Below are 67785 nucleotides of genomic sequence, written 5' to 3' on the forward strand. Positions count from 1 at the left end.
ATTCTGTCTCTATTGTGATATTTCCATGAAGCCAGGTAGGGATAAAATGAGTTGAGAGTACCTAGGAAATATCAGGTCCAAGCAAGTAGTAGGGAAGAAAAAATGTTGGGATTTCTGGAGACTGGTTTTGACCTGACATACATGATCCAAAGGACTATTTTCAACAGCAAAATGCAATCCCATTTAGAAAGAGTAAGTTATTTGACATAACTATAAAATTTAAAGGAAAGGTACAGAAGCTTTAACTAAGTTGCCTGATACTGGAACTCTATCATTAATAAAGTGGAATGGACTATTTTAAACCTATGTTATGGCTGGCTGAGAAGTCAAAAGGTTAAACTGAGATTGTTTAATAGAAATCTTATTAAAGCATACTTAATCTTAATATTTCTGTGAAGCGTATTTCCTTCACTCAGCTGAAAAGCTTTGAAGTTACTTGAATTCCTTGTGGGAAGAATCCAGAGAAAGAAATATTTTGGAGAATATTAAAAATACAGAATATATTTCCCCAAAGGATCTTAAAGACAGAAAAGCAAGCTGAGGTTTTCTTAATAGCCCCAAGCAGAAACTAGGCAGAGGACAGCTTTTAGAAATGCAGATGTGATAAGCAGATGAGATTAGGAAGATATACACCCTTAAAATCTACATACCCCACCCAAACTCTAAAAGACATGACCTTTGGGGACATAATAGGATTAATTGACCAGTACCAAAAGGGCACACTCAGACTCAGTCAAAGTACATGACACAGGAACAGGAAACAACCTCAAAAGCCCAAGAAGGTATAAAAACCCATGACTCCCAGCAACATGTGGTCAGCTTTCCCAGAGCCACGCTTCTGTCTGGCTTTGCTCTTCAATAAACTACAACCTTCTTTTTAAAGCAGTCTCCATTTTGTTTATTCAGAGCTTGGACTGGACCCTGATGAAGATTTTTCCTTCAACATCCTATAGGGCAGGGCCTTTCAACCTTTTCACCCATTGTACCACTTTTAGGATAAGGCAACGTCTGAGTACCACCAGTCGCCCAGGAAGGTGTCAAAAACTTGACCAAAAAAAAAGGAAAAAAATGATAAAGTACACGTAGTCCTCGACTTACAACAATTTGCTTAGTGACTGTTCAACGTTACGACAGCACTGAAAAAAGTGACTTATGACCATTTTTCACACTTATGACCGTTGCAGCATCGTTGCAGGGTCATGTGATTTACATTCGGATGCTTGGCAATCGATTCATATTTATGATGGTCACATTGTTCCAGGGTCATGTGATCGACTTTTGCAACCTTCTGACAAGCAAAGTTAGTGGGAAAACCATCACTTAACAACCATGTTACTAATTTAATCTCTCTCCCTTTCTCTCCCTCTATTTCTCTCTCTCCCTCTTTGTTTCTCTCTCCTTCTCTCTCTCCCTCTATTTCTCTCTCTCTTTCTCTCTCTTTCTCTCACTCCCTCTCCCTCCCTCTCTCCCTTTCTCTCCCTCTCTCTTTCTCTCTCCTTCTCTCTCCCTCCCTTTTTCTTTCTCTCTCCTTCTCTCTCCCTTTTTCTCTCTCCCTCTCTATTTCTCTCTCTTTCTATTTCTTTTTTCTCTCCCTCCCTTTTTCTTTCTCTCTCCTTCTCTCTCTCTCTCCCTCCCTCCCATTGTCCCTCCCTCCCTCCCTCCCTCCCTCCCTCCCTCCCTCCCTTCCTTCCTTCCTTCCTTCCTTCCTTCCTTCCTTCCTTCCTTCCTTCCTTCCTTCTCCTGGTGCCAGCCAAGGGCAAGCAGGGCAAGGCCACTGTCAAGCCCCAGGTCAACAATGAGCCAGGGGGGGGAATCCGTGCAGCAACCCGGCTACCAGCTGCTTTTTGCTCTACTGATTAGCTGGGTGGCTGAGACTCTGGATCCGATGCCGCCGACCAGCGGAGAGCGCCGCTGATCGGCTGAGAGGCTGGGACTCTGGATCCGATGCCACTGGCCAGCTAGAAGTCTTGGCAGGTGGCCCTGACACCACCAAACAGCCGAGAGTGTTGGCAACCTTCTCTCGTGGCCACCAGTCAGCTGGGAGCGCCGGTGCTTTTGAGCAGGAGCGGCTGTCAAGCCCCAGGCTCGACAATCAACCGGGGGTGTGTGTGAGGAATCTGCACAGCAACCCAGCTACCTCTCTCCCCCAGTCTTTAAAATATTTAAAATAAAAGACAGGGTGTGTTGTTTCGGATGTGAGCTTCTCAAAATCTCTTGCATCCTGCCAAAAGCATGCATAGCCCTCATTCAGCTATTCTTGATCATGTTTGGGCCCCTAACCTCATAAAAGCTTTTAATGTTTTCACAGATTGGAGTGGCTGGCAGGCCAGCTAGCCGGGTTGCTGCACAGATTCTGCCCCCTCAGTTGATTGTCGAGCCCAGGGCTTGACAGCCGCTCCTGCTGGAAAGCCAGGGTTTGGCGGCTGGTGAGGCACTTGCCCAGGGCTCTCCCAGGGACCGGCCTCCCTCTCTCCGTGCTAGAGCTGCACCCACGGAGGCGGCCAAGGGGAAGCAGTGCAAGGCCGTTACTGCTCAAAAGCCAGTCGAGGAGTTCGCGTGGGGCTCTCCCAGGGCTGGTAGGCCAATCGCCTTACTGGTACCTGGGACTCCGACACGCCTTTCCAGCCATGTGTGCCCCAAAGAAGCACTGATCAGAAGTCAATCCAGTTGCTGCACGAGTCCCTGGGGAGGGCGGGTCCTTGCTCTGTGCCTGCCCTCTTCACTTGCCCTCAGTAGGGTTCTTGCAGGCCGCTGCCAAGCAGCATGCTTTCTGCAAGCAAGTGAGCTGGGAAAGTGTGGAGTGTGGGAGGGGGGAGGAGGTGGGGGAGGTGGGGTGAGGAAGGTGACGCTGCGTACCACCAGCCAGGTGCTCGTGTACCACCAGTGGTACGTGTACCACTGGTTGAAATGCCCTGCTATAGGGGAGTTCAATGAAACGGTAGCCCTCATGAAAGAATCTTGTCAGTGTTCTGTACCAGCCTGCTACCGGCCCTGCAGAAAAGGCAACCCCTTTACAAACGGCAAGAGGCTGGAATTACATCTGCCAAATTTATTACTACAAAAACAAACAAGACACGAACCAAGATACAGGAGCTTTGAAACACTATCCGAGCGGTTGCTTTCAGCAAACCAGCCCTCCCCCCACATTCCCCTTATAAAGAGTTCAGGGCGTGGCTTCTCTCTGCCTCCTTCCGAGAAGCCCCATTGCCTTCCTCTGTTTACTCCTACTTGACTGCCTCCTGCGTCGGGCGTCCTTGAACAGGGCCAGCTGTGGGTCATCTTCATCCACACTGTCAGGCTCACACAGCTGGGTCTCCATGGTGACCAAGTGGGAGGGGCCTGCCTGAGGGCTATCATCAGCAAGATCTTCAACCCCCTCAGCAAGGTCTTCAACACCCCCCTCCTCCTCTGAGTCATCCGACCCAACTGCCGAACCCACAGGCTGACCCTGAATCACAACAGTCAGTTGCGCAAGCCAGATTTTCTTTGAAAATTGACATGATATTTGTGGTGCTAGTTCATCCACTTTCCAAGTTCCTCCCCATCTGGGAAAGAGAGCAATTCTTTAGCTGTTGTTTCTGCTTTGTTTCCCTTCTTTTGTTCTTCTGAGTTGGGACCTGTAATATCCAAAAGATGACTGCAGATGATGGGGAAAGACAAAACAGAAACAACATGGTATTCTGTAGCGAACTTAAACTTTGTAATTCTTCTTTGCTAATTATTTTAGGCAGGGGTTTACACTCTTTTGGTTAGAAAGCTGTTTTTAGCCTTCATGTAGCTTATCAGGGAGTCTCTCTCTCTCCCAAACCTGGTATGGCCAAGACAATGAAAGGAGGAGTAGATAAAAAAGCATATTTGATTCACTTCAATTTAATCAAACATAAATATAACTAATTAACCAGAATAAATATTTTACCAGCTTATTGCATTAAATATTACAATAAGGCAATCAGATTGGGAAAAGCTTCAAAACTTGTGGGAGGCTTATGAGAGATTTTCATCCATCCCTAATTTAGGATCTGGCAATCAACAATCCTGATTTAGGATCCTTGCCAATCAATAAGTAGCTTTTTTCACTTCTTTCTCCTTCTCTATCCCCTCGCAGAAAAGTTGCAGGCTTAATAGATGTGATTTGGCAATGGCAAGATAAATGTAGCAAATGGTCTGCCCAGATAGCTGGAAGTTACATAAAAATAACAAGAAACGGTTCTTCCCTGATGTATTTGCTTTCTATGGATGGGCAAATACTGTATATAAACAGCTATCCAGTCAAATATATGCAAAAGGGATGGGTCACAGGTTTAGGTATGCCACTAAATTTTCTCTAACTTAAATATATGGGTTTGCTTTTATAACTATTGATATGACTTATGAGCCTATCACAAGACCACTTTTGCATGAAATAGTAAAACAGACAAAGGGGAAAAAAGAAAACATGAATAGAAACTGAAATCCAGACAGTTCATTTCAAGCCAGAAATCTGAACTAGTGCATCCACTGTGACACAACCAGATTAAAAATCATGTTATCTTTTTTCCACCCAGATATATGAAAAAGGAGAAAAAATACTTAATTTTTATAGGCTGCAATGATGTTTCAGAAGGAAATGATGAGAACAAGCTGGAAGAAAGGAAAGTAGACAATACATATGTTTAAATATATAGTAGACTTTGAGATAGTTCAATAATAATGCACACTTGAATTCATTGGGGCTGCTTTGTAGAAGAGAACCTACTCTTTTAGTCAGAAGCACCTTGAAAGATGGCCACAGTATTAGATGTTAAGAGTTACACATACTGTACCACCTAAAAAACCACAAAGATTATACAAATGCTTACAGCATTCCTTAATCTTTATTATTTTCCTTGATTTTCATCTGTTCATTTTGTGTAGCAACCATTTTCCATATTTAAATCATATTTAAACCATTTTCCATATTTAAATCAGTGGGTTAGGACGCTGAGCTTGTCGATCAGAAGGTCGGCAGTTTGGCGGGTCGAATCCCAAGTGCCGCGTAACAGAGTGAGCGCCTGTTACTCGTCCCAGCTTCTGCCAACCTAGCAGTTCGAAAGCACGTAAAAATGCAAGTAGAAAAATAGGGACCACTGCGGTGGGAAGGTAACAGCGTTCCGTGCGCCTTTGGCGTCTAGTCATGCCGGCCACATGACCACGGAGACGTCTTCAGACAAGCGCTGGCTCTTCGGCTTTGAAACGGAGATGAGCACCGGCCCCTAGAGTTGGAAACGACTAGCACGCATGTGCGGGGGAACCTTTACCTTTACCTATAGTGTAACTGTGTCCACTATGAAAAATAATTTCTACATTCTTCATCCTAGATGGCGCAGTGACTATAATTCTTAATAAGTCAGTACGACAAAGTACAGATATTCATCTATCTATGTGTATCTACAGTACTCTAGCAATGTCACAAGCTAAGAAAGAACTTTGAGAAAGTATTTTTTCTGAAATATTTGTTTTGATAGAATCACCAAGTTATTTCAAACCAAAGACAAAGAATACATCCATCACAGAGGTGTTTTTTTTTTTTTTTTGAAGCAGTTATCCATCACAGGATAAAGAAACACTCACAATCATATTTCCAATATAATACAATAACATTGCATTTCTAGTGAAACTTCAGTGAAGGACATTTTCTGTTATTAGATGCTAAGTTTACACAAAATTTGTGTGACTAGAATCCAAACACATTACTTCCTTCAGCAATAATGAGGCTTATTTGCATTTTTTTAAAAGATCAGTATAAATTGCTTCAGGTTCATGAATACTATTTTTCCCAAAAAAACATAATTTACAATTTTTGAAAAGCATTTTTATTAAGGGAAAGCAATTGTCATAAATCTATCAAAAAGAGGTCATTTCATATAAAAATATGTTGAAATCAAAGCCTACCATACTGCCTGCAGAGCCAATCTGTTTCTTGGAATAACAACACATTGTAATAGCCAGAGGTGTCCTTTTATATGAAGAACCTATACATTATGATGTATATTATGTGATTGGTTTGAAGAAATATGAAGGAAAAAAAGAAAAAAATCAAATAGGGAAATGCAAGTGAACAAGAAAAATGTGTTTGTTTTCCATATATATATATATATATATATATATATATATATATATATATATATATATATATATATATATATATATATATATATATATATATATATATATATATATATATGTTTGGGGTCTAGCAAATATTTCCCCTTGCTTCTCAAGCTAACAAAGCGAGAGAGAGCCTGTGGCCTAGAGGTAAAAATAACTGCCTAATGTGCAATCAGCCCAGGTTCGAATCTGGTTCGAATATATATATTTGTTGTTGTTGTTAGTTGCGAAGTCGTGTCCGACCCATCGCGACCCTATGGACAATGTTCCTCCAGGCCTTCCTGTCCTCTACCACCTTCTGGAGTCCATTTAAGCTCACGCCTACTGCTTCAGTGACTCCATCCAGCCACCTCATTCTCTGTCGTCCCCTTCTTCTATTGCCCTCAATCTTTCCCAGCATTAGGCTCTTCTCCAGTGAGTGCTTCCTTCTCATTAGGTGGCCAAAGTATTTGAGTTTTAGCTTCAGGATCTGGCCTTCTAAAGAGCAGTCAGGGTTTATCTCCTCTAGGACTGACCGGTTTGATCGCCTTGCAGTCCAAGGGACTCGCAGGAGTCTTCTCCAGCACCATAGTTCAAAGGCTTCAATTCTTTTGCGCTCAGCCTTTCTTATGGTCCAGCTTTCACTGCCATACATTGCAACTGGGAAGACCATAGCCTTGACTATACGCACTTTTGTTGACAGGGTGATGTCTCTGCATTTTAGTGTGCTGTCTAGATTTGCCATGGCTTTCCTCCCCAGGAGCAAGCGTCTTTTAATTTCTTGGCTACAGTCCCCATCTGCAGTGATCTTGGAGCCCAGGAAAATAAAATCTGTCACTACCTCCATTTCTTCCCCATCTATTTGCCAGGAATTGAGAGGGCCAGATGCCATGATCTTGGTTTTCTTAATGTTTAGTTTCAACCCAAGTTTTGCACTCTCCTTCTTCACTCGCAACAAGAGGCTCTTTAGTTCCTCTTCACTTTCTGCCATTAGAGTGGTATCATCTGCATATCTTAGGTTGTTGATGTTTCTTCCGGCAATCTTAATTCCAACTTTTGATTCATCTAGCCCTGCCTTTCTCATGATGTGCTCTGCATATAAGTTAAATAGGCAAGGCGACAGTATACAGCCTTGCCGGACTCCTTTCCCAATTTTGAACCAATCAGTGATTCCGTGTCCAGTTCTCACTGTTGCTTCTTGGCCTGAATATAGGTTTCTCAAGAGACAAATAAGATGGTCTGGTATGCCCATCTCTTTAAGGACTTGCCACAGTTTGTTGTGATCCACACAATCAAAGGCTTTAGCATAGTCAGTGAAGCAGAAGTAGATGTTTTTCTGGAACTCTCTAGCTTTCTCCATGATCCAGCGTATGTTAGCAATTTATTTATTTATTTATTTATTTATTTATTTAGTTACATTTATATACCGCCCTTTCCCTGAGGACTCAGGGCGGTTTACAGGGAATTAAAAAATCCAACATACAAAAGTTAAAACCGAATTAAAAATATTAAATTGACCCTGTACACAATTAAAACCCCAATTAAAAATTTCTCCTCAGCCTGGGCCCGAGAGCTCAAAGAGCCAGGTCTTCAGGCCCCGGCAGAATGATCGAAGGTCGGGGGCAGTTCTCAGCTCCACCGGCAGCTGGTTCCAGAGGGCAGGCGCTCCCACTGAGAAGGCCCTATCCCTGGGTGTCACCCGCCGGCGGAACCCTGAGCAGACCCTCCCTGTGGGAGCGCACTGGGCGAAGGGCATTTGATGCCGGCAGCAGGTGTTCCCTCAAATAACCCGGACCCAGGCCATGTAGGGCTTTATAGGTAATAACCAGCACCTTGAATTTGATCTCTAGTTCCTCTGCCTCTTCGAAATCCTGCCTGTACTTCTGGTAGTTCTCGATCCACATACTGCTGGAGTCTAGCTTGTAGGATTTTAAGCATAACTTTACTAGCGTGAGAAATGAGTGCAATGGTGCGATAGTTTGAACATTCTTTGGCACTGCCTTTCTTTGGAATTGGAATGTAAACTGATCTTTTCCAATCCTGTGGACACTGTTGAGTTTTCCAAATTTGCTGGCAAATTGAGTGTAGCACTTTTACTGCATCGTCCTTTAAGATTTTGAATAGCTCAGCTGGAATACTGTCACCTCCACTAGCTTTGTTGTTGCTCAGCTTTTCTAAGGCCCACTTCACTTCACATTCTAGGATGTTTGGCTCGAGGTCATTGTGATTATCAGGGACATTAAGCTCATTCTTGTATAGTTCTTCTGTGTAATTTTTCCACCTCTTCTTAATCTCTTCTGCCTCTGTTAGGTCCCTGCCATTTTGGTCCTTTATCATGCCCATTTTTGCATGAAACGTTCCCTTCATCTCTCCAATTTTCTTGAAAAGATCTCTGGTCCTCCCTATTCTATTGTTTTCTTCTATTTCTTTGCATTGTTCATTTAAGAAGGCATTCTTATCTCTTCTAGCTATTCTTTGGAATTCTGCATTTAATTGGGCATATCTTTCTTTTTCTCCCTTGCCTTTCGCTTCCCTCCTTTCCTCAGCTATTTGCAAAGCTTCCTCAGACAGCCATTTTGCTTTCTTGCATTTCTTTTTCTTTGGGATGGTTTTGGTTGCTACCTGTTGTACAATGTTGCGAACCTCTGTCCATAGTTCTTCAGGCACTCTGTCTATCAGATCTAATTCCTTAAATCTATTTGTCACCTCTACTGTATATTCAACAGGGATATGATTTAATTCATACCTGACTGGCCTAGCACTTTTCCCTACTTTCTTTAATTTAAGCCTAAATTTTGCAACAAGAAGCTCATGGTCTGAACCACAGTCAGCTCCTGGTCTTGTTTTTACTGACTGTATAGAGCTTCTCCATCTTTGGCTGCAGAGCATATAGTCAATCTGATTTCTGTGTTGACCGTCTGGTGATGTCCATGTGTAAAGCCGTCTCTTGGGTTGTTGGAAAAGAGTGTTTGCTATGACCATCGTATTCTCTTGACAAAATTCTATCAGCCTGTGCCCTGCTTCATTTTGTACTCCAAGGCCAAACTTGCCTGTTATTTCAGTTATCTTTTGGCTTCCTACTTTAGCATTCCAATCCCCCATGATGATAAGGACATCATTTTTGGGTGTTAGTTCTATAAGGTGTTGTAGGGCTTCATAGAACCGGTCAATTTCATCCTCTTCAGCACTGGTGGTTGGGGCATAGACTTGGACTACTGTGATATTGAATGGTTTGCCTTGGATTTGAACTGAGATCATTCTGTCATTTTGAGGGTTGTATCCCAGTATTGCTTTTCCTACGTTTTTATTGACTATGAAGGCTACTCCATTTCTTCTGAGGGATTCTTGCCCGCAGTAGTATACCTGATGGTCATCTGAATTAAATTCACCCATTCCTGTCCATTTTAGTTCGCTGATACCTAAGATGTCGATGTTTAGTCTTGTCATCTCTTGTTTGACCATGTCCAGCTTTCCTTGATTCATGGATCTTACATTCCAGGTTCCTATGGAGAAAGAATCTTTACAGCATCGGACTTTCCTTTCACCACCAGATATATCCACAGCTGAGCGTCCTTTCGGCTTTGGCCCAGTCGCTTTATTCTTTCTGGCGCTACTAGTACTAGCCCTCTGCTCTTCCCCAGTAGCATATTGGACGCCTTCCAACCTGAGGGGCTCATCTTCCAGCGTCATATCGTTTTGCCTTTTGGTACTGTCTTACAATTTAAGCACAAACCAATGTGCTTAGCAATAGCCTTCATTCTATGTATATGCCTGCTTATTAGGGCTCCCCCCCCCAAGCGGCATTATTACAAAGTCAGCTTATTGCCCCCAACAGTCTGGGTCCTCATTTTACCTACCTCAGAAGGATGGAAGGCTGAGTATATATATGTGTGTGTGTGTGTGTGTGTGTGTGTATGTGTATGTGTGTATGTGTATATGTATATGTATATATATATATATATATATATATATATATATATATATATGTATGTATGTATATATATATATATATATATATATATATATATATATATATATATATATATATATATATATATATATATATATATATATAGAGAGAGAGAGAGAGAGTTTATATATATAAACTCTGACATCATCAGAGCAAGAGTAGGACATCCAGGATTCTGCCTATATAGCCGGTTGCTTTTGCACCCTGCTCATTGAGTGGGTCACCAGTCTATTGACTTCAATCAGCTGTAGCATTTCTAAATGTCCCGCATTTCTTCGCATACTTGCAGAACCAAGAGTTGTTTCCTTATTCACGGTCGCTCTCCTGGTGAGCTTATGCATGTAAGGGGGCCGGCTATCCAGCTGCTGTTGTTTTGTGCCTCCCTCCATCTTTGGTCAAATCTGAGCTTCCATCTCAAGATCTAAAGCCAGGCATGTTGTGGATTCATCCTTCCTGGGGATCGTTGTTGTAGCCACACCCTCAAAATCGGGGTCTAATACCGGGCATGTCACAAGGTCTGACACAGGGCACCTTGAAGATTCGTCCTTCCCAGTAATCGCTGTTGTTCTGCCTGTAGCAACGTTGTTCAGGTCCTGCAAAGAGCAGTCTCATTGTGCTTGTCGTAAGTCATAGCATTGTTCTTCCCATCCCGAGCACCTGCTAAGCAGGTAAAAGGTCTATATGACGGTTGATGGAATTTTCGTCAGATAGCCAACTTGAGCAACCAGCCACCCTTGGTGGTGTCCCGGGCTATGGTCTCGGCATTGACAAACTCAAACATATGGTTGTGACTAGCCATATGTGTCCACACCTGTGAGCATTGTTCTTGTCTCCTGATCACCAACTCGTGCTCATGGAGCCTGGTTTTGAGCCTCTTGGTTGTTTCCCCACAACAACGATCCCCAGGAAGGATGAATCCACAACATGCCCAGCTTTACATCTTGAGACGGAGGCTCAGGTTTGACCAAGGATGAGGGGGGGAGAGGCATTAAACAACAGCGGCTGGATAACTGGCCCCCTGACGTGCGTACGCTCGCCAGGAGAGCGACTGTGAATAAGGAAACTACTCATGGTTCTGCAAGTATGAGAAGAAATGCGGGACATTAAGAAATGCTATGGCCGATTGAAGTCAATAGACCGGTGACCCGCTCAATGAGCAGGGTGGAAAAGCAACCGGTTATATAGGCAAACTCCCGGATCTCCTACTCTTGCTCTGACGACGTCAGCAGTTTGGCTGATGAAAGCTAAGTGTTTTGTATACTTTTTTATCCTGGTGCTCAATTCTTTTTCTTTCTAACATGCACACACCCAGGATTCGCATTTTTAGTCTTATTAAGGATATAAAGCCCTCCTCCCATACTTAAAAGGGACCACAGACAGAATCAGCAAGATCCTCCAAAAACACAACATCAAAACAGCATTCTACACAGACAGAAAAATATCCACCATCCTAAGAAACCCCAAAGACATAATTGGTTTAGAAAACCAAGGAGTATACGAAATCCCATGCACCACCTGCCCCACCACATACATCGGACAGACCAACAGAAGAATAAGTGCACGCATTGAAGAGCACAGAAACTCACTCAGAAAGGGAGAACAAACTTCATCCCTGTTCCAACACTTTGAAGCCACGGGACATGAAATTGATTTTTAAAAAACCAAAACTATCGCCAGAATTGAACATTTTAACAACAGAATAATCAGAGAAGCCATTGAAATAGAAAAACGCCCCCACAGCATGAACAAATGAGATGATACCTCTCGCCTACCAGCCATTTGGAAACCCGCCTTGATTGACAGACGAGTCCCAACCACCAAGAATGATACCAGACCCAAACTCATGATAACATCACATGACATCACCACCACACAACCATTCAAAAAGCAAATCCGAACCCACAATAACGACGCACAACCACAAAACAGAAACCTAACTACAGCTGCAACATCAGCCACTTTAAACCCCTCCAAACCACACAATAAGCAAACTGACACCCACTATAAAAACATGGCACCACCACAAACACGAAGCCGAACAAAAGCAGCACAACTCACCAGCTCAGGTCTAAGGCTGGCAGCTAAGACCAGCCCATCCACTCAAAACACACCCTCAACCAATCAGAACACACACCCCATTCAAAACACACTCCCACCCAATCAGAACACACCTAATCCCCCACCCAATCAGAGCACACCTCCAGCCACAGAACACACCCCCTCTGGCAGTTTAAAAAAGAGGAACAAACAGCCACTACCACATGCTTCTCCCAGAAGAAGGAAGCTAAAGCCACCAGCCTGAGGATGACGGATGGGATTCCGTCGAAACATTGCTTTTACACCTTCAATTCTACGTGGGGAAAAAACCTGAATGACCAAAGATCCACACACACATATTATGGTTTTCGCGGGTGTTTGTATGTGGATCTTTGGTCATTCGGGTTTTTCCCCGAATGAGTTTGGGTCTGGTATCATTCTGGTTTTAAAATTATTTATCTAATGTATTCTTATTTTATTGCCCTGTACACCGCCCTGAGTCCTCCAGGAGAAGGGCGGTATATAAATCAAATAAATAAATAAAATAAATAAATAAATAAATCTAAATAGTTAACATTTGACACATATCTCCCCTTGCAGAAGCTAACAAAAGCGAGAGAGATCCTGTGGCTCAAGAGGTAAAACATCTGCCTAATGTGCAATTAGCCCAGGTTCGAATCTCAGAAGGGTATGGCTGACTGATGAAAACTAATAAGTTAGAAATGCATTTCAGTCTCCCTTAATTCTTTGTTAGTAATTTACACAAATATATGAGCTGTCCGGTGTGACTACTGCCTGTTCGATGGCCTTCAAGATAGGCTGAAAACAGGAAATAAAGATTTGCCCCATGTTTGGGGCCTAGCAAGGTAATCTAAATAGTTAAAATTTCACACACACACACACACACACACACACACACACACACACACACACACATATATATATATATATATATATATATATATATATATATATATATATATATATATATATATATATATATATATATATGCAAATTATTCAAGTTGCTAATAAAGAATTTTGGGAGGCTGAGATGGCCATTTCGAACTCTTTATGTTCTCATCAGTCAGTCATACCCTTTATCTGAGATTCGAACCTGGGCTGATTGTATCTTAGGCAGTTGTTGTTGTTTTTTAACTTGCTGAGCCACAGGTTCTTTCTCTCTTTTTTATTAGCTCGAAGGCAAGGCAAATATATGTTAAGTATTTGTCAAGGCTTTTTGAAAGCACCTTGCTAATTAACTCTTTCATTCCTGTTTTGGCCTATCTTCAAGGCTTATCCACAGGATATAGTCAACTATGACAGCTCATTATTTGTGCAAATTATTCAAGTTGCTAATAAAGAATTTTGGGAGGCTGAGATGGCCATTTCGAACTCTTTATGTTCTCATCAGTCAGTCATACCCTTTATCTGAGATTCGAACCTGGGCTGATTGTATCTTAGGCAGTTGTTGTTTTTTAACTTGCTGAGCCACAGGTTCTTTCTCTCTTTTTTATTAGCTCGAAGGCAAGGCAAATATATGTTAAGTATTTGTCAAGGCTTTTTGAAAGCACCTTGCTAATGAAAGAGTTAATTAGCAAGGTGCTTTCAAAAAGCCTTGACAAATACTTAACATATATTTGCCTTGCCTTCGAGCTAATATATATATATAGGCAGAAACATGGAAGTCTTAAAATACAGTATGTCAGCTTCTATCTTCTTATAAAAGAACAATCTGAAGAAGGAGAAACAAATATTTTGCATTTAAATTCTGTTTAGTAGTTACTATCAACAGCATGTTTCAAATTCATAACTGAATCTGGAGATCAAGGAAAGTTATTTGAAGTACAGTATACAAGCAGTTTATATAAAGAAGAATAAATAAATACTATGTCAAAACCAGAAGGCTGAATCTGTTAAGTAATTCCGTAATTATTTTTGTTTAATCACACATTTCCATCTTGAGGACAATTTGATGTTCCAGATAAATGACCTAAAACCTCACTAGCAAGCCACATTTACAAATCTCTTGGGAGGGCTTTTGTTCTTAATTTTGCACAACCCAGTCTTTTAATGAAAGCTTTGCTGGCTATATTTTAGTCCTGTGGGAATGTGAGTATTAGCATTAGAACATCTGACATGCCAGAGAAACAAAACAGAGTTCAATGGAAAATACTTCAGTTTTAATAAAAAGTGCTTTATTCGCATGACGGAAAAGCACTACACATTTCCTTATTAGAGATATGCTATAATCCTCAAAGTAAGATATAATAATAATAATAATAATAATAATAATAATAATAATAATAATAATAATAATAATAATAATAATAATAATAATAATAATAATAATAATAATAATAATAATAATGATGTTGGAAGGGACCTTTGAGGTCATCTAGTCCAACCCCCTGCTCAGGCAGGAAACCTTATACCATTTCAGGCAAATGGCTGTCCAGTCTCTTCTTAAAAACCTCCAGTGTTGGAGCATTCACCACCTCTGGAGGCAGGTTGTTCCACTGGTTAATTGTTCTAACTGTCAGGAAGTTTCTCCTTAGTTCTAGGTTGCTTCTCTCCTTGACTAGTTTCCATCCGTTGCTTCTTGTCCTGCTTTCAGGTGCTTTGGAGAATAGCTTGACTCCCTCTTCTTTCTGGTAGCCCCTGAGATATTGGAACACTGCTATCATGACACCCCTCACCCTTCTCTTCATTAAACTACACATACCCAATTCCAGCAACCGTTCCCTATATGTTTTAGCCTCCAGCCCCCTAATCATCTTTGTTGCTCTTCTCTGTACCCTTTCTAGAGTCTCGACATCTTTTTTACATCGTGGTGACCAAAACTGGATGCAGTATTCCAGGTGTGGCCTTACCAAAGCATTGTAAAGTGGTATTAGTACTTCACTTGATCTTGATTCTATCCCTCTGTTAATGCAGCCTAGCACTGTGTTGGCTTTTTTGGCAGCTGCAGCTGCAGCTGCATAGCCATTAAATTAGTGAAAATTATACAAATCAATGAAATTCAGGGCCAAAGCTTACAGGTAGTCCTCAGCTTATGATCACAGCTGAGTCCAAAATTTCTGGTGCTAAGTGAAACATTTGTTAAGTGAGGTTTGCCCCATTTTATGACTTTTGTTGCCACAGTTGTTAAGTGAATCCCTGCAATTGGTAAGTAACACAGTTGTTAAGTGAAACTGGTTTCCCCATTGACTTTGCTTGCCAAAAGTTTGCAAAAGGTGATCACATGACCCATGGATACGGCAACCATCATAAATATGAGTCAGTTGCCAAGCATCTGAATTTTGATCATGTGACCACGGGGAGGTGGCAATGGTCATAAGTGTGAAAAACAGTCATAAGTCACTTTTTCCAGAGACATTGAAAGGTCACTAAAGGGATTGCTGTAAGTCAAGAACTATCTATATTTATTTGTTTAAATCATTTATATGGATGCCAATCTCACAACAATGACTCTTGAATTTGCACCTCTGGTTGTGAGGGCCAACAACGTTCAGATTATCAATGTGGCATTCAGGGCAAGAAAGCGAGAGATGGCCCTGGCTAGGAGCCCCAGGTATCACCCAAAGATGTATGAAAAAGAATTCCTAACCGTTCCATTGAGCCAACAAAATACCTTAGTGGCTGCATACAGGGAAAAGGCAAGCAGTCGCTTTCATTCAGCTATAGCCTAACTGCTGCTAACCACCATGTGGTTCCTAATAAGGTTTTAAAACATGATATTTTTCATGGAAACAGCAACAAACAGCAAAATGAAGCTGTCCTATAAGACAGGGCTTTTCAACCGGTGGTACGCGTACCACTTGTGGTACTTTGCCACATGGCAGGTGGTACGCGATTGCTAGCCAAGTGTAGCAAGGGAGGGGAATGAGCCGAAGCGATCCAAGCCTGAGGGAGAGGGAGAGAGAGAGGCAGCTGCAGCTGCAGGACTGTCTGGGCTCAGAAGAAGCCCCAGAAGCCAGTAGGGGTCCAGCTGATTGGCGCTTCCAGAAGCAGCTGGAGCTGGAGGTGAACTGAAGAAAAAAGGGAGGGGGACAGAGGAGAGGCTATAAAAGGATGTGGTTTGGGTGGGGGAAGGGGAAAAAAGACAACAGGAAAGATTTAATCCTTTTAAACAAATGTAATTAGTTTTACCCCCTTTAACTGAGTCTGTCTGTGGCTTTTAGGAAGTTTTCTTTGAAGGTAAACAGGCTTAATGTAAAGCTAAAGCTTTTCGCAATTGCTGGAGCCTTTCTGTTTAGAATTGCAACATTGTGACATGCCTGAGGCAGCTTGAAGAGAAAAAAAATGGAGTTTGTGTTTCTTTATTTTCTTGCTTTCACTTGATTCCTGTGTCTTTAAGGGTACAGGGAAGGGATTGGGGTGTGTGCATTCTTAGTACACTGTGGAAGAGTTCAGAAGGACCAACGAGCTAGCTCAGGAGTCTACAAACTTAGCAACTTTAAGACCTGTGGACTTCAACTCCCAGAATTCCTCAACCAGCCACGAGGGCTGAGGAATTCTGGGAGTTGAAGTCCACAAGTCTTAAAAGTGCCAAGTTTGAAGACCCCTGAACTAGCTGGTAGTGGTGCATGGATAAATTCATCATACATTTGTCAGTGCAAAGGGAAAGTGATTGTGCAAAGGGAAAGTGATTCAGCAAAGGAACAGCCACCGAAGAAATTAAAACTGGTACTTTTTTACTTTTATTCTACAGTTTGTAATAGTTTATTAGATTGTAGAATAAAATACAAAAATACAAAAGCAAATAGTAAGACACAGTGGGGAGGAAAAAAGGGGGGAAAAGTGAGAGGGAGAAGGGAAAAAGAACATATTTCCTCTGTTGCAGTAGAAGGAAGCATTAACATTGAACCTCAACTTTTTACTTTTCCATAATATTATAAACTAGCCATGTCTATAACAACAAATGAATCTAATCAGTAAAACCTCTATCGTAGAAGTTCTGTATGAAAAGATTCAGTTTCATTTATTTTCCTTGAATAAGTATTACAATGAAAATCACACTCCCAAATTATATATTAGAAGACAAGAACAACATTCACAGGTGTGGGCACACATGGCTACACACAACCATGCCTTTAATCTAGCAGGGACCGAGGCAATTGCCAGCAACAACACTAAAGGCGGCCGCTTGTTTAAGGAAGCTTGGTTTTCAAACCACTCCTCTATCAACCGGCATATAGACCTCCCCCCTGCATACCAGGCACTAAGGAATTGGGAAGAAGAACGATGTGTGTGACATGAAGACAAACAGCGCAAGCATTCACAAATTACCTCATTGTATCAAATCCAAGATTGCACCAACACACAACCACTCTGCAATGTCGAACACAGGGAAGAAGAGCAACAACCATTTAAGACCCTTGGCATGAGAACACAGACAATGACCAGAGTTATGACTACAACACATGGAACTATCGACAATTCACTTTTAACAACAGATACCCAGAGACAAATACATCCCCCAAAAATGGATGTGCGACAACTCAAAGAAATACGGCAGACCTCAACAAACAGATCTGAGCGTGCTCCATGAGCAGAGTGCAGACACCAACAGTATAAACGGAATCTCCCCACCCCAGCATCTCCATCCTGACAACGTTGGCAGTTGGCCAACAAAAGCTTGATTTTTAGCAATAAAAACTGTTTAGTTTTTAATTCCATCCCAGTGTTCGTTTGTTTGTTAATTTTAACATGCCTGGGATTCGCATTTTTAATATTATCAAGGAATACTACCCGAGAGCTGTATTGCTCACAGCCAGGAGATAGAGAAACTCGCACGAAAGGTTACTTGCATTTATCGTAAACTAGCCTTTCTACACGACTGCCTACATAATGATCTACCCCCGAGGTCGCTCTGGAAGAAACCGCTTGTGGATTCCATGGAGTGCCGACTTGCCATTTGTCGATTCCAACGCCATACTACACGTGCATTGATTAATGACCATCATAGAAAGATCCACACTATGATGATAGCAGCCCGTGAATGCCAGGAACGTTGCCAACAAATCCTTGCATGCCAGCATTACCAGCTTCTCGCTTACCATATTAGCGAAGCTACAGAAAAGCGCAAACAACTCAGGACTGAGGTCCTGCATCGCAAAATGCAACGTCTGCGTGCAATAAGCAACACTAGTTCTAACAATGATTTGGTACACAATTTATCATCCAAGACGCTTTCTTACAAACAACTCGAACTGTTACAACGTGATGCAGGTTACAACCTAATGGATGTGCGCCCTGTGGACTTTGTGGCAGCCTTTGAATCAGCCATCCAACAAGTGAACATTAATGAAGTGACCAGGGACTCTATCAGACACCGCGTCACAAGCCTACTTATGACTCATAGGCGCTGCCAAACATTATCAGTTACTGAAAGAGAAGCCCTAAAGCAATTACAGGATGACACATCCATCGTCATCCTCCCAGCTGACAAAGGCAGAGCAACTGTTGTAATGGACCGACCTGACTATATCCACAAAGCCCTCACACTGCTTAATGACACCAGCGCTTACGGGACTGTCAAAAAAGACCCTATGACATCCCTCAAGAACCAAATTTCCAAGGTACTGAATAGATTAAAATGGCAAGGGAAAATAGGGGAGGAGGCTTTAAGAACTATGTGCCCCAAAGATGCGCCCACTGCCAGATTTTATGGACTCCCCAAGATCCATAAGGAAGGAGCTCCCCTAAGACCCATTGTGTCGTTTAGGAGAACTCCAACCTTGGGGCTGGCCAAATGGCTATATGGCAGATTAAGATATCTAGTAATGAACAATGACACCACTGTGAACTCCTCTAGTGAATTTTTAGAGAAAATTAGATCCGTCAGCATAGAGGAGGGGGAGATCATGGTTTCCTATGATGTCAACTCCCTATTCACCTCAATTCCACAAAACTTAGCACTTGCTGTAATTGGGGACTACTTGCAACAGCAGGGAGTGGGGCAGCATCAAGATTCACTTAGCAATGAAGATCTGCTTCAGCTTACGTTCCTATGCCTGAAAATGTTTTTTTTACGTTTCAAGGCACCATTTATGAACAGGTGAAGGGCACCCCTATGGGGTCCCCCATCTCTGGTGTCATTGCAGAGGCAGTCCTGCAACAGTTAGAGACCTGGGTGATGTCCACGTGTCTCGCCCAAGTTTTGGGTGAGATACATGGACGACACCTTTGTGATCGTGAAAAGGCAGGATAAGGACAGGCTGATGAGGAAGCTCAATTCCATCTATCCTGATATCTGCTTCACTGCGGAAGAAGAGACCAATGGGGCTTTGGCCTTCTTAGATGTGTTGGTTAGATGTCAACCTGACGGCTTGTTACACACATCGGTCTACCGTAAATCCACCCATATGGACAGGATACTTCATTACGAAAGTAATCACCCCACAACCCATAAGGCCAGCTGTATTAGTACCCTCTTTAGACGTATAGACACGCATTGCAGCATGAATAAGGCAAAAAGGGAAGAAAGACGCCACCTTTATCGTGTCTGCAGAAACAACAGGTACCCATCTTACTTCATCAGACAATACAGCAGGCCAAGTGAACCTACCCGCCATGAATGTGACAACACCTTAACATCACGGATAACACTGCCTTATATCCACGGTGTATCCGAGGCCACAGTGTGCATGCTAACCCCTCACAAAGTCGGTGTTGCAAACAGACCTGATCGGACATTACGAGCTTGTGTCATGCACTCTAAAGATCCACACCCCAATGAAGAAAAATCCTTGGTCGTATACAAGATATCATGCCAGAATTGCAATTGCAATTACATTGGGGAGACAGCAAAACGACTGAGGACTAGGGTGCATGAACACAAGCTTGCTATTAGAAGACAAGAACAACATTCACAGGTGTGGGCACACATGGCTACACACAACCATGCCTTTAATCTAGCAGGGACCGAGGCAATTGCCAGCGACAACATTAAAGGCGGCCGCTTGTTTAAGGAAGCTTGGTTTTCAAACCACTCCTCTATCAACCGGCATATAGACCTCCCCCCTGCATACCAGGCAATAAGAAATTGGGAAGAAGAATGATGTGTGTGACATGAAGACAAACAGCGCAAGCATTCACAAATTACCTCATTGTATCAAATCCAAGATTGCACCAACACACAACCACTCTGCAATGTCGAACACAGGGAAGAAGAGCAACAACCATTTAAGACCCCTGGCATGAGAACACGTACAATGACCAGTTATGGCTACAACACATGGAACTATCAACAATTCACTTTTAACAACAGATACCCAGAGACAAATACATCCCCCAAAAACGGATGCACGACAACTCAAAGAAATACGGCAGACCTCAACAAACAGATCTGAGCACGCTCCATGAACAGAGTGCAGACACCAACAGTATAAACAGAATCTCCCCACCCCAGCATTTCCATCCTGACAACGTTGGCAGTTGGCCAACGAAAGCTTGATTTTTTAGCAATAAAAACTGTTTAGTTTTTAATTCCATCCCAGTGTTCGTTTGTTTGTTAATTTTAACATGCCTGGGATACACATTTTTAATCTTATCAAGGAATATGTATATGTATATGTATATGTATATGTATATGTATATGTATATGTATATGTATATGTATATGTATATGTATATGTATATGTATATGTATATGTATATGTATATGTGTGTATATATGTGTGTATATATACAAAAATTAAGAACCAAATTAAAAAATATTAAATTAACCCTGTAGTCAGTTAAAAAGAACCCCAAATTAAAAATTCCTCCTCAGTCTGGGCCCGAGAGCTCGAAGAGCCAGGTCTTCAGGCCCCGGCGGAATGATCGAAGGTCGGGGGCAGTTCTCAGCTCCACCGGCAGCTGGTTCCAGAGGGCAGGCGCTCCCACCGAGAAGGCCCTATCCCTGGGTGTCACCCGCCGGCAATCTCTTACCGGCGGGACCCTGAGCAGACCCTCCCTGTGGGAGCGCACTGGGCGAAGGGTATTTGATGCCGGCAGCAGGTGTTCCCTCAGATATCCCGGACCCAGGCCATGTAGGGCTTTATAGGTGATAACCAGCACCTTGAATTTCACCCGGAGGGCAACCGGAAGCCAATGCAGCTCACGGAGTAGAGGTGTTACATGGGAGTATCGGGAAACCCCCATTACAACTCGCGCGGCCGCATTCTGCACCAGTTGAAGCCTCCGAGTGGTCTTCAAGGGCAGCCCCATGTAGAGAGCGTTACAGTAGTCCAAACGGGAGGTCACAAGCGTATGAGTAACTGTGCGTAGGGCGTCTCGGTCCAGATAGGGACGCAACTGGCGCACCAGGCGAACCTGGGCAAAAGCCCCCCTGGTCACGGCTCCTATATGGTCTTCGAAATTGAGCCGTGAATCCAGGAGGACGCCCAAGTTGCGAGCCCTATCGACGGGGGGTAACACCTCACCCCCCATCATTAAGGATGGAATAACTTGGTTAACCCGAGATGCCGATATGCACAGCCACTCAGTCTTGGCGGGATTGAGACGAAGCCTGTTTCTCCCCATCCAGACCTGAACCGCCTCCAGGCACCGGGACATCACGGAGAGGGCATCACTGGGTTGGTTCGGGGTGGAAAGAAAAAGTTGGGTATCATCAGCGTACTGATGATACCCCACCCCAAAACCACAAATGATCTCGCCCAGCGGCTTCATATAGATGTTGAACAGGAGAGGCGAGAGAACCGACCCCTGAGGGACTCCACAAATGAGAGACCTCGGGGCGGATCTCTGCCCTCCTGTCAACACCGACTGCGAGCGGCCCTGGAGGTAGGAGGAGAACCACCGTAAAACGGTGCCTCCCACTCCCAGCCCCCTGAGACGCCGCAGTAAGATACCATGGTTGATGGTATCGAACGCCGCTGAGAGATCTAATAGGACCAGGACAGAGGAGCAACCCCTGTCCCTAGCCCTCCAGAGATCATTCACCAGCGCGACCAATGCCGTCTCCGTGCTGTGTCCGGGCCTGAAGCCCGATTGGTACGGGTCCAGATAATCAGTTTCCTCCAGGAACAGAGGGAGCTGATGCACCACCACACTCTCAACAACCTTCGCCAGAAAGCGAAGGTTGGAGACTGGACGGTAGTTGTTTAAAACAGCCGGGTCCAAAGCAGGCTTCTTGAGAAGGGGTCTCACCACCGCCTCCTTCAAGGCGGCAGGAAAGACACCCTCCTTCAAGGAAGCAGTTATTACTGCATGGAACCAGCCTCGTGTTCCTTCCCGAGCCGCATAAGCTAGCCAGGAGGGGCACGGATCCAACAAACAGGTGGTGGTGTTCAGTCTCCCCATGATCCTGTCCACATCATCAGGGGAAACAGGGTCGAACTCATTCCAGATAACGTGCTCAAGACCGCCTGATTCCTCCACATTAGACTCTGCCCAGTCAGAGTCCAAGCCGGTCCGGATCCGAGCGATTTTGTCCGCCAGATGATGACTAAACTCCTCGGCTCGTCCCTGCAAGGGATCCTCTCTCACCTCCTGATTAAGGAGAGAGCGAGTCACCCTAAACAGGGCGGCCGGGCGATTATCTGCGGACGCGATAAGGGCGGCAAAGTAGTTAGACTTCGCCGTCCTTATCGCCGCAAGATAAGACCTTATAAAGGTTCTTAACTGCAATCGGTCGGATTCGGATCGGCTGGATCTCCAACCGCTCTCTAGACCTCGTCTCCGCCGCTTCATCTCCCGGAGCTCCACAGAGAACCATGGGGCCCAACGGGATCTGCGTCGGGTCAGAGGTCGCATGGGTACAACGCAGTCGAGTGCCCTGGTGGCTGCCGTTTCCCAGGCCTCCACCAGGGCATCGACTGGGCTGTGGGTAAAGGTGATAGGTATAGGCCGAAGCGCCCTCTGGAACCGATCTGGGTCCATTAGGCGCCTGGGGCGGAACCACCTGGTCGGCTCCGCCGCCCAGCGGCGGGGGATGGCATGACGGAAAACTAGCCTCAGGAGGTAATGGTCTGATATATACCGGTATATCTTTGTGTGTGTGTTTGTATGTACAAAATATACAAGGAAACATACATTGTGCTTAAGCATGTATGCTTTAAAATAAAAGAGTTTGTAGAATTACGTGAATATAGGAAAAGAAAACTGTATAGATTGAGACTGACCTCTTTCAGAGCATCCATACAGATCAGGTCAGACTTTAGCATTAATCAGATCCCTGGCACTCTTAAAAATTGAACAAGCTTATGGTGCAATATGCACAATCTGCCACAGGAGTGCAACAACTAACCGTGCTTTGAATTGCTGTTATAGGAATCCAGTTACATAAAACAATGAAGAAAATTAGAGGTGGTTTTTCCCCCCCACAGAAACAAGATCAAAAGCTTGCCTGAACTTACTTTTCTTTTATATGTTCCATTTACATAATATTTAAGGAGTATCAACTCACAGAGCAATTAAAAAGTAGAGAGAAGCAATAAAATAAAATACTTAAATACAACTATGCTTCTCATATTCCCTTTCAGAGTAAGCAGTATTATGCAAAGCCCAGGAAAAGTATCATTAATACGAGGGCAATTCGGAAATTAACCTCAGTTTGGTTATCAATGACAGACACTCACAGATATAGAATTTTTGTTATACACATTAGAAAACTACAACATTACTTTTTGACATAATCACCATTCAAACTGAGGCATTTGTCATAATGACTTACAAGGTTTGAATTTCCTTCTGCAAAAAAATCTCCCACCTGGGAATGAAGCCACTCTGTAACAGCATCATGATGTGCACTGTCATCGTTGAGGCAGTGTGATGCAAGCCATTCAAAAGTTTTTGGGTGCATCTAGCGGTGTGCGGGAAGCACTATCATGAACTAACACCACACCAGAAGTCAGCATGCCCCAACGTTTGTTATGGATGGCTCATTTGAGTTTTCATAATGTTTCACAGTAGACTTCTGAATTGATGGTCGAATCACGCTCCATGAACTTCACTAGCAGTACTCCTTTGGCATCCCAGAATACTGTTGCCATAACCTTTATGGCAGACAACGTTTGCCAAGCTTTTTTGGGTTTCTTTGGTGAGTGCATATGACACCACACCATTGATTGCTGTTTGCTTTCAGGGTTCACATATATCGCCGGTCAGAATTCTGTTAAGAAATTGTTCTCCTTCCTCAGCATAATGTGTGAGAAAATCCAAAGAAGAACCCATTTGGTGTGTTTTGTGCTCCTCAGAAAGGAGTTTTGGTACCCAATGAGCACAGAACTTGCAGTATCCCAAATTTTCTCTCATGCCTCATACAAAACAGTTCCGAGAAGTTTAGGGAAAGTGTAAAGAGAGTGCAGATATTGTGAACTGACAGTTCATGGACCTTTTTGTCAATTTCCTGCATGAGTTCATCGCTGACTACAGATGGATGGCCACTTCCTGCCTCATCAGTTCGTCCATCTTTAAACAGGTGACACCATTGACATATGACACCTTCAGTCATCGCCTTTGGTCCATCAACATTACACAGTTCACGATGAATTGCAGCTGCCAAAAGTTTTTTTTTCGCACACAGGAATCGTATTACTGCGCACACTTCACATTTGGCAGGATTTTCTATGGCAGGGTTCATTTTCAATTGATCTCTAGCAGACGAGTCAACTGCAACACAACCTTCTCCTTCCACTCCTCACTGCCTACTGAACTACTGCACATGGCGCCATAGGACAGGTCTCGCTATTCCCACCTATTTCTCGCACATGCTCACACAGGTTTACTTCTGAATTGCCCTCGTAGTATAGGAAATCAAGAGAACATACCTGAGATAAAAGAGAAAGAAATATAGCTAAAACTAGATGATCCCAACACCATTCATTCTATCTCTTACAGTGAAGGGCATTCCCCCATTCGCTCAAGCCTACTATGATGCAAGAATTTACTGAATGTCCAATCCTCCTCTCTCTCCCATTGCACATTCATCCAGACCACCAATACACAAAAGCTACAAAACCTCACTGAACAAAGTACAAGGAACTGATTTTTTTCCTTTTTGCTTAAAAAATGTGTGATAACTAATAGATGGGATGATTACTCAGGTCACCATCAACTTTCTTTTGGCTCAACTGTTTCTGGAATTCTGGCAGAAAGAAGGAAATGGGCAAAAGGGGACCCTTCCCTGGTAAAGTCCAAAAGTCCAGCCACATTTTTTTTCTTGTGGAAGGTCTTGGCCTTGAGACAGAAAGGAGAGAAATTGCATGGAAATGGCAATAAGTGCAGAGGCACAGTGCAGATAGGGGACTGCATAAGCCCCAGAGAAAGCTAATCTTGGAAAAGCAATAGATAAAGCTAATGCTCAAAAGAGACTATTGGCAGGTCTCCAAGGATTGTGGGGTGGAGAACTGCTTGAAGCTGCAGAGACAAGCTGATTTCTTGGGGAGCAAAGGTGAAGAATAGAGTTTTAGATTACGACCTCTGAAGCTCCCAACTTGCATAAGCTCCATTTAAACATGTTATACTTATTTTCTGTGGGCGGGTCTGTCTGATAGCCTTGATAATTGCCTTTCCTGTTATATAGGAAGTTTATTGTATTTGTGCACAGTAAACTGAGTTCTTGTCTGTTTGTTCCATTGCGAGTGCTCTTGAGCCAGAGAGCCCATAGATCTTTACCCAGTCTCCCAGTTGAAATTTAGGAGAGATTAATGTTTAAGATTCTGTGATTTCATCAGTGCTATGGTTTCTGTTATCCTTATGTCTACCTCGTTCAAAGGAAATCTAATTTTTCCTTGTTTTATTATCAATACAAATGATTTTTAAATTATACCTTCTGTTCCAGCTCCCCAAAATAGATGGGGAAGCTGATTTCTCTGGTCACAGAGACCAGGAGGTGGAGATAAGGATCACATATTTCTATTGTTGCTTCTGCTGCTCCTGCTGCTGTTATCATCTTCCTCTTCTTGTTCAGCTACTGGCAAGAATCACTGTTTGGCATATAAGATCTGTCTGAGTATTAAAGGTGGAAGAGGTCAGGTTAAGACACTCCCCCAAAATACATAACAAGTACGCCAATACATAAACAAGGGTAGGGAATATAAAATCAGATGTAGGGACAAAACCAAAGCCTCACTTATAGGGACAGAGCGATACAGACGCAACCAGGAGGCCCAGTTTCCCTGATCTCTCCTCTGATACCACATATTCCTGTAACTTCTACATCAAGCCATCCTTTCCCCCGGGTCCAGAATCACTTCAGCAATGCATTTTCTTCAAATTTTGCATCTTCCTTTTCAGAGATATCATCAACCGTCAACCCCAATTACAATTTGCTTTGCTGAATGAAGGTAAATATACATGTCCCAGGATACCAGGACACATTCAATTTTGCAGCTACTAAGATTGTTGGACGAGCAAGCGCAATAACAGCCAGGGAAATGATTGAAGCCTGGGAAACCAGCCCCTCATCAATCAACTGGAATGCTGATTTATCACCAGCCTATCAAGTACTTAGAAGACGAGGGCTGGGCAACATTAGCAAATGACAGCTAACAACTTAAAAGCCAGCCATTAACACACCCCAATCAACATCTAAAAAGCCACAAACAACAGGCACTACTGTACAAATACCACACACAAAACAGCACACACTCTGCTAGAGAGAAGTTCCCTGAAGATGGGCTCCAGCATGAGTCCAAACGCTCAGAAGACAAAACCTTTGGTCCTGGTGACCGACCCAGTTTGGATCCTGCAATTTACTTCATTTTTCATTTACTCCATTTACTCGTAAACCATTGACAGCTTCTTCTTCTATTTGTTCTCTCTATAAAATCAATCTTAGCATTCTTTGTTCATACTGGTCAGTAACATTTGTATCCAGTCCACACTCATTTAATATCCATATACAATTTGGCTCTGTAACTTTTTATTGTACGCCACACCCTTCATAAGTAATCCATTCCCATGACATTCAATTTTTGATATATCCCACCGTCATTTCCACCTAAATTGGTATAAATATTTAAATTTATATGCTGCCAAGAGTTGTAACAGTGAAATGAGTAGTATATAAATAGCGTATAATAAATAACTTTTATATAGAGCTATTTTCACTTATTTCAACAAACATATTCCTTGCAACACATAACCATTATTCCAGTATTTGTTCATCTTAAAATTTCTATATTTTTGCATCTTAAGTACATATTCTATCATAGTACACAATGTCACCTACTTCTTCAAGCTTTCGTCCCTATGATGTGCTACTTGCTATTGTTCCTTCCATTTCCCCCTGTCAAGAGACAACTTTCTTGGTCATTGATGTATTCATTTGCAAATCCTTGTCTCTCGCTGTGTCATACATTCTGCCTAACCTTCACTGCAAATCACTCAGGTTCTTAGTCAACAACAAAGCATTCTCTGAATAAAAAAGGGACACATTCATGACACCAATAGACCAACCTTTAACATCCCTACAAGCATTCCTTATACATTTATCCATGAATGCATCAATGAACAAACCAATGTGTTGTCAAAGTGACTTAAGCTTCATGATGCCATTGTGCAATGATGCAGTTATCTAATTTGTATCAGACACATCAAGGCATTATGATGGTACCTAGTACTTACAGAGACATATGGAGAAAGACTTCAAATCATAATTGAAGGGGTCAATGTGAAATAATTCACCTGACCCTTAAGCCATTTAGAACTTTACAAGGGTAAACCATCAATTGGAATTGAGCTTGGAAACTTAGCAGAAGCCCCTGGAGACATATAGTAACCTCTTTTATGGATACAAAGAGACATGACTTGTTAGAGGCCATAGGAATGTTCCTTGACCTTGTTCCCAAAGCTGTGAGACTCTTCTCATCCTTGCCACCAATGAGCTGGCAGGTCTAATACAGGGAGGTCTGCAGGCAGAAACTTCTAAGCATGCAGGCTTCATCAGATAATCTGATGATATTTATTAGATATCAGATAGCTCCATATCTCATTGCTGTCCTCTAACATCATCTGGATCTTTGTAACTTGGATCTGGGATTCCCTAGATGACCAGGTACTTTATTTTATCCGTACTTTCACAAGAAAGGAGCAGTCTATTTAAGGCTTATTTGTTTTTACTGGTAAGTCTTATTTTAATTGTTTACTGTTTCTGACTCTAAGCTTCTCTGGCATTTGACTGAATTACAATAACAAGATATCCCATTATAAATAAATCTCTCTTTACTTACTGACTATTGCCATGACAAAATGTAATTTACTGGCTGGCAACAAATAGAATTAAATTGGATGCTAAATGTTTTGGCATTGCTAGTCTTAGCCTCCCTTTCAAAATATCTGCTGGCATGATATTTTTGGATCATTACAACTATTGTCTCTAGCTGTTTGCATGTGTGAAATAAACATGCACAAAAACTGAATTGGGTTCTAAGCTTTCTACGCCAGTGATTTGAAGACAGAGATAAACAGGACTTTCTTATTTTTTTTTCATTGAAGACATTTCACTTCTCATCCAAGAAGCTTCTTCAGCTCTGACTGGATGGTGGGGAATGGAAGGATTTATACTCCTTGCAGACAGCTAGTCATTTGCATTCTTTTTCAGAGTCATTTAGGCATTTGGAGGTGTACCTGAGTCCTCAGGATCACCTGAGTAGTGCAAATGTGTGTGAAGCCTTCTTGGCTGCAGGATGTTTTCTATCCTGTGTCCCTTCGCTGTTGAAGACAAGCATAGGCTGTTGGGGATGAGTCTGTCTTGTCTGCATCTCGTATACTAAACTGCTGACAAAACAAGCCTGCTGAACAGCTGTAAACTACAGTTTCTGACACTGTAGCAATAGTCCCTAACTCCAAAGATCCACAGTTTGGCAAATATGAAGAGGTATCAAACTTAAATGCAATTATAAGTAAATATATAATGGTGCAGAATTGGGTGAAAGATTCCAACTTCATATATGCTTATAGGAATTAAGGAAGCAAATGCCTATTAAGGAAAAGGGATCTTGATGGAAATGTTGTCCCAGTGACAGACACTATTGATAAATGACAGGCTGTGCATCACAATGAAAAGAATGAAATCTATACAAGTAGTAGAAAGAATAAAACAAATATAGTGCTGTACAAGTCAATGCTGCAATTGCAACTGGAATGCTCTGTGAAACTGGGTTCCTTATGTCTCAAAATGGATATTATAAAACACTAAAAGAAATCCTGAGATTTCTCCCTAATGCTTGGATTTTTAGCTTCGAAAAAGGTCATGTGCAATTATGATTGCGGTGGAGAAAATGGACAGTTTGTGCCTGATGGAGAGATAAAAAAAGAATTGTTGTTAGAGACATAACAATAGCCATCAACATGGGCATATTTAGAAGAGAGAATATAACTACATGGAGAATGAAACTATTGATGGCCATTAGCTTGAGTTAGATTTGAAGTAAATTGAACACTGAATCCATACTATTATTTGCTGTTTTAACAACTAATCAGATCCATTCCTAAGAACTACTATGATAAAGCAAAGAAAAAACGATTGTTTGGGGAAAAGACTCTAGTTAACGCATGCCTAGAGTTGCTATCCTTCAGTTAGGTAACTCCATTGTTTTGAAGTTATTTCATGCATTGATTAAATTGCTTATGTAATTCCAATTGTTTGTTCAGATTCCGTTCCACCACCTCCTCCCCAGTCAAACAGAGTCAATAGAAGTCTCCAAGATTCACAGATTCCTCCAAGGCAGAAGTCTGAAATTTCTTTTCCCTCAATCACCCAGCTGGAAAGAGTCATCCAGGCTGGGTTCAGTGTAGTGGCCTACTTTTTGCTTCTTGTCTATTTCTTGCCAGATAAATTTGCAATTGGCTGGACTGCTATTTTATAACCTGCAGCTGTAGAAATAAGATTCCCTGTTTTCTTTTAATGTGATTCAGAATGGCATACTGAGCTGGACAATCTTACAGCTATCAAAATAACCAGGGTCTTAGTTCTTTGGTCATCTATTTGAACTTACATTTACATATGGAATTGAACTGGACAGCAGGAGTACAGGGAAAGTAAATGCATGCTCCCTGTCATTCTTGTTACTTTAAGAATTGGAAATATACTAGCTAGAACACCATAATACAATTAAATCCCTTTTAAATTCCACATAGAGATGTATCCATTTAAATGGAACTTGAAAATCATTGTTTTGTAGGGAACAAATTAGTAACTGTTGTTACTCAACCTCAGTATGATTCTAAAGCAGCTCAAAGTGATATCATCTGTTTTCCACAAAATGCATCAGTATCAGATAATTGATTAAACAGTAGTCAGTAGGAGAGGAATCATAACAATTAAATAGAAAATGATTGACTAATTGGATAATTATGCATCATCAAGTAGTCAACTGTATAGGTAGATTTTCTCTAAAAGAATGTGTCCCCAAAATTGTCCTTCAAATCTTCGAATGATGCACTTATCATAGCTGTAATTAAATCCATTCACCTTGTTGCTGGTTGTCCTCTAGCTTTCTTTCCTTCATCTTTACCCAGCACTATGGACTTCTGAAAACAGAATGGCCTTCATAGAATATGCTAAAAATATGGTCATTTGCTCCTTAAATGAAAGTCCTAGTTTAATTTGTTTGAGGATCTATTAATTAATTTTCTTGACTATCCATGGTATTCTCAAGATCCTTCTTCAACACCAGCATTCAAAAGCTTCAATAGTCTTTCCATCCTGCATAGAGGCCCAGCAGGAAAAGCATTGCCAGCATGATTCTAAACTTTGTAGGTATAGACAAATCACAGCATCTGAACATTACTTTTTTGCCCCAAGGCCTTTATTGCTGCCCTACCAAGAGTTAGTTTATAACATATTTCTTCTTTGGTGTTCCTTTACTGGTAAAAGTTGAACCGAAAAGGTAGCAGCTATCCACTATTGAGTCGTGGTGGCACAGTGGTTAGAATGCAGTAGTGTGGGCTATTTCTGCTGACTGCCGGCTGCCTGCAGTTTGGCAGTTCGTTTTTCACCAGCTCAGGGTTGACTCAGACTTTGATCCTTCTGAGGTCAGTAAAATGTGGACCCAGATTGTTGGGGCCAATATGTTGGCTCTGTAAACTGCTTAGAGAGGACTGTAAAGCACTATGAAGTGGTATATAAGTCTAAGTGCTATTGCTATTGCTATTATTTTAATACCTTTTGTTATCAGCTTGGTTTTCTTTTTGCTCAGTTGTGGTCACACGTTTTTCATGCACTCTTTGACTTTCATCAGCAGAGTTTTCAGATGATTTGCATTTCTAGCTAGCAAAAGTTATCGATGTATCATTCTCTAATTTAAAAATATGCACATCTTCCAATCTAGCCTTCCTTAGTCCACATTCAACTTATAGGTTGATTAATTATGGAGAAAGTGTGTAGTTTTGTCCCAAAGGTGCTTATCCAAAAGGCAACTGGACTTGGTTTTTCCTTGAAAACATTTTACTTCTCATCCTAGAAGCTTCTTCAGTTCTGGCTTCAGCTTGGATGAGAATTGAAATGTTTTCAAGGAAAAACAAACAAATAAGAAAGTCCAGTTGCCTTTTGGAAAAGCATCTTTGGAACAACCATGACTTGGATGACTGAGAATCTCCATAGACATATATACTGTAGCTTTGTCTTAATCTATTGCAGACTGGAGCCAATCCATTTCACCGTGTTTTATCCAGACTGTGCCTTCTGGTTCTATGTATAGAATAGATTTTGCATTAGGGCAATGAGATGTTCAGCGATTTCAGTTTTTCTAAGGATATTCCATAGCTTGACATGGTAAAAAAAACCTGAAGGTTTTTCCTGTAATTCCTGAAGCACACATTGACCTTTGTGGCATTTTTTCGCTTTTTAAATTAAAGTCAAAACATAAATTTGAGACTTTATAATTTTAGAAATTAGGCATTAGAGGAAATTAAAGATTCCACACAAAAAAGTAAAGCTAGCAAAGTTGTCTTTTTTTTTGGTGCAACAGACTAAATGAAATTCATTCTTCTAACCATCAACTATTGCCCAAGAGAAATTTTAAAAAGTGAATACCTAATTCTGAAACTGCACTTAAGAGAACCTCATGTTTATCATATCTAGCTCTTGGCAACTGCAGTAATATGTGCAGATATTGTTATACAAGAACAGTATATGACAAATACTTGTCATATATTAGGGGTCTCCAATACCCAGGCCACAGACTGGCACCAGTCCAGGGCCTGCCAGGAAACAGGCTGTGCAAGCAAGCAAAGCCCATCCACACACACATGGGATCCAGGCAGCACATGAAACCATACCTACCCCACCAGTCTGCAGAAAAAAACACCCTCTATGGAGTCATCCATGGTACCCAAAAGTCATATAGTGTAAGTCATATAGTGTTCATATATTATCACTTTAGCTCCTTGTCTGGCACTAGAATTTTCTGGCAGTCCTTGCAGTAATCTGCACATTTTCATCCTCATGACTAACTTTCTTTGGGTTGTAGACCCACAAGCTGGAATATTGCCAGCTTCCAGGAGAAAAATCCAGTGCTACAGGTGCATGGCTGAAGAATGGGCTTATGTTCCTAACAGTTTTTTTCCTTCTCACTTATGTACTGATTACTCACACATTTCATTATTAGTTACCCAACAGTTAGTCTTGCTCATATTGCAACATTCCTTGTTTTGTTTTGTTTTTTTAAGATAAAGTAGCACAAAATGATCCCTGGCCAATTCTACTGGGAATTCTCACAGCTTGTTTCTTTCTGAGAAAATACATCTTGCCATCTAACTGTTATACAGTGATTAAAGCCAGCAGTCTTCACTGAAAATTGTAATCCAATGAGCAAATACAATCACTATATCTGAAGAAGCAGAGCTCCTTGTAACTTACAAGAACCTGTGGAAAAAAAATTCAAAGATGAACCTTCTGGCACTATTGAGCACCTTATTGTTTTTCTGCCATAGGCCTACAAGAAGTAAATCTGTCCAGGTGTGTCCTCAATCAGCTGAAGATAACGATCTTGACTTCTGCTTTGAAGAACTCACTTTTTGCATCTCTGCCATAGTAATACATTATACACATTAAAAAGATATTCTCTTTTGCAGGGAATTCTGGAAAATAAGGACTCAGGTAAGTTTGATTTATATTTATAACTCTTTTATAAACGTGTGTGTGTGTGTGTGTGTTTGTGTGTATGTGTGTATATATATGTATGTGTGTGTGTGTGTGTGTTTATACAGTATATATATACATATCCATATACATACATACACATACACATACACATACACATATATATATATATGTGTGTGTGTGTGTGTGTGTGTGTGTGTGTGTGTGTGTGTGTGTGTGTATATATATATATATATATATATATATATATATATATATATATAGAGAGAGAGAGAGAGAGAGAGAGAGAGACAGAGACAGAGAGACAGAGAGACAGAGAGACAGAGAGACAGAGAGAGAGACAGAGAGAGACAGAGACAGAGAGACAGAGACAGAGAGACAGAGACAGAGAGACAGAGACAGTGTTTTTGAACACCTTGCCGGCCCAAATATATATGCCCAGTGTTCCTACTACTACTGGAACCACTTTAGCCTTTACTACCCACATTCCACAGAACCAGTTTGGTCTAGTGGTGAGGTCAGGAGACTAAATTCTACTCATGCCTTAGGCATGAAAGGCTTAGGCTGGGTGACTCTGTCTCAGCCCAACTAACCTCACAGGAGAAAATAGGAGGAGCAAACAGTATTAGGTATTATCATGTCACTGAGGTAAGAGAAAGAGGCAAAAGTGCAGAAAAAAGGAGAAAGAAAATCAATATAAAGAAGTGACTTCTGATTTTCTTTTATGACAGTTCTAAGTAAATTAACCTCTTACTTTATGTTTACAACAATACTAACATTTTCTGTGATCTATTTTTTCTAATCATCAAGGCTACACGTCATATCATTTTCATCTTTTCTGTTTCGTACACTAAAATCAATAAGAGGTTCCAGTCAACATTAAACTTTGACAATGTTCAGTATGGTGGCTAGAAAGTATCGCCGCTGTAGGAATGTGCATTACCTCAAAAGTAAAAGCGCAAATCACTCCAAAGCCACGTTTCGAAAAATTTCGCAAGCTCCTTCTGAAGAGCTCTGCAGGAAAGTCTTCAGACAATTAAAAAGAACTTAGACAGCTGACAGCAGGCAAGTGCATGTTATTATTGCTGTTACTCTTCATAGACCCTCAAGCACAAAAATACAGCTGTTTTAACCTCTGGTGCAACAGCTGATTTCATAGAAGATATTATGGTGCATTTCCCCTTCATGGATTACTGCCTTGTCGTGGCGAAGGGGCTTGCGTAATTCAATGAAGCTATGAGCTATGCCGTGCAGGGCCACCCAAGACGGACAGGTCATAGCCGAGAGTTCTGACAAAACGTGATCCACTGGAGAAGGAAATGGCAACCCACTCCAGTATCTTTGCCATGAAAACCCTATGGACAGTACCAAAAGGCAAAACGATATGACGCTGGAAGATGAGCCCCTCAGGTCGGAAGGCGTCCAATATGCTACTGGGGAAGAGCAGAGGGCTAGTACTAGTAGCGCCAGAAAGAATGAAGCGACTGGGCCAAAGCCGAAAGGACGCTCAGCTGTGGATGTGTCTGGTGGTGAAAGGAAAGTCCGATGCTGTAAAGATTTTTTCTCCATAGGAACCTGGAATGTAAGATCCATGAATCAAGGAAAGCTGGATGTGGTCAAACAAGAGATGACAAGACTGAACATCGACATCTTAGGTATCAGCGAACTAAAATGGACAGGAATGGGTGAATTTAATTCAGATGACCATCAGGTATACTACTGCGGGCAAGAATCCCTCAGAAGAAATGGAGTAGCCTTCATAGTCAATAAAAGAGTAGGAAAAGCAATACTGGGATACAATCCTCAAAATGACAGAATGATCTCAGTTCGAATCCAAGGCAAACCATTCAATATCACAGTAGTCCAAGTCTATACCCCAACCACCGGTGCTGAAGAGGATGAAATTGACCGGTTCTATGAAGCCCTACAGCACCTTATAGAACTAACACCAAAAAATGATGTTCTTATCATCATGGGGGATTGGAATGCTAAAGTAGGAAGCCAAAAGATAACTGGAATAACAGGCAAGTTTGGCCTTGGAGTACAAAATGAAGCAGGGCACAGGCTGATAGAATTTTGTCAAGAGAATACGATGGTCATAGCAAACACTCTTTTCCAACAACCCAAGAGACGGCTCTACACATGGACATCACCAGACGGTCAACACAGAAATCAGATTGACTATATGCTCTGCAGCCAAAGATGGAGAAGCTCTATACAGTCAGTAAAAACAAGACCAGGAGCTGACTGTGGCTCAGACCATGAGCTTCTCCTTGCAAAGTTTAGGCTTAAACTGAAGAAAGTAGGGAAAAGCACTAGGCCACTCAGGTATGAATTAAATCATATCCCTGTTGAATATACAGTAGAGGTGACAAATAGATTTAAGGAATTAGATCTGATAGACAGAGTGCCTGAAGAACTATGGACAGAGGTTCGCGACATTGTACAACAGGTAGCAACCAAAACCATCCCAAAGAAAAAGAAATGCAAGAAAGCAAAATGGCTGTCTGAGGAAGCTTTGCAAATAGCTGAGGAAAGGAGGGAAGCGAAAGGCAAGGGAGAAAAAGAAAGATATGCCCAATTGAATGCAGAATTCCAGAGAATAGCTAGAAGAGATAAGAATGCCTTCTTAAATGAACAGTGCAAAGAAATAGAAGAAAACAATAGAATAGGGAGGACCAGAGATCTTTTCAAGAAAATTGGAGAGATGAAGGGAACGTTTAATGCAAAAATGGGCATGATAAAGGACCAAAATGGCAGGGACCTAACAGAGGCAGAAGAGATTAAGAAGAGGTGGCAAAATTACACAGAAGAACTATACAAGAATGAGCTTAACGTCCCAGATAATCACAATGAGGTGGTCACTGACCTCGAGCCAGACATCCTAGAATGTGAAGTGAAGTGGGCCTTAGAAAAGCTGAGCAACAACAAAGCTAGTGGAGGTGACAGTATTCCAGCTGAGCTATTCAAAATCTTAAAAGACAGTGCAGTAAAAGTGCTACACTCAATTTGCCAGCAAATTTGGAAAACTCAACAGTGGCCACAGGATTGGAAAAGATCAGTTTACATCCCAATTCCAAAGAAAGGCAGTGCCAAAGAATGTTCAAACTATCGCACCATTGCACTCATTTCTCATGCTAGTAAAGTCATGCTTAAAATCCTACAAGCTAGACTTCAGCAGTATGTGGATCGAGAACTACCAGAAGTACAGGCAGGATTTCGAAGAGGCAGAGGAACTAGAGATCAAATTGCCAACATACGCTGGATCATGGAGAAAGCTAGGGAGTTCCAGAAAAACATCTACTTCTGCTTCATTGACTATGCTAAAGCCTTTGATTGTGTGGATCATAACAAACTGTGGCAAGTTCTTAAAGAGATGGGAGTACCAGACCATCTTATTTGTCTCTTGAGAAACCTATATGCGGGTCAAGAAGCAACAGTGAGAACTGGACACGGAACCACTGATTGGTTCAAAATTGGGAAAGGAGTCCGGCAAGGCTGTATACTGTCGCCCTGCCTATTTAACTTATATGCAGAGCACATCATGAGAAAGGCAGGGCTAGATGAATCAAAAGTTGGAATTAAGATTGCCGGAAGAAATATCAACAACCTAAGATACGCAGATGATACCACTCTAATGGCAGAAAGTGAAGAAGAACTAAAGAGCCTCTTGTTGCGGGTGAAGAAGGAGAGTGCAAAACTTGGGTTGAAACTTAACATTAAGAAAACCAAGATCATGGCATCTGGCCCTCTGAATTCCTGGCAAATAGATGGGGAAGAAATGGAGGTAGTGACAGATTTTATTTTCCTGGGCTCCAAGATCACTGCAGATGGGGACTGTAGCCAAGAAATTAAAAGACGCTTGCTCCTCGGAAGGAAAGCCATGGCAAATCTAGACAGCACACTAAAAAGCAGAGACATCACCCTGTCAACAAAAGTGCGTATAGTCAAGGCTATGGTCTTCCCAGTTGCAATGTATGGCAGTGAAAGTTGGACCATAAGAAAGGCTGAGCGCCAAAGAATTGAGGCCTTTGAACTATGGTGCTGGAGAAGACTCCTGCGAGTCCCTTGGACTGCAAGGCGATCAAACCGGTCAGTCCTAGAGGAGATCAATCCTGACTGCTCTTTAGAAGGCCAGATCCTGAAGCTAAAACTCAAATACTTTGGCCACCTAATGAGAAGGAAGGACTCACTGGAGAAGAGCCTAATGCTGGGAAAGATCGAGGGCAATAGAAGAAGGGGACGACAGAGAATGAGGTGGCTGGATGGAGTCACTGAAGCAGTAGGCGTGAGCTTAAATGGACTCCAGAAGATGGTAGAGGACAGGAAGGCCTGGAGGAATGTTGTCCATAGGGTCGCGATGGGTCGGACACGACTTCGCAGCTAACAACAACAACATGGTGCATTTGGGTTATCAGATAATCCTACTAGTTGAAATACAGTAACTGACAAAAATAATTGCTTCAAGCTTGTCCTATTTTGTAATGTAAAACTCCTCTACAAGAAAAAAAAATGACCAAAGTAATTCTTGCCACTCCAGACCACAACTTCTTTCCATGTCTCCATAGTGATGGGCACAGACTGGCTATAAAATCATAAGCCTAATAGCTTCTGGAAGTAAGGGACTATTTTTTTTCCCATCTCAAAAATACCGTATCTGCAGTGCCATTTGCAGGCATCCCATTCTTTTCTTTCTCTCACTCTTCCACTCCTGCTTGAATTCTTTTCCTTGCAAGAAAAGTACAAAGTTTTCGCTGATATTTTTGCAGAAAAGGGAAAAGCCATCTTGCCCCCCACGCACTGAGTGTGTGAATATACTGTCCAATGTGAAGCCAAAAGAGCTAAAAGACACTATTCCATATCTAATCAAGAGTTAGCTATTTAAAAAGACCTTCTGGATGACAATCTGGAGAAAGGATTCATCTGCCCTTTGTCTTCATCCACATCTGGATCATTATTTTTTTATTAAAAGATAATTCTTCTGTGAAGCCTATTCATGATTATAAGCTGCTTAACCATGTGACAATTGGGACCCACTACTCTCTGCCACTTATTTCAGATCTACCGGATAGCCTTCAGAAAGTAAACATCTTTACTAAACTGGACCTGAGAAGAACTTACAATTTGATCCCTATGAAAGGGGGGCATTAATATTTGACAACTTTTAGCACTCAACCTGGAAAATTTGAGTAATGCACTTTGGGATGGTTAATTGCTTCATAGTCTTCTACTGATTAATGGATGAAATATTTTCTGCTATTTTAGGTGAACATGAAGTGTTTTACATGACACATGATTTTTTAGAGAAGATCTGTCCTTATATCAGAGTCATATTAAAAATGTCCTATAACACCTTTGTCAGCACAAGCTGTCTGCTACATGGATAAGGGGTCTAGGACATTTAGTCACCAACCCTTGGCCACTCTCCCTTTGCACCCAGCCACCTCAGCTGATTTACAGCCAGCTTTCCTTTTCTGCTGGCCCTTCCCTGGCCATTCTCCATGGCCAATGGACCTCTGGTCCTCCACCCTTTGACCTTCTGTGGAACATGGGTTTAGCTAAGTGCAATCAATTCACCCATAAAAAGAATCTAGAAATGTAAAAAAAAAATCTCCAGTGTCTGGGGGCTTTGTCCATTTTTATCAATGACTCATCCCTAATTTTGCAGAATGCCCCAAACTATTCACTCAGCTTCTGAAAACAACAATTTAAATGGTCCACTCAAAAGCAAGCCACCTCCCAGGACTCAAAGACTCAGTTTTCCTTCTAGCAGCTGCTACTTAGAATTTCATTTACCCTTGGACTATGCTTTCATGGGTGCTCTGAAGGTTTCAACAATGGTAGGAGAGGATATCTTGCTTTGCAAATTTTGTTCCAAGCTTCTTTTTCTAGAAGAAAGAAACTAGGATATTTTCAATAGACACTGTCCATAAAAGCAGCATTTCAACTATGGAAATATTTCTCAGAGGGAACAATTTACACCCTACAAGTACCCACATTACTTTGGAATGCCTGCAACTGGCACATATACTCACTCTACATTAGTTCAGATAGGCACAATGTTTCTCTTATGTTAATTTTTATATTGTCTGTGTTACACTAGAATTGTTGGATGCACTGCCATGCAAGCCTGAATATGATATTTCTTGGTAATACTCAGCACCACATTCTTAAAGCAGAATAATACAACTAACATCACTACTGCCTAAAAGGGCACACATAAAAGCTAGGAATGGGGAGATAATAGATTTGTTAATTAGATTCACTTGCAACAAGAACAAGATCCATACACCAGGGCCAAGAGCAAGGGCTGATGTCAAGGACTATGCTTCATCCTGTCACATCTATCACAGGGCTAAGAGTGTCATGACTAAATACACCAAATTAGTCCAGTTGCTTAGACTATGGATTCCAGTCTCTCTGGATGTTATTATTAATCTTCCAACTGTATAAGGGTATAACACTACTTTGGTGGTAGATTTGTTTACCAAGGTGGCATATTTTAATCTCTGGAAGGAGTTATTAATAACTTGAGAGGATGCATAACTTTTTCTAGGCCATGTTTTTACAGAAGTTGACTCAATTGTGTAACCTCAAACCTCAGCACTCAATTTACACCCAGGTTTTGGAAGGCTCTTCTCCACTTCCTGGACATTTGTATTCATTTATCTTCCTCTCATCACCCAAAATCTACTGAACAATCAGAGAAAAGAAACACTTGATCAGTGTTTGCATTGTTATATCTCTTACCAGGAAGAAAATTGGATTGAATTACAGTATTGCTTCTTGCAGAATTTTCCTATAACATCTGCTGCACTCCTCTCTCATCATGTCTCCCTTTCAAGCAATTTATGGCTACAATCTCCACATATTGATGTCCAGAGTTCCAGCCTCCATTGTTCCTTGAGCAGCTTTTTCTAGAGAGACAGGCTGCTGAACTCTTATTAAAGGAAAAGCTAGATTTGGCCAAGGGTGTGTAAGCAAATGTAACAAAAGTTTAAAGACAAGACTCCAGCGAGATTGTGATGGAGGATTTGGATTACATTCTTCTCGCCTAAGAAACCAGACTCAAAATTTATTGGCTGTGTCCTTGTTATGTATCAAATTAGCTCAGTGGCCTTGTGCCTATAGTTGTCCATAATCTTCACTCAAGATTCAAGTCTTTCCTTGTTCATGGGGAGTTGCCCTGTCCCTTGCATTTTGTACCTGTCTCCCCATCTGACCCCCAATGTTTCTGGCAGATGAGGAAGAGGAATGCAAAGTGGAATGTATTCTAGACTGTAAACACAGAATGGAATTCTTAGAATATTGTATTTATTGGAAGGGCTACTCTGAATTAGAGGGGTCGTAAGAAGGGGTGATAGATGCCCACATTGTCTGCCAGTTCCCTCTGAAATTCTTAGACAAGCTCTGTCCCACAAACTGCATTCAGAATCAACCAGTGATGATTTTTTTTTAATTTTTATTTTAATCCCATTTATATCCCGCCCTTCTCCGAAGACTCAGGGCGGCTTACAAGCTTAGCAGTAGCCTTCATTCTATGTATATGCCTGCTTATTAGGGCTTTCACACACACACCCAAGCGGCATTATTACAAAGTCAGCTTAATTGCCCCCAACAATCTGGGTCCTCATTTTACCTACCTCGGAAGGATGGAAGGCTGAGTCAACCTTGAGCCTGGTGGGATGCGAACCTGCACTAATTGCAGGCAGCTGGTGTTACTTAAGGAGGCATTAGCCCACTGCTCCACCAAGGCTCCACCAATGATCCCCAAGACAAAGGGGAGTTTTTGTTTCCTGCCACATTAGATCCTCCAGTTGCCAGTGCTGGACAAGAGGAGGGAGTAGGCACTTTCCAGCTCTATCTGCTTTTCACTTCGGGACTTACCTGCTGACGCTGGCAAGCTGATAGACCCATCTGTTGGTCAGAAAAGAGGTATTATTATATGTATTGATGGATTCCCATTTTCCTAGATGGGAAAGAGTAAGGATTCTGACTGGGGAGGAGGTGTAAAATAATGTAGATTTGAGTTTGTGATTAGGGGTTGAAAAAGCCATTAAGGGTTCACTGCTGAGAAAGAGGAAAGCAAGAGAAAATAAAAATAAAAATAACTCCTTGATCCTTTGTAGCACAACATGGGACAGACAAAATCTTCAAGATTTCACCCTTCTGTCTGACTATAATAACGAATACCTTTGGAATCTCTGCCATGCTTGTTTCTTGACTCTGCCTACCTCCGAGGGCTGATAATATAATTGCACACGAGCTGTTAACATTTTTCAGTTGTTGCTCTCATTTTTCTTTGCAGGGGAAACTGAATTTCACCAAGATGATATTGTTTATAAAAGAAGAACACAGAGAAGTGTCATGAGCTGTAGTGGAAATTGTTTCTGGCCCAGATCAGAAGATGGCCTGGTCAAGATCCCAGTTAATATCTCTCATGATTTTTGTATGTCTCAGTCTCTCCAATAAGCATCCTTTCATACAAAAAGAATTAAAGAACCATTTTCAATAGATAGCAACAAGTAGAAGCTATTACTGATACTTTCTACAATTTATTCAGGTTATTTTCCTGTTCCTGCTGACTAAGGTCACAGCAGGCCTGATCATAATGCAAGTCATTGCTAATAGATAGGATTCTTATTCAATCAATAATAGCAGAATTTTATAGTATTGTTTTTAATTTTCCTATTTAAATTCTATTAGTGAATTCTATTAGTAGAACTGTATTCACATTCTAAGAATAATTCCAAATGAAGAAAATATCTGTAGTTCAAGATTGAACTGTGGAGTTCTTGGTGCTCTGTAACGTTGGTTGTTTCCTTGCAAATGTTTCATTACAGAACTAAGTAACATCATCACTACCTAAATACTGCAAGCATCAATAACATTAGCTGTAGTACTAAATTATATTATATACAGTCCAAGTTAGGTTCAAGTGATATTAAAGACAACTGGAATTCTTTTATCTCCAAATGGGTTTTGATGATATAGCTAAGATTGCAAGGGATTCAGATTGTCCTGGAATCAATAATAAAATATTTTCACATAAGAACCCAGCTTCATACAAAGTCAAACCAATGGTTGGCTAGCTCAGTACTGTTAAAACTACAAGGCAACAGCTCTTGAAGGCTGGATCACTTATAAAATAATTCTTGATGCCTACAGCAGGTCCTTCTCAAAGGGTTCTCTGCAAAATTCTTCCACTTTTGTAGCATTTGTAGCAGTGGTGGGATTCAAATATGTGAACAACCGGTTCTCTGTGTGGATGCCACTTCCGGAAGTCCGTTCTGGGCCTGGGCAACAAAAAATTAGCTACCGGTTCTACCAAACTGGTGTGAACCGGCTGAATCCCACCATTGATTTGTAGGAGGCAAATATGATAATTGTTCACCATAAAACTCCTGCCCCACCAAGGTTCTTAGTTTATAATTTCATTGCAACCGAAGGATATAGTGATTAAACACATGGGAAATAATCATTTGAATACTGTTAAATTAAATTAATTCAATTAAAGGAAATTCAGCTTTCAGCATGCCTGATCTCTTCCTTTGTCTGACACACTGAAATGCTTTTGCAGTGTGACTCCTGGCGTACCATTCATTAGTTAATATTGTTTTGGCTTTAAAAAAAAAATTGCAGGTTCTTATCCAGAAGGCTCATTTTGATAGGATCTCGTGGTTTGAAATGCTTAAAAAAATTACTTGGCAAATATTTATATGCAAGGGATTTCAATCTCTATTGGATGCTTGGAGTGATAGCAAAATACTGGGTTGTTCGTAACATGGCCAGATTAAGATTTATTTGCAAAAGGTTTTCATGACAAATACTGTAGAATGGACATAAACCTAACACAGTTATTACATTACTCACATGGCTAATGCAAATGGAACCTCCCTCCTCCTTCTCCTTCAGACTGAATTCCTTCAGGGTAGTCATTAAAAAGAATTAAGTCTTGTGGGCCTTTCTATATCTACCCCAGAGTCTTATTCACTTGGTGGTGAAGATACTAACTCAAAATCATCATCACCCATATTTTTTTCAAAGGTTCTTCTCTGATCATTCTGATAGAGTTATTTAAAATTATAGACTTTCATTATTCTAAGTACACAAACAACTTCTTGCAGATGTGAGATCAACATACATTTCAAGTGTGTTGTAACTTCTCCCTCTATTAGCCTATCCCAATAGAAAGGCCTCAAAGGAATACTAGTTTCCAGTTTTCTAAACTTCCCTGAAATTGGAACCCTTAGCCAAATTGTAACTATTTCCTAGCCGCGGGATAAGTAAGGGCAAGAAAAACCCTGTCATTTGAGTGGAAGCCATTTAAATAACAGCAGCAGCAGCAGCAACAACAATAACATTAAAGCAATCTTTCATCAAGCATAAATTTTATTTTTCAGAAGCAAATGTATTTACTGTTAGAGTAATCCCCAGAAGTGAGCAGTTTTCCCGTATCAGCAAAAATTATTTTCTTAGAACTTAACATAATGTACTGTATATGAGGGCATTCATTGATCTCTTCTATAATGTTTTTGTTTCAGCGGTGGAGCACAAAGATGTGATAATTAAAGCAATGGAAGAATTTGTCACCCTGACATGCATCCGGTTTATCAAACACACAGTAGAATATGACTACATAAACATTGTCCCTGGAGATCGGTAAGAAACATTTATCCTTCAAGAATTAACAACATATTCCTTGAATTATTTCTGCTGTTGTATTTCTACATTACAGCAAAAATTTGTGGTGTAAGATGTGAGCACATATTATATGGATTAAGCTCAATGTCTTTCTTAACAAAGATAATAATTTATCAACTCAATTCCTAGAGCACAGGGGAACTATTTTTTTTTTAACCACAGAACCCTGCTTGTTAAAACTGCAGTACAATGATATTGAATTTCGAACCTGATGCCTTAAACACAACACAGCATAGACTTACCTGTCCTTTTATAGACAATGATTTCATATTCCTTAGAGTATAATTTACATAATGACCGCTCTCCCGTTCTATATTATCAGATGCTGGTCCTACTTTGGAAAGATTGGAGGCAGACAGCAACTCAGCTTGTTGAAAAATGGCTGCATATATAAAGGGTTGATTCAGCATGAGCTCAACCACGCACTAGGTTTTCTACATGAACAAACCCGCAGCGACCGAGATAATTATGTTAAAATTAACTTGGAATATGTTGCCAAAGGTAGGCATGATAGCACTCAAACAGCATTTTGTTGCCTGAAATGAGTGGTCACTTTGGCATTTCTATTTCTTACAACTGTCTGTCCATCAAAGCATTCTGGACTTAACAGGCATTAAATCCATTTAGAATTGTACAGCTATACTCATATGTATAGGTACATAGTAGATGACTCAAGGCAATTTAGCCATAATCAGGGATTGGTTTACAGCAGGGGTCCTCAAACTGGCTGGCTGGCTGGCTGGGGAATTGAAGTCCACAAGTCTTAAAGTGGCCAAGTTCGAGGACCCCTGGTTTACAGTGAAGATTTAATTAGGCCTACAGTAAGTATCTGGAAAAGTTCAGACTTCTCTGAGATTTCAAAGCTTTCAAAGCAGCTAGACTGTGACTTCAAAATGAATCTTTCTCTGTAGGGTAGTTCTCGACTAAGGACCATCATTGAGATGAGAACTTCTGTCACTAAACGATGCTGTTATTAAGTGAGTCATGCCTGATTTTACAACTTTTTTGCCATGGTCTTTAAGTGAATCACACAGTCATTAAACAAATCCAACTTTCCTATTGATTTTGCTTATTAAAAGTCCCCTGGGATGATCAGAAAGGGTGATCACATAGCCCGTGGGATGCTGCAATCGTCCTAAAAGCATATGCCCATTGCCAAGTGCCTGAATCATATGTATCAGAACTAGTTATAGGTTACTCTTTTTTCAACACTGGTGTAACTTTAAATAGTCATAAATAGAGGACTACTTGTAGTTTTTCTGGGTATCTGCTAACAATAAATACAGTTAATAATATGTGATAAAATGTATTGTAAAAGCTATGTAACTAGGCTTTTCTTTGTTCATATATGGTCTTATACTGGAAAGTGCCCAGATTTGTATTGGTCTGAGCCTCCTAGGCACTGCATAACCAGTTTTGCCCCTGAGCTAACACGTTTTCCCGAAAGTAACGCCTACACCAACAATAAGCGCTAGCTAATATAAATCCTATCCCAAAAATAAGCCCTAATTTTGGGGTGAGGCTCACACCTAAAAATCAAGCTAAGGTGGGAGTGGAGGGGTGGAGTGCCCCATGTGCCCCGCACCCACGTACCTTGCAGCCAGGCCTCTCTTTGCCAGCCCACTTCTTCTGAGGCCACTTCTGCAGCCAGGCCTGCATTTCTCAGTCACAGGACTTTCCGAAAGGCCTTCGCAGCCAAGAACCGAGCTATGGATTCAATCCATAGCTTGATTCTGCAAGACCTCAGCAGCCAAGCACCAAGCTATGGATTGAATCCATAGCTCAGTAGTCGGCTGCTTAGACCTTCTGGAAAGGCCTGACTGCAAAATGCCGGCCTGATTGCAGCTGCAGAACTTCAGCCTCAGAAGAAGTGGATTGGCTGGGTGGGGCTGTCGGTGCCGGAGGTGAAGGAAGGCCTACCCTGAAAATAAGACCTGGTGTCTCTTTTGGAGGCAAAAAAAGGTAAGATCAGTCTTATTTTCAGGGAAAATAAGCTTCAGAGATAAGCTCCTTAAAGCATGGATGAAAGCTTTTCCCATTTTTATAGAATAAAGGCTTTACTCAGATGTTTGAATCTAAGTATTCAGTTCCACCCTGAGAAATCATGACTCCAGCGCTTAGATATTCCATTTGGGGGGCTTTGGAACTTCAAATCTGGGTTGTAAGTAGTCCTCGGTGGTGGTTCGGGGGGGCGGGTTGGTGGTAACTTCAAATGATCACCGAGTGACTGGACAATCATTTGACTGAGATGGCAATAGCAATAGCACTTAGACTTATATACCGTTTCACGGTACTTTACAACCCTCTCTAAGTGGTTTACAGAATTAGCATATTTTCCCCAACAATCTGGGTCCTCATTTTACCAACCTCGGAAGGATGAAAGACTGAGTCAACCTTGAGCCCGTGAGAATCAAACGGCGGAACTGCAGGCAGCCGGTTTTTAGCATAAGTAGCCTGCAGTACTGCATTCTAACCACTACTCCATCAACCGCTCATGGCATAGAGATGGCATAAGGCTCCTGTCTTAAGCAGGGGTTGGACTAGAAGATCTCTGAGGTCCTTTCCATCTTTATGATTCTATGGCTATAACTTAAGGACCATCTGTATTATCTTTATCACAATGACTGAATTCTGTCATCTATTACACACACACACACACACACACACACACACACACACGTATGTGTGTGTGTGATGTATATGTGTATGTGTGTGTGAGGTGTGTGTAGTATTAATTGAATTCTATGTTTTGTTAACAGTTTTAATGGCTCATTGTCTGATGTGACTGCTGTGCTAATACAATAAGATTGAATTAGATTCTATTAAAATCTTCTTACAGGATAAAGTTTAAAAGTAATCAGAAATTCACAAACCATTGCTACACTCACAAATCCTTAAATTTGAAATATGTGAATGAAAACCTGCCTTCCTCCTCTTTTCTCTTTGTGTTTTGCATTGGTGGCAAATCTGTTTATTATTTATAAATGTAACTAAATAAATAAATAAATTTACTTTAATATATTTCAGGAGAACGGGGGAATTTTGAGAAAGAGAACACCACCAATCTAGGTCTTCCATATGACTATGATTCAGTTATGCATTATGGCGCGTAAGTTTATTGACTGAGTAGTTGACTGAATTTATATAGTCACCCAACTTCAGCACTATAACAACTGGCACACACAGTAGATGTTAAACAAAACATTTTAAGGTCTTTTCTTTTTTCTGACATAATTCCTTGTGATTATAGAAGAAGGAATTTGCATTGTTTTCAAATAAGGATATCCTTCTTTTAATATCAGAAGAAATCTTTCTGTTATCTTTTGAGAACAGTGTTTAATTTCTAAAAAGTAAGGAAGCAGGGAGAAAGATAGATGTTTAAATCTGAAATGTAGTTATGTAATTCTCTCCTTGTTCAGTCATTCAGCTGTAGTGTTTGGGACTTCGTTCTTTTCTGTAACACAACTCTTAACACAGCAGTGTCATGACTGAGGGTCTTCTGCCAAGTTATTCTGAGAACTCAGTTAAGGGCTAAGTGTCTGGACATCTTGTGATTTATTACCACTCTTGGGTATGGGGTTAGCAGTGTATGAGAACCAATAACACAATTGTCACTTGGGGGGGGGGAGCCAAAACTATAAAGGCTTCATAGAAGTTTTGGCTGAAAAGCATGGCTAAGTGATAGTCTTTGATTGTTATTCAGTGTGTTTGGCTTTGGAAATAATTTGCTCCAAGTTAAGGAAAGACTCAAAAAACCTGAAAACAGTAGTAGCTCATTTAATTCAACAAACTCCCCCCTCATGAAAAAGGAGGAAAAAAAAGAACTAGACCAATCCCATTGGCTGTAAGGAGTTTTTTTGTTATATAAATTAAGGATCTTTGGTATTCTCTGAGTTTTGTTGTTTTCTTGCAGATGTTTCATTACCCAGATTAGGTAACATCATCAGTGGTACTGATGTTGTGATAGTGATGTTGTAATGCTAGTGATAGCATTGATTACCTAGTTTAGCTAATAACTGCAAGAAAACAACCAAGCTCATTTTTGGGAAATTCTTATTAAAATAGCTGGGTGTGTTTATTTGTTTTTTTTTTGTTTTGTTTTGCTTCCAATGGATGGGAAAAACTCAATGCCACATTGTTGCCAAATTCAGTTCTCATGCTGATATGTGACAAATATTTTCAGATACTATCCTAGAAATTAATGGGATAGTTTTCTTGGCTTTTATCCTAATCCTGATTTTCCAGGATTGTCATTCATATATTATATAAGATATGGGCTATTAATAAATTTACCAAATTAGACTTTGTAATTTGTTTTGGCAGGTATGATTTTTCTAATACTGCTGGAAAACCAACCATTATCCCCATTCCTAACAGATCTGTACCAATTGGTCAAAGAGTAGGACTGAGCGACTTAGATGTGAAAAAAATCAATAAGCTCTACAACTGCAGTGAGTAATAAAGTCATACGTACAACACACTTTTCATCTTAATATTGTGAATTTTTATAACATTGAATTATAAGGCAGCTAAATTTAATAAAATAATTGGACATTACATGACATTATTCAACAAAGTGCTTTAAACTTAGGAAATAATTTACTGTACATCTGTTAATTAAGACAAAGTTTAAGACTGTGAATTGGCTCAAAGTATGGAGTGTTTTATATAAATATAAAGTAGAAAAATAGCTGCTAAATATGATAAGAGCAATATGTGACGGAAAGAATGCATCAGATCTTAGTGAGTGATTCTGGAAGTAAAATAAGGATGTGCGATGTTATCTTGATTATTTCGTGTATTTATTATTAAAGAAATGTATAGTGAATATTTCTGGGGACTTAGTTAGGGACATGAATGCTTATGTACTTTATGGATCTAAAAATGTATGGATTAAAGATAAAATAGGTGAAAAATTAGAGCAGGTAGATGAACTGGTGTACCTTAGGAGAATGTTTACCAAAGATGGAGAAATGAAAGGAGAAATGTTACAACATGCAAATGATACTGGGAAAACAGTGGTTCATTATAATTAATGCTTACCGAAAAAGTAAAAATGGCTTTGAATAAAACGTGCTTCTATCTACTTTGATATATGGAAATGAGCACTGGCTGTGTTAGAAGACATGTAAAATTAAATCTAATGTAACAGGAATGGGTTATTTAAGAAAAGCACCTGATAAATAAGAAAAATGAATGGGTAATGAATGTGGATGGAATACAAAACTGACTCACAGGTTTGTTCACATAAATTGAATAAAAATCAAATCTTAAAAAAAATATAAGATAAGAATGAACAAATTGAAAAGACGGGAACATGGAGAAAGTGATAATTCAATGAAGTTGAAAAGACAGTGAGAAAAAGAAGAGTGAGAATTTTAAGGAATAAAAGGCCTTGTATGACATGATGCATGGTTATGGTGGAAGCAAGATTTGCTTGTTTACATAATGTTTTCCTATGTATTACATAACACTGTTTATTTGTAAAAGACAATTACATTATAGATATGCATGTATTTATATATGTCTATTTATGAAATCTCCTTATGGATCTTTCCAAACACTTAGATGCTTATTGCAATTATTAATCCACAACATAGGTTGATATAGATTTCCATTCTAAAAATAACTATAGGAGGGTGGTGTAATCCAGATTCTTTGGGAGGCATTCAGTGGCTTGAAGTAACTAGAAAAAACAAGGGCTCTCTGTGATGGAAGAAAGCTAGGATGCATTTGTACGCAATGTGAGTTTTAGCTTTGGCGTCATGAAAGAAAAATGAGCAAAAGATATCCAATCATCCAAATAAAGCATGCCAAAAAGGTGCTATGAATTAGAAATGAGATGGACAAACAATGGTTCCATAAAATGTATTGAATAATGGAGCTATTTCAGAAATGGAGTGGCCAGGACAGGAATGCCACTGTTGGAACATCATCTGATTTCAGGGAGATGTACTATACACTTCATACTGAACCAATAAGATGATAGCTTTGCTTGGATTCCAATCATATTTCTCAGACAAGGATGTAGGTTTTCTGGCATTGGAGGATTGTGGCTGATGCAAATATGTATTCTGTAATTTAATTCTCCTTTATGTAATGAAATCATCACAAAGATGCCATCATTTCCCTCTATTTGTCTCTAATTATGGAAGCTCAAGATAGAAGAAACTCATATGATGCTTTCAGTGCAACTGTAATGGATTCTACTTCCATGCTGAGCACTAAGGCACTTCCGTGGTGAAAGGATTATTATTATTATTATTATTATTATTATTATTATTATTATTATTATTATTATTATTATTATTATTATTAAAATTTTTATACCACCCTTCTCCCAAAGGACTCAGGGCGGTGTACAGGGCAATAAATATCAAAATATAAATACAAAAGTTAAAAGAAGTTAAAAGAATTAAATAATCATGCCCAATATAATACAATGCTTAAAACTATGTTAAAATTAGATCCAACCCTAAACCCATCAAACCAGGCCAAATTGTTCAAATAAATAAGTTTTTAAATCGCACCGGAAGGAGCGAAGGTCGGGGGCCATCCGGAGCTCAACCGGCAAGCAGTTCCATAGGTCTGGCGCGCCCACAGAGAACGCCCTCCCCCTGGGGGCCACCAATCGACATTCTCTGATCGGAGGCACCCTGAGGAGGCCCACTCTGTGGGAGCGCACTGGACGGAGGGAAGTTGATGCCGGCAGCAGGTGCTGCCGTAGGTAATCCGGACCCATGCCATGTAGGGCTTTGTAGGTCATTACCAGCACCTTGAATCTCACCCAGAGGGCAACTGGCAGCCAATGCAGCTCGGGGAGCAGAGGTGTAACATGGGAGTATCGGGAGACCCCCAACACCACTCGCGCGGCTGCATTCTGCACCAGTTGAAGCATCCGGGTAGTCCTCAAGGGCAGCCCCATGTAGAGAGCGTTGCAGTAGTCCAAACGAGAGGTCACGAGCGCATGAGTGACTGTACGCAAGGCATCCCGGTCTAGATAGGGCCGCAACTGGCGCACCAGGCGAACCTGGGCGAAAGCCCCCCTAGTCACAGTTCCTATATGATCTTCTAAGGAGAGCTGTGAATCTAGAAGGACCCCCAAGTTGCGAGCCCGATCTACGGGGGGTAATAGCTCACCCCCCATATTAAGAGATGGAATATTCTGCGTTTCCCGAGATGCCAACACGCACAGCCACTCAGTCTTGTCGAGGTTGAGCTGAAGCCTGTTCAGGATTAGCCAGCGATATCACCATTGCCTGGGGGATGCGCAGTTGGGGCGTCCTTTCATCTCCCCATTAATGAGCCATCAAAGTGGTACCTATTTACCTGCTGATGTTTGCATGCTTTCAGACTGTTAGGTTGGCAGGAGCTGGACCAAATGGCAGGCAGTCACCCTGCTACACAGCAGCACTTTGGCTTCGAATGCAGGCCTGCAAATTGGAAATCAAGTGGTCTAAGCACGTGAGCTACTGTGCTCCCTTACTGTAATGGATGAGGCCATATTGTTCTCATTTACATTTGCTCATCCATTCACCCACCATACTGGGACCACTACTGCTGCTTCTATGAAAGCAAAATCTATCCATCAGCCAAATGCCAGAAGCTTTGTCCTTACCAACAAAAGGCCTGCAGAAGCCAAAGAAGAGATCATTGCAGTGCACGAGCTAATGTTTCCAATAGTATAAAAGCTAGTCTTTTGCGTCCTTTTCTTCCTCCCTTATAGTAATAACATGTATTTTGATCTTGACTGAGTTAAAAATTCTGAATGCATTGTTCATTGTAGAGTTGTGAGACCACTGGTCATTAACAGGTATTTCTCTGACATGGAATTTCATTACTACATTATCTTCTACAAAAGAATGACCTTTACTAAAGTACATTGAAAGATGTTTAATAAATGTGACTTTTCCTTTGTGAATCTAGATCATTTAGATGAATTTTCTGCTTAAATGTCTCCTCTTCCTTGCCAATGTGTTATTCTGTCCTTTAGATGATTGTAGTGCTGTGCTACGTAATCCAGGTGGCCATTTTTCCTCTTATAACTACCCCCATTCATATCCCAGAAACATCACCTGCTTGTGGCTCATTCAAATTCTACAAGGAAAGGTAAGGAGTTCAAATCAGAAATAACATCATATCATATCTCACAGCACAATTCATATCATATTTCATAGCATATCTCATATCCTTTATTTCCTAAGTCAGAATATAAACATTTTTTTAGTCTGGGCACCACATTTTTTCAGGATTGCCGTTCCATGGGCTCTCTGAACAGAGTGAGTGGGAATCAAATAAAATGTAGGCAGAGTTAAAGTAAAAACAAACAGGGCCACAGCACATATCCACTCATTTACACATACCTGCATACACAGGGACTAGACAGCCACACAAAAACACATCCTTATGCATTCATATATGTCCACGCAAGCATAGACTTGAATGTTTTGTTCACACTTACTTTCTCAGGTGTTGATTTCTTTAGCTGGGGTGAGTAACAATACAATGCAAAAGGGGATTTTTTAAAAATTTCATTTACTTTCAAGTTTTATTCTAACTTTTTTTTTCCCTTTATCTTTAAATATTTAAGTTGTCTGGAGGGTTAATCTCCAGAGAACTGGAGATTAACATTAGAATTACCACTGTAACAGAATGTACTACCTGGGTTTTCAAATTACCTGTGTTTTATAATAATATCATACAATGTTTGAAAAGAGAAAAAAAGACACTCGCCCCTGAAAATCATCTTTCTTAGAGCTAAGCAGAAACTTTTCCCCAAATCTAACTGTTGTGCACAACTGAGGTGACAGGAGGCTTCAGAACAGATTGGCCTTTAAATGTATAACATTAAAAAAAACTTTAATTCCATCAAAGTCCAATACTATACAGATTTATCAATACTATGCCTATTTTGCTTTAAAATGTGTGTGAAGCAAAATCACCTGCAAAAATTCAGATTCTTTCTCATAATTTTTGGGCAGGATACTTGCAAACCCATTGGAATGGAGATTAAAATGAGGCAGAGAGAAGTTTTCTAAATAAAACAAATCTTTTCACTGTTTTAGTCCATGTCTTCTGAGTAAAAACACTTCAAAGTATCAAGAAGCAAATTGCCTACTAAAGAAAGAAGCTGTGACTGTTCAGAAAGAAAACAAACATCATCTTTCTCCAACTTGACAAGCTCACCAAACAACTATAATTTTCAAAAATTATGGCGTAATGGGTTGGGAAAGGCTAATATATTCTAAATTAAGAAGTATGTTGCGTTTACCCAATTTTCATTTCTATCCATGGGCTGGTGCCTTTTCCTTATATAGTTTTGCATATGAAGTTAATAAATCTTCATTGTGTTTCATGTGTCAGTACTGTGAACCATCCAGGAGGCCATTTCTCAGATTTAACAAGAGCTGCTTGAGAAATTTGTGAATCAGAGCTAACCCAAACTCTACTGCTGGCATGGAAATGTTTGAGAATATGTTCAAAGCTCTTAGTGTAGCACCTGACTAATTCCTACCATTCCCATAATCAGAACAACTGGGGGAAAAATCAAACAAAGAACATGCATTTCTATAAAAAAAAATCACTTGAGGATAAAATGTATTGCTCAGCGGTCTTATTTGTTTATTCTCCTACTTGTTTTCTCCATGTTGAATTTCCTGATATATCAGAATTCAGTGAAAACCATAATTATTGGCATAGTGCTATGCTCTACAAATTCTTAATACTACTTTATAACGCCTTAGTAAGACCACACTTGGAATATTGCACCCAGTTTTGGTTGCCACAATATATAAAAAAAAGTTAAGACAAGAAGTAATGGATGGAAACTAATCAAGGAGAGAAGCAATTTAGAACTAAGAAATTTCCTGACCATGAGAACAATTAATCAACTTGCCTGCAGAAGTTGTGGGTACTCCAATACTAGAAATTTTTAAGAAGAGATTGGACAACCATTTGTCTGAAATGGTATAGGTTTCCTGCTTGAGCGGGGAGTTGGATTGGAAGACCTCCAAGGTCCCTTCCAACTCTGTTATTCTGTGTACAGAACATATTCATTAACTTTACTGCTGATTTTGCTGTAATTTCTGCAGTGAAAAATATCTAATATGAAGCATCTTTTTAAGTGAATCTTATAAAACAAATGGGCAGCTTTAGTTAAAATATTTCTATTTCAGTCCTATGTATAACCAGACACTAATATAATAAAAGATAGTAGACAGCAGAGCAACACTTGAAAGACTATGTTGTAATTAGAAATTAAAAAAAATACTTTTATGCCCAGAATATAAAATGAAACAGGGAACTTAAGTTAAAAGTGGAAGACCTTTTAGAAAACTAAAATGAAATTTCTCTATAGAAGAGTTAGATAAATGGACTGTAGAATTAAATTTAAAAATATTAGTTACAGCATGTTCAGCATCTCTGTAACAATCAGTTCTTAATTCTGGTGCAGAATAAAACATATTAAATACATAGCAAAAAATACTCTATAGAATGATGGGGTGACAATCAGCTATACATGAAAGGTGTTTTTCCCCCCAGCTTCCTTGTATTATGTAACATGTGCTATATCAGGGTATAGTGAATTCAGAAGATACATTTAACCAAAAGCAAGATACATTGAATAAGAAGTCGACTTAAATTACTTAAAGCTGATTATTTTTCTTATTCTGCTTTAGGTCTTCCTGAATTTTCATGTTCTTGGTCTCCAGAGTTCTCCAAACTGTTCCTCTGATTATATCCGAATTTATGATGGAAGCAGTAGAAAAGGTCGGATTCTCATTGACAAATGTTGTGGGGCAGAGCAATTACCTGCCGTAGTGGCTTCTGGGAACACCATGCTTATAGAATTTGTAAGTGATGAAGATGAGACTGCAACAGGATTTACGGCCTCTTACACACATGGTATGAATGGTATTCATTACTAATTACTTGTGAAATGACAAAGCAGATACACACAAAATAAATCACTTGCAATGGTTAAATGTATCTGTAACATCACTTAATTTTACACCTTCCTTTGAAGAATCTCATTGAATTCTCCAAATGCAAAACTTTATGACTTCTGATTTATCAAACTCTATGATTTCTAATTTGGTGCTTATCTGAGAATCAGTTTCAATTCCGGTTTATTCAATTCCAGTAAATACTGATTCCATTGAGTTCAAAGTAGCCCAATAACTTCAGCTCTATCATCAATAGGAGGAGGATAGCCTTAGGATGAAGCTATCTGCTTCGTCCTTTGTCATATCTTTCTGAGCTATGAATTGTCATAGGATTTCAAACTTTATCATTGTCTGCCAATCCTAAAACATGTTAAAGATCAATAATTGGCAGATATTTCACAGGTCACCAGCCACCTTCTCTTTGGCTCTTGGCTTCTTTGAGTTTATATTTCTACACTAACAAAAAAAAATGAAAAGGGGATAACAATTTCAAACGCTCTACAATGATCATTTTGCAAAGTCTTGCACTCCTGCTTACAGTCTCAACAACCACACAACTAAAAACAAAAAGAAAACCTTTTTAAAATATGTACATAATGAGGTAACCCATTTTATTTTCTTATTTTATTTTATTTTATTTTTTATTTTTATTATTTTACTTTATTTTATATTTTATTGTATTTTTATTATTTTATTTTACTTTATTTTATGTTTTATTGTATTTTTATTATTTTATTTTACTTTATTTTATATTTTATTTTATTTTTATTATTTTATTTTACTTTATTTTATATTTTTTTTTATTATTTTACTTTATTATTTTATTTATTATTTACATGAAGTTTTCTTTTTCTTAACCATAGTAAAGTGTGGAGGAACATTCACTAATACTTCGGGAGTCATTACTACTCCAAACTTTCCTAAAAAATACCCTCCAAATCAAGCTTGCCTATGGATTATCAGTGCTCCTCCAGAAAACAAGGTAAGACACAGTTGTATAAAAGATGGTGGAAGGTCAAAAATGTGAAGATAGTGGCTCTGACTGTGACTGTACGTTAGCCCTGTGAAGTATTCCAGACAAGAAGCACAATCAGTACAGGTGGTTGCCCAGTCTATGGGTTTTCCTTCAGTCTCCCAAGGTGATTACCACGTACAGTGTGATTGAAGCCCTACCCCATTTTATATGTGTTTAAATGTATGCCAAAAAAACCCCAGATCTTCAATTATGTGGTTGTTACCCCTATTTTGACTTTTTGGGGGGAGGCTCCTGCATGAGCCCCTGAACAGAGATTACATTTAGAGAAAGTGAACTGGGTTCAGCTTGCAAATTTTTCCAGAAATATGTAGTGTTTTGAATGTGTGAAATGAGCCCAATTCAAAGCACAGCAATAATGTAATGATAAGGTAATGATTCATAATTTGCCCAAAACATCCTTCTTAACGCATCCTTGAACACAACAGTCATCCTCCATATCAAAGACACAGTATTTCCACCATCACTTCATAGTGTAGGCTGGCTAAGGTTGATAGCAGTTGCAGTAGGACACTATCTGAAAGACTGCAGGTGGTCTACCTGGGCAAGTTGGGCTCTTGAGGCCAAAAGAATATTACCGTTAAGTGGGCTTGGACTATGAAGGGTTTTTTAAAAAGGAATCATAAATGGGTGGGTGGAAAATTGAGTGGTATTGCCATTAGAGATGGTAATAAGTATGTTATTAAGATGATAATAACTGCACTCAATGTGTAGTCCTCAATGGAACTGCATCTATATGGAGGGAAGCATGCAGTGGAGTACCCCAAGATTCTATTTTAGGCCCAGTACTCTTCAATATCTTCATCAATGATTTGGATGAGGGGATAGATGGGGAACTCATCAAATTTGCAGACAGCACCAAGCTGGCAGGAATACCCAACATTTCAGAAGATAGGCTTAAGATATAAAAGGATCTTGACAGACTTGAACACTGGGCCCTATCTAACAAAATGAAATTCAAGAAAAACCAAATACATAGGTATAGTATAGGTGGTACCTTGCTCAATAGTAGCAACTGTGAGAGGGATCTCTGAGTCCTAGTAGACAATCACTTAAATATGAGCCAGCAGTGTGCTGCAGCTGTGAAAAAAGCCAACACAGTGCTAGGCTGCATTAACAGAGGGATAGAATCAAGATCATGTGAAGTGTTAATACCACTTTACAATGCTTTGGTATAAGACCACACTTACATCCAGTTTTGGTCACCACAATGTAAAAAAGATATTGAGATTCTTGAAAAAGTACAGAGAAGAACAACAAGAATGATTAGGGGACTGGAGGCTAAAACATTTTAAGAACCGTTGCTGGAATTGGGTATGTCTAGTTTAATGAAAAGAAAAAAAATTATCATAAAATTTTCCATATTGCAATCATGTTCCCATTTTAAGTCCTCTTCAATATTTTTTAGTCTTTCAAAAGAGCCTATTGTGATTGATTTAGAAATACTGAATAATGTTCAATATATATTTCTTTGACATTAAATGAAGTAGAGTTGAAGCATTTTTTAAACACTGTTGATATTCTTCAGTGGTAAGTTGTCATGAATTTAAGAAGAAAGTATTATAATTATTTCATTTAAAAACAAATTAGAATTTTCAATCAATTCTTTTCCAGTATGCACTCAGCAGAAATAAGTTTTTTTTATTAATACTCAAGTCTATAATAGTAGAAAGCACTTTATTTTGCAATTTCTTGTAACTGATCCTATTTAACCATGACAAATGATAAATTATGAGAGAAAAGGGGAAGGATCAAAGGCCAGAATCTCTGTTCATTTTTATAAATCTTTGTAAATATGGATTTATGATAGTAAATAGCATTTTTACTCTAAGATATTGAGAGTGCACAATCAACTCAGCTTGTAGCATCTGACCATCTTTTAAGCTCCAAATAGTGTGAATTAACTGTTTAAATTAAAAAACATAAAAATAACATTTCAGATTAACTTACATCATACATTTCCTTATATGGTTTGTGTAATCTCAGTCACCATAATTATGCATTAAAAAGCATTTTTCCAATATGTACACCCACGTAAGAGATAAGAGGATTTGAAGTATTTGAAGCAGATATAAAAATTAGGAAAAGCTGTCATTTTAATAGCAGCTATTCTGCCAAGCACAGATAAGAAATCATGTTGTCATGACTTCAATTCTGTCCTAATGTTTTGAAAGAGAATCATAATTGCATTTTTAATTGATGCCAGTCTTTTGCTCTTAACTATCTAAATCTATCATTCTAGTGTAAAGCCAGAAGATTCTTGATAGCGTTTTTGTGATTATTTACCAATAGTGATAAAAAATAGCCAATGATTTGTCAAAATCGACATTAGTCTTGCTCTTGCATGACCTTTATTATATTCCCATTGGAAAAATCCTGTGGTGGGATTCAGCCAGTTCATACCGGTTCAGCAGAACTGATACCTAATTTTTTTGTTGAGTTCGACAAACCGGTTATGATAAATCTGAGTCTCCACTCCTGGCCTTCCCGTCTCCAGTTTTTCCAAGTTTTTTCAATCCAATGTGGAGGTTTTCTCTCTTCAGCCGTTTGGGTCTTGCCGCTCTCACACTCCTCAGGTTGATGGAGGAGGTTCTCCAAAGCACTGACTGACGCTGACGCCCTGTTCCATGCCCAAGGGAGACCTCCTCTGTCACCCTGCAAACGGAGGCAGGGAGGGAAGGCAGATGATCCAGACAGGCTGCACAGTGGAAGCAAGCGGAGGCAGGCAGGGGAAGGCTTCCTCCCTCCTCTGCTTGCTCCCGCCACGCAGTGTGTCCAGATTGCCTGCCTTCCCACCCACCCCTTTGTCTCTGCTTGCAGGGTGATGGAGGAGGTCTCCCTTGGGCTTCTCCCACTTTCTCCTTCTTCCTCTTCCTTTGAACAGCCTTTCACTCCCATTGGTGCTTTTCCAGTCTGCACCAAGTAAATTTTAAAGTACGGCAGTAAAAATCCAGGACTGGAAAAAAACAAACCATTTTTTGTGACGCCAGACTAGTGTGCATTCACATGCCTCCAAACCCCTTGCTTGCTGCAAAGCCAGATTGGAGTCCTCAGGCTGTTCCTTCCAGCCCATTTTGCAGTTGGTCCAAAAATGAAGGGAACAGTTCCCACCCCACCCTATCGCTGTGGGGCTTCATTTCCAAAGACCCTCTGCACAGCTCCGGACAAAACTCCAGGAGTGAAAAAGCAGCAACGGGAGCGAAGGGCTGTTCAAAGGAGGAGGAAGAAGGAGAAAGTGGGAGAAGTCACTACTGAACAGGCGAGGCGTGACAGGTGTCGGGGCATGGTAGGCCTGGCTGCGGGGGGGGGGACCTTCAGCACAGTAAGTGGTTGCAGGATATATTGGGCAGCTCCCCTCCTCCCCCACCTGCCTCATGGCAGTGCCCCTCACCTCCCCCTCTGCAGCGAACCAGTTGTTAAATTATTTGAATCCCACCACTGGAGAAATCCTACATCTCTAGTAGGGTTGTGAAGATAAAGTTATCATATAAACTGCAGGTTATTAAATAATATTCTATTTTTATATCAAGAGCTTGAATCTCATTTCTTCTCCAAGCAGTCAGTAGTAATATTACAAGGAGATCAACAAAATACATTGGGCACGAGAACTTGAAAAGTATTTGAAACAGTCACTTTGCAGTGTATCTTAGCACAAGTAAATTATTTGAAGCATCAAGGTACCCGGGCTACTGTATATATCGTTACATGCACATACTTTGTGTCTTTGATAGTCACAGTGGAAATATCAGTCAAGCATGCATGCACGTGTGCGCATAACCAGGAACAGAATGTAAAGCAACAGGTTATTCCCAAATAAACAATTTATGGATATGTTCAGTATGCTAAATCATAAGCCATATTTTTTTTAATTTCATTTCACATAAGTGACTTATAAAAAATTGAATCCAAATCCTGATTCTTGTTGTTTAAACATTTGCTGTGATGCTGAATTTAGATTAAATGTTATAGTATACACAACACACACAAAAGTGTACTTTTTTCTGGATTCCTCAGATATCTTTGACCATGACCTCTTTTGAACTGGAAGACATTGATGGATGCAGATATGACAGACTTGTGCTTTATGATGGCAGTCAAAGCAGTTCTCCATTTATTGGCACTTTCTGTGGAAAAATGAAAGTTCCTCCTTATACTTCTACTGGAAACTTTCTTCGTGTAGAGTTTTACACCGACTTTGCTTTTCAACTTTCTGGATTCAAGATGGACTACTCAATCAGTTAAATAAAACTTCTAGAATTTCTGAACATCAGTTTGTGGGGTGTGTTGTGAAAAATTATCAAACACTATATGCAACATACAGTAGTTAGCTTAATAAATAATTGAATTACTTATGTAATCAAACGTTTTATTCTATTCTGTGCTTGCAAAACATTTGAGATTAAATGGCTGGATAGATAACAATTCAAAAGAATTTCAAGAGTTTATTTATGCAAAGCTTATTAAAAGAAAAGCCACACATTTTATTATATTAAACTTGTAAAATTGCTTAACACAATAGCTCCTAAATTGAATAGCTTTAAAGTGTAAGTGGATAAAGTCATGGAGGACAAATCTTTCAAGGGCAATTTATCTTGAAATTCAGTATTGCCCCTGGACTGAAGACTGCATGTCTGTAAAACTATTTGCAGGCAGGAAGTGGCAAGAGAGCATGTCTTCATGTCATTCTGGTGGGCCTCCTGGCGTCATCTGGTTGGTCACTATAGAAAACAAAATGGTTTTCTCAGGAGTCTTCTTGAACACCAGTGTTCAAAGGCATCAACATTCTTCCTATCCTTTTTTCTTCAAAGTCCAATTTTCACTTCCATAGAAAGGCACAGGAAATATTACGGCTTGCACAGTTCTGATGTTTGTTAGGTATAAACACAAGGTGACATTTGACTACCTCTATGGCTACTCTACCAGGTGATAATCTATGACATATTTCTAGATTGCCTATTCCTTTACTATTGACAGTTGATCCTAAAAAGCAGATGCTGTCAACCACTAGAAGGATAGAAAAGAGAGAGAGCTAACTTTTCTCCTTACCCTCTCTAACCCTATTTCTTTTTAAAAAATATATATTTTATTGATTTTTTTACAATGACAATCTTTAGTGCTTAGTAAACAGCATGTTGTCTAGGTTCATATATTTAAAAAACAATAAATAATAATTTCTACAATTCCATAATTAATATATTAATTAATAGTTTGTTTCCTTGATATTCCCTTCTTCCTTTATCAACATTAAACAGATACAATTCTTAATATTTTCAATGCATACAAAGGTGGATATAGACATTTTTTTTTGTATTTGTACAAGTAACAATGACATCCATCCATAACATCTCTTCTGACTGATGTATTTTTTCAATTGTATATTGTAAAAGTCATCTTATTAAATCACTATACATTCTGTTTCCAGAATTCTTATTTATACTTAATTTCCCCTCAATATTCAGGCCATTCTTATCAGTCATAATTTTCTCAAAATTGATTACCTTTAAATATCCAAACTTTTCATTTACTTATACCATACAATATTTTCATATTTCATATATTATAAAGATACTATACTACTAATATATCTTATAGCATCCACATTCTGGTTGGCTTACATTTCAATTATATTTGTAAAAGTCATCTTGTTAAGTCACTATATGTCCTGTTTTCAAAATTCTTATTTAATTTTAGTTTCCCCTCAGTCTTCAAATCATTCTTCTCGGTCATACTTCTCTCAAAGTTAATTACCTTTAAATGTCCTAACTTTTCATTCACATACATCATCCCAATATTTTTACATTTCATATATTATAAAAATACTATACTACTTATGTCTCTTAGCCCTCTTACTATAGCTCCTTTATATCCAAAATTATCTATTCTTTTAACCATATTCAAACAAGTGTTTAATCATGTAGTACTCCATCTGGTAAGTTGGATCAGGTCTCTCGAATCTAACTCTAGCCTTCTTTTGCCAAGTAGCTTTCCAAGTTAGTATATTCTGCTTGCCAGGGGATTCCTGTATTTTTAAAATATTATTGGGAGTGAGAAAGACAGGTTGTATATGATGTATGCTTTTTGTCTCCCATATTCTAATGATTCTCCTGGCAGCTCTATAATTCATTTTATTAGATCTTTTTTCTTATCCTCAATTTTGTTTTGAAGTCCTGACAGATAACTTTTCCATTTTCATTGTCGTGGCAAAATTTTGTAGATTTTTTTTCCTGTTTGTTTTAAATTGTAGTTATCTTGATTTGTAGCTTCCCTATTTAAGTCACTTTCTTCTAGTTTGTGTTCTGTTATCTGGTTTGTTTGTTCATTCTTTATTGTCATTTTCTGAGAATTTTTTATTTGTGATTTTAAATTGAATATGTGCTCATTTATGTCATCAAAGTGGTTTTTAATCTCACTATGGTTTGAAACATTGTCATTTGAATCTTTTGGAGCATTGCATACATTTCCTCTTGGAAAGTATTTGTCTCATCTTGGAGTATTGGTCCTGCAGATATCTGATGTTCCAGGCTAGGTCCTTCAGAAGGGAATATTAGGTGTGGTTTCTTGTCACTTTTAGGCACTAAGAGGTACAGGAGACAGAGAGATGAAAAGAAATAGGATTAGAGAGGGACTTCCCATCACCACTCCCACACAGCCAAGTTTTGATCCCTTTGCAGAATTACCAGAAGTGCAAAGTTGTAAATCTGGGATTGCACTTTCTTTCCAACACTGAAGAGTAATCTTTTTAAAATGCCTCTTCCCTTTTCAATAAATCCATAATTCACCATGTATTAACAATTTACAAGTCTGAGGTAAGATTTATATATATATATATATATATATATATGCAAATTATTCAAATTGCTAATAAAGAATTTTTGGGAGGCTGAGATGGCCATTTCGAACTCTTTATGTTCTCATCAGTCAGTCATACCCTTTATCTGAGATTCGAACCTGGGCTGATTGTATCTTAGGCAGTTGTTTTAACTTGCTGAGCCACAGGTTCTTTCTCTCTTTTTATTAGCTAGAAGGCAAGGCAAATATATGTTAAGTATTTGTCAAGGCTTTTTTTTTGAAAGCACCTTGCTAATTAACTCTTTCATTCCTGTTTTGGCCTATCTCAAGGCTTATCCACAGGATATAGTCAACTATGACAGCTCATTATTTGTGCAAATTATTCAAATTGCTAATAAAGAATTTTTGGGAGGCTGAGATGGCCATTTCGAACTCTTTATGTTCTCATCAGTCAGTCATACCCTTTATCTGAGATTTTGGCCTTGAGATAGGCCAAAACAGGAATGAAAGAGTTAACATATATATATATATACACACACACACACACACATACACTGTATATGTTAATCTCTGTTATCTTTAAAACACCATCTTAAACTGATCAAAATTAAATCAGCTTTAAATAACATAACATTAAATTATTCAAATAGCAAACTATAGTATTAATGCTACTATTATTATTATTATTAAACTAGTATAAAATATGTGAAAAGGTACACAAAAATACATGCTTATCTTATGTGGAAACAAAACAGTATTCCCATTCACTGCAGGTATTTGGTGTGTGAACCTACAGAACAATAGAAGGAACTACATAACAAGGTTGTATGTGTGAGTAACAGAGGGACACAGAAAGAGACAGAAATTAAAGTATGGCCCCATGACGTCATTATATGCACATTGCTTGTTGGGAAGAGGAGGGTGCACCTAAGGCCAAAAAAAAATATCTAAGGATTACAGAAATCCAATTTTTTTTAAACATGAAGTTAAATTTCATTAATTATTGGTGGCATGAGTTCAGCTTGGAAAATTAACACCAGGGAAATGGAGGAATAGATTATTTACAAGTAGCTGCAATTAATATGTGAATCTTTTCAGTAAAAATATAAATTGCCTTTTAATCATTTGCCAGATATTTTTATTTTCTGGTTTTATCTTTAGAATGGCTTGAGAGGTGTTTCTTCTGCAAGGTTTAATTATTAGCATTCTAATGAATGTAATAGCTATCCAATTAAATACTAACCATAGTCAGAAATACATTTATGAATATTTATTTCCAGCTAAGAAAGAAAAATGTATTCATTGCTCAACAATATTCATAATCAGCAGGGCATTATTAATCCCATTAACTGCAATAATATAAAAGTGCCTTCATCTTTTTTAATTTTTAAATTTCATTTAAATTTACAATGTTTAACAGAACCGGAGAGGAAAAATCTCTAAAAACAGAAACCACACAAAAACAAACACGCACACACACAAACACACACAGAGTTTGGGATTACCTATAAATACAGCTGTAATTCGATAGATAAGCAATTTTAAATATTCATGTCCAATACTTTTACCTAAACGGACATTTGTATAGATGGAAGTAATTTGATTACAAGCTGCTCAATACAGTTTAGAAAGATTTTGATTAATAGCATGCTATTTAAGGAGGTTTAGCATTGTCTTTGAATCATTCAAAGTAAAATGACCACAGCAATTTGCCATTAAATGGTTCAGCTCTTGAACACCAACCTAGAAGCCACAGCTGGAGCAAAATATAGCTGCACATCTGTTGATTGATACTAATAGCTTTCTCAGAACAACACCTGTCTTTGGGGAGTTCCGATGATTGTTCGAAGATTTCCTGGCCCAATTCCAAATTCCAATTGTTATCTATAAATCTGCAGCTATCGTTAGCCTATCTCTTTCTTGTGGAATCTGTCTACTCAGTGTATGCTAGTGGGGAACAGCAAGGTGGGTGCCCAAATTTGGGAGTTTGGAGTAACATGTGGGGTTAAGAGTAGCTTCTTTGGTGGAAATTCCTCACTGTGAAAAAGCTTTCCTCACACTTGGCATTAGGGGAAGCTATAAAAATGATGCTCTTCCACTGGGTTTTGTAGTGGAGAACCTCAATCAGGCATTGTGGGCTTTATTATGTTTTTAATCATTTGTCATTGTGTTTTTTATAGTGTAAGCCATCTAAAATCTACACCCAAACTTGTATTATACACATTTGTGCATGCACACACACACACACACACATTTGCCTCAATAGATTTTAGAGGAATTTTATACCAGGAATTTTATATAGTGTTAGTGTGTAATATTTCTTTGATTTTAAATGGCACAATTCTTCAAATATTGCCAACATTCTTGATGGATAAGCTCACTTCAGCTCCGGAAGAGATCAAGTTGTACTGATGAAGTACAACCCAAAACTATGCTATGATACATGTATTAATTTTCAAAGTGCCACAAGATTTTATGTCATTTCAGCCACTCAGTATTTGCTTACTAATAAGTAAATGCTAGATGGTTTGTAACCATATATCACCTCTTGATGGCAGCAGAAGACAAATGATGCCCAAAAGCAAATGTTCTTAGCAGGAACAATTGTTGTACCTGAACTTTTTCTGTTTCTGCACATCTTTGCAATTCAGTTTTAGATGAGTTTTCTGTCCAAATACATAATAATGAGGGGAATCACTAAAAGCCTCAGAAATTGCTTGCCTTTCAGCCTGAGCACAGGCAGAAATTTTGAAAATGAAAAACAGAATTATTTCTAAAAATTCTCATGTCCCAAAGATAGCAGTACGTAGGTATTTGCATGGAGTCAGGAAACACCAAATCCTCTGACATTGGCTTGTCAGAACCTGCCTCTCCTTAAAATCATCTGCTTTTATCTCTCTGTAGACATGCTGAAGCAAGTAATTTTCCCATGTTTTGATAACAGAAAGAGTAGCATAAAGTTTCAGTTGCAAACTCTACCTTAATATTAGTATGAGAGGCTGCTGATGAATAATAAGAGGTTGGATGAGACAGGTGTCTCTATGAATTGTCCTGAGGGGTGAGCAGGGTTGAAGAGAGGACAGGAGAGAAATGATAGGCAGAGAAAGATGAGAGATCAGAGGCCCACCTAGATTTCAAATAAATTGTTGTTCAGTTGCCAAATTGTGCCAGACTCCCGGTGACCCCATGGACCACCGCACACAGCAGGCCCCTCTGTCCTCCAAGTGTTCCCAGATTCCAACTAAAACTATGCCCACTACATCAATGACACTCTCTAACCATCTCATCCTCTGCCGTCCCCTTCTCTTTTTGCCTTCAATCTTTCCCAGCATCTAAATCAGTGATGCCATTGATTGTATAGCAATGGAGAGTGAATGTAAGTTAGTCCTTGAAAAACTCTGAAGATGAGCGGAGACACTTTCCACAGATAACCAGATGTAAGACTTTATTTGTGTGACTGTGCTCAAAATACCAGTTGGAGCTATTGCCACTGTGCTGGTTATCATACTGCTAAGCTTCAATCCTGCCTGAACTGTTGGACCTCACTGCATGATTAGTATTGGAGTTTCTTGGGCTGATGGGTTTGGTAGACAACAATTTGTTTGCTCATGTGAGGGGATGGCTAATGAATTCCTGAACACCACAGTTGGTGCAGGTGATCATTGGTCTGAATAGTATAAAGGGCTACATGTTTGAAAGCACTGAGATTTGATCTGAAGATGGAGGACATTTCTCTCAGGTCTTTGACATCCTATTATTCTCTAGATCCCATGGAAGGGACCAAGCATAGGGATTTCAGACCTATTTGAATGGTTTACCCCAGGTACCTAATGGATTCTCTGGATTTCCACAGTTTCCTTGAGGGTTTTCTAGAAGACCTTGCAGGCAGTTTTCTTGAGTGCCTGGTCCTTGATCAAGCATTTGGGTGTGCTGCCACACTCTGTAGAGATTGTTCTCTCATTGCCAACCTTCCCAAAAGAAACTCTTGATTTACTTGGATATGAGGGTGAAGGTTTAGTTCTGAGAGCTTGTGAGGTGGCTTCTGAACATTTTGTTACCAGGCTAGGTAAGATCTTCAGCAGAGTTTAGGGGATGTCAGCGCTCTTCTGTTTACTTGGGTATCCTAGAAAAGGAAATGATATAAAAGCATCTGGATTGACACTGGTGAAAAATGAAGAACAAATACAATTGACAATAGTTATACAACCCCTACCATAGCAGTAAGAATGGCAAAGAGGTTCTAGCCTTATCACATCTACAAACAGTCATCCAGCAGTATTGTTTAAAGTCACTTGGATCCTATTAGGAAAACCAAACCACAGCATCTAGAGGTTAAAATTGTTCAACATTCACCCAGAAGTGGACATTGGCTTGCAGAGATGGCAGAAGAAGCTTTTTACAAGATTATCTGTAATAACATTGCGCGTGTACATCTTAAGGAACCGGATAGGAATTCTCTTTGCTGTTAGATCTGCCAACTCAGTATTAGATCACTGTTTTATCTGCCTAGTGAAAGCTACCAGGGCAGTGGCAGGACTGATCCAAAGGTGCTTTTTTTCAGGAGGAAACTGGACTTCCTTGTGTTTCTTTTGAAGACATTTTGCTTCTCATCCAAGAAGCTTCTTCAGCTCTCACTAGATGGTAGGTAGTGGAAGGAAGAAGCTTCTTGGATGAGAAGTGAAATGTCTTCAAAAGAAACACAAGAAAGTCCATTTGCCTCCTGGGGAAAAAAAGCATCTTTGGGACAACCATACCTGGATGACTGAGAACCTCCATAGACATTTAGCATGATTGATGTTCTATTTGCACAATAGAAGAAACCAACCTTTATATCATTATCATCTTTTGGCCTCTATTTAAGAGGCCACCCTAAAATAGGATGAGGCAAAAATTGCAAGGAGAAGAGTGACTGAAAAGAGAAATTCCCCCAAGAGCATTTAATCTAAAGCCTCTCCGCTTACACCCCACCTCCTGAATTGTGGCCTTCATTGACTGAGATGCCTATTATTATTACAGTCAGAATATTTCTAGATATTTCCCCTATGACAGAATGCTCAGTCGCCACATGCATATTTAGAACTTTTCAAAATTATTATTATGCCAGAGATGATGGAATTTATAGTTATTATGTTCATTCACCGTA

At 39.8% G+C, this 67785-nt stretch overlaps 1 protein-coding gene across 1 annotated transcript; it reads left to right on the forward strand.

Moving 5' to 3' along the window:
- Positions 1 to 32954: 32954 nt before the first annotated feature.
- Positions 32955 to 60257, forward strand: LOC308672018 (astacin-like metalloendopeptidase; the record flags this gene model as incomplete). The annotated part of the gene is made up of 11 exons (XM_081334553.1): positions 32955 to 33026; positions 33143 to 33167; positions 41479 to 41619; positions 43715 to 43832; positions 44197 to 44375; positions 46902 to 46983; positions 48198 to 48325; positions 51868 to 51983; positions 54554 to 54779; positions 55684 to 55802; positions 59868 to 60257. 11 exons carry the CDS (start codon positions 32955 to 32957, stop codon positions 60093 to 60095), a joined length of 1434 nt encoding a protein of 477 aa, XP_081190679.1. The 3' UTR covers positions 60096 to 60257.
- Between the last annotated feature and the right edge of the window lie 7528 nt (positions 60258 to 67785).

This window comes from Vipera berus (genome assembly GCF_964194415.1).
Source record: "Vipera berus genome assembly, chromosome: 1".
Lineage (NCBI taxonomy): Eukaryota > Metazoa > Chordata > Lepidosauria > Squamata > Viperidae > Vipera > Vipera berus.